Source organism: Molothrus ater, chromosome 10 (assembly GCF_012460135.2).
Source record: "Molothrus ater isolate BHLD 08-10-18 breed brown headed cowbird chromosome 10, BPBGC_Mater_1.1, whole genome shotgun sequence".
Taxonomy (NCBI): domain Eukaryota; kingdom Metazoa; phylum Chordata; class Aves; order Passeriformes; family Icteridae; genus Molothrus; species Molothrus ater.
Window position 1 is genome coordinate 24226899 of NC_050487.2, and position 69147 is coordinate 24296045.

A 69147-nucleotide genomic window follows, 5' to 3' on the forward strand; every position below is an offset into this window, starting at 1 on the left:
GAAAAGTGATTTCCCCACCAAGCTGGAGGGCTGGGATTCTCAGGGAGTTCCACCCAGAAGAAAATGCCTGAGAGTGGCTGTGGATGGTGTCCAGCAGCTCCTCCCTTGTGGCCCAGCAACCTTCCCCAAACACCGAGTGCTTCCAGGAAATGGGAAACAAACACATCCCACAGCACTGGATGAATCACTGCTCTCCACAGACTTCTTCAAGGAAATGAGGAAAAATAAATGAGTTCCAAACAGCATAATTGACTCCCTGGAGGCCTTGGCGGGGGGTCTGTCCTACAGCCACAGCATCCCAATCCCCATGGATGCAGTGCCTGGCCCAGTCCCACTTTGGGGCTGGAAGAAAAGCACCAACAACCAGCTCTGCTGACACAGCAGCCTGTGGTGGATCTGCAAGGAAACCTTTGTGCTGCTGCAATGCTCTCCTGGTTGCTTTGTGCACTCTGCAGACAGATTTGGCAAGCAGGCATTGTTACCCTGGGATCCTCCTGCAGGGTTTATTCAGGGTGTTTAATACCTGCCACAGCCATCCTGCATTTCTCTGAGCTGGCGCGAAATGCTGGCCCTGAAGCGACAATTTATGGTTGGTTCTGTTGGTTCAGGATAAGCCTCAAAGCCAGTAATGGGTATAAAAGTGCCACTCCCAACGTGTCCCACTCCCAACGTGTCCCACTCCCAAAGTGTCCCATTCCCAACGTGTCCCACTCCCAACGTGTCCCATTCCCAAAGTGTCCCATTCCCAACGTGTCCCACTCCCAACGTGTCCCATTCCCAACGTGTCCCACTCCCAACGTGTCCCACTCCCAACGTGTCCCACTCCCAACGTGTCCCATTCCCAAAGTGTCCCATTCCCAACGTGTCCCATTCCCAACGTGTCTCACTCCCAACGTGTCCCATTCCCAACGTGTCCCATTCCCAACGTGTCCGACTCCCAAAGTGTCCCATTCCCAACGTGTCCCATTCCCAACGTGTCTCACTCCCAACGTGTCCCATTCCCAACGTGTCCCATTCCCAACGTGTCTCACTCCCAAAGTGTCCCACTCCCAACGTGTCCCATTCCCAGGTCTTGGGGATGCTCCTGTGGTTGTTCCCATCACCTCTCAGCTAAGGAATAAGCCAGAAAAAAAAATGGATAAAATGTCAGGAATTCCTTTTGAGATCAACAGCTGGGAAGGTGCTTTAGCCCCCAGACACTGCTGGCTCCATACCCAGGCTCTCTTTGGCTTGGAATCATGGAATGGTTTGGGATGGAGGGGCCTTAAAGCTCATCCTGCCCCAAAGCCCCTCCCACTGTCCCAGTGTCCAGCCTGGCCTCGGGCACTGCCAGGGATCCAGGGGCAGCCACAGCTGCTCTGGGAATCCCCTCCCAGCCCCTCCCCACCCTCAAAGGGAACAATTCCTTCCCAAGATCCCATCTCAATCTCTCCTCCTTTAGTCTAAAGCCATTCCTCCTGGTCCTGGCACTCCAGGGCCCTGCCCAAGGTCCCTCTCCAGCTCTTTCAGGCTCCCTTTAGGTCTTGGAATTCCCAATTAAATCTCCCCAGATCTTTCTCTTCTCCAGGCTGGACACCCCCAAACTTCAGCCAATAGTCTGGAAAAGTGTCCTGCAGCCAGCTGCAGAAAAATGCACAACTATCCAAGAGCTTCTCCAATTCTGCATTTTTAGTTAATTAAATAAATTGATCAGGGAAACCCAAATTGCTTTATCAGCAAGACTGACCTGAACCAGACTCTCCTAAACTCCCGTCCCTTGCTTGCTTTGGAAAGGAAACACAGCAAATGGAAAGATGGAAACACAGCAAGAATAAAAGAAGGAAGAATTGATTTGGTTTGATTTTTTGGTATTGACCTTCTACCCCCCGACATTTCTTTTAACACACAATCTACTTCTGTTACCTCCTCCAGCTCATTGAAACCTTCTCTGACTGCAGTGATGGCACCTCCTGAGCCAGGCTTCTCTTGCTTTGTGTCAGAATTGTTTTCTGTTCCATTCACAATGAGCAATTGGATCATTCCTGCCAAAAAATCTGGGTGAGTTCAGCACAGGTGCTGTGACTCTTCCCCTGGGAGTGCCAGGCATTTCCTCTCCAGCCATGTGAAATATTAATATCACTCCCCTCCCTTTCAAGAGTCTTGCTAAGCAATGGCAAATGAAACCTAAATCAAATTTAGGTATAAATGAGGGATCTGCTGCCTCTCAAACCCCACCATCACCACAAATATGGAAAGCTGATCATTAGATTTAAGAAGGCTGGAAAAACAATTGATTAACAATAAATCTCTGACCTTTGGAGCTGTTAGAGTCAGTGTAAGTCCCCCAGCAGCACCTTCTGAATGCAGGAAAGGATCCTGGGCCTTGCTGAGGTGTCCCTGTGCCTCCCAAGGGTGCCACTGCAATCCAGGAGTTTTCCATGGCCACCAATCCCCTGGGGAAGGGGCTCTGGAGCCAGAGGTGAGCACAGCCAGAGGATCCCCCAGGGCAGGGCAAGGGGCTCTGTGCTGATGGGAGCGTTTCCCATGATTGTGCTGTAAAACCCTCAGCACTCACTCCCCTCCCATTGTTCTCCTCTGCAACCAAGGGCAGCCAGGATGAGGGAAAAAAGGAAACCAAAATGTCAATACAGGCTGGAGCTTTCTGCAGGGAAACTCTGCAATGGCTTGCACAGAAAAAAGGGAAAGTTCTCCCTTTTTCCTTTATCTAAGAATTTCCCTTAAACTTTCTCTATTTGTTTGGACAATTAAATACTCAATTAAAAATCCTTTCAGAGGGAAAGGTGGATGATATCAGGGATTCAGCCACAATATCACTTCAATCATGGGTTACATCTCTCTCACTAAATACACATATATATATATTTATTTATAATTTATATAGATGTGGCACTGTGGTGTTTGTGAACATATCACCAATTTAAAGAGATCTATATTTAATAAAAAATTATAGCACCAGGCTCTTAACTGGCAGCAAATTATTTAATCTGGGATAATTTCATTCATTTCATCCATACAAACATTCTGTAACACCAGTACCTGAAAGAATAAAATTCCACAAGTCTGAAGGCATTTTTTTTCTTTGGAAAAAAAAAAAAGCTAACAAACCCATCCTGGACATGGTTTTATATTCTAAGCCAAACCCCAATATTATAACTCAAATCCCTCCCTGGGAGGGCGGGGAGGGGCTGGGATGGACTCTCCAGAGCAGCTGTGGCTGCCCCTGGGTCCCTGGAAGTGTCCCAGGCCAGGCTGGAGCAGCCTGGGACAGTGGGAGATGTCCCTGCCATGGCAGGGGCTGGGAATGGGAGATTCAAGGCCCCTTCCAACCCATCCAGTCTGGAATTCCATGATTCTGTCAACATTTGAAGGTACCAAGGGCCCATTTTCCAAGCCAGAACCACCTTTTAGACATTAAATAGACATTTAGACATGAAACTGTTCCCAATTTCATTTGCTGTCTCTCCTAAAAACTCTCACAGTGTGGGACAACCACCAAACAGGAGTGCCCAAGGCAGCATTTCTGGTGCATTCCTCAGAGGAGCACAGGGAACGGTGAGCACAGCCCTGGTCACTCCATTTCTGGGATGGGGCTGTGGATGGGGTGGGGGAGCTCTGCCAGATGCCACCAACTCCCTGCCTCTCCCAGGGATCAGAGTGGAAGAGCTTTGTCCTTGGAGTGCCTCCCAGGGAAATGAAGCTGCTGGAATGGCTGTGCCCCTCTGCTGCTCTCCACAAGCTGCTCTGGAGCCTGGCATGTCTGCAAGCCCTCTGGGCAGCTGCTGGATGGATCCAAGGCACACTGAGCTCACAGCTCTCACCCTACCCTTGGAGTCTGTGCAGGATCAACACTGGCCAGGCACCCCAACACTCATGAAAAGCACCACACTGCCCACACTGAGCTTTGGAAAAGCTGATCTTTCACCAGGTTTTTACATCCAAATGTTCAGTTGGACTGCCCCATCCTCCTGCTGGTTAAGGCTGTGGAGAAATAAACACAGTGGTGCTGATACATTTCTTGAGGAAACAAGGCCATGTTTGTCCAAACACCGTGACTAATCCAGGGGAAAAAGATCCTTTTCTCAGAAGTTCTGGGAACACACAGTGATGCAGAAAAGAACAAAGGAGGAGTTATTGCTAATCACAACCAAGAAAATGAGATCATTGTGAGGTAATTCACTGATCAATGTGAGATGAGAGAAACCAAACCATGCATCAGTATGCAAATGAGATTTTATGTACATTAATTACTTAAAGAACTGGACATAGCTGCTCTGATGTTTTAATTCCATGTCCATCTAATACTCAGTCTAAAATGCAATCCTGGTTGATTTTTAAGTCCCAGGAGTGGTGCCTGCAATAACCAAATAAGAACTTTGCAATACAGACAAATCACAATGTGGATTTTGATTTGTTCTGTGAAATAATTGTGGGGGTTCCTGAAGACTAACCTGCCTTTCCTGCTGGCAGGGGGCTCACTCTGCTTCAGTCACCTGGTTACTGGAAATCCTGCAGAAGAGTAAAATTAAAAACCTGCAAACTGTCATCACACACTTTATAGGGTGAGCTGAAAATTGGGTAATAGAATCCCAGAATCATTAAGGCTGGAAAAGATCTCCAACATTATCAAGTTCAATGAATAATTCCAATAATTCCATGAGTAATTTGTGTAGTTACTGACATAAATACAGGCTGTAAGTGTTTAACTTTGAGCAAACCTTTAAAAAACCTGAGTACAAAATTTGTATGTGAAGATAAATGCTTCATTTAGGTTAAAAAATCTCCCTGCAACACAAATTCTTCTTCTAACAGAATGAACAATAAATTCTACCTGTTTTCCACTCTAAATAACATCCCCAGCCACTCAAGGAAGGTCTCAATGAGGAATATTTTTGTGTTTTATTTTGTCTAAGAGATGTTGACAATTATGAAATCAATAATGTTGGGATTGCCTTTGGGGTGTGCCCAGAGCAGTGACAGTGCAGGGCTGTCCCCACAGGGGTTTCTGGCCCTTCTGGGTTTTGATGAAAGGAACCTCAGGGCTCAGCATCCCCAGCTCCTGGCACAGGGCACAGAAAGGGGACAGAGAGGGGACTCAGTGAGCAGGACATGGAAAATCCCTTCCTCTCTGAGGGGCCACTGTCACCTTGCAGAGAGGGGCGCTGCTGAGACAAAGCTGGGGAATTTTGGTGAGAATCCCTCTGCTGTCCTCACCTTATTTCAAACATCCCTGAGGCATCAACCCCTGCTGTGCAAATATTTAATGCCTTCTCCAAACATTGTGCAACCAAACACCTCCCAAGTTATTGTGCTCTTGCAACCCTTTCACAGGGATGTGCACTGAATCTTTACAGAATCAGTGTCAAAAAGTCAGCATTACAAGGGGATTTTTATTGCTATCAGGTAAGTAAATGTCAGCCCCAAACAAGTTCAAGTTTTGTGGGGTGAGGGGTTGTGCCTCCACATCCATCATCTGCCAGGAGTTCCACCTGAACAGTGCTGCAGGCTTCATTTCAGATTCCCATCGTTTAGGGATCTGCCCAAACATCCCTGGAGAGGCAGAAGTGCTGCAAGAGCTGTCCAACAACCAAACCTCCCAGCTGAGCTCCCCTGTGACAGCCAGCAAGCACTCCAGAAAGCAAATATTCCCCTCAGCAGCTCAGCTCCAAAGGGCTGCTTTAATTACTGTTTGTTTTTAAACAGGCCTGAGCACGATCCCACACGCTTTTGTTACAGTTTCACAAGGCAACACGGTGATTTCAGGTTATTAACAGGGATTATTTACTGCCCATGTTTATTCCTGGCTCTGGGTGATGGCAGCTCACTGGGCATGGAAGGGATTTGTTTGTCTGGAAAGGTTTCTCTGTTCCATAGCAGCTCCAGGATTCAAAGGCAATCATCCCAAAGAGGTTTGCCAATGTTCTGTGCCTCTCTCCAACATCAGTATCACAGTGATCATCTGCCATGATTGACTCCCTGTTTATAATCCACGTCCTCTCACTTTCCTGCCCAAGGTCATGGCAGATTTATTCCAATTTCCTTGCAAAACAACATTTGGGGAAGTGCAGTAAAAGAGGATCCTGTAAATGCTGACGTGCTTGGAGTTTCTGTGCTTCTCTGTTTCACTGGGTTCACAAGGGGATTTTTCTGTGTGGGGATGTCTGACACTGCAGAAGTATTGCTCTGAGACAGTAAAAACACCAAACTGAATGAAATGGGGCACTAAAGGTGACTTCACACCATCAACCTTCAACCTGGAGGGGCCTCCAAGCAACAGCAGCACAAGTGCTGATGGATAATTCACTGGAAAAGTGGGAACAGCAGCTAAGAGAGCTCACAAACCTCCTGCTGCCATTTCAAACGTGCAGCACCTTGGCACACATTTTAAACCCAACATAAAAATACACAAAATAATGCAAACAGCATCAAAGGCCTTACCAGACCTTGCTGGATGACTTAAATATTGTCCCCTAAAAGTCAAGTGCTGGGGTCACCTAATTATGGCCTTCCAGTACCTGAAAGGAGCTACAGGAAAGATGGACAGAGACAATTTGCAAGGGCCTGGAGTGACAGAACTGCTGCTGACACAAAATACAAATATTTCTTTTTAAAAAAATCCTATCCATGATTTTAAAATAATCAGAAGCCTTCAAACCCAAATTTTCCTGGAAAAAATGAGCCTCACTAAATCAATACCCATATTTTATTCCTATAGGTAAGGTCAGTCCAGCAATGCATTAAAAGGTGAGCAATTCTTGATTTAGCTAGCAAAATATTCGGAGAGTAATTAGAAATAAATTCTTGGGATTATTGAGAATAAATCCCAAATCAGTTAAAATCAAGTAAAAGAACTTGTTCATAACTACAACAAGATGGTGAAGTTAAAACTGGAAAAGTTGCACAACCAAATAAAGTGAGTTTTGTCCAAATTCACTGTATTAAATTACAGTCAGCTGGTAATGATTGTGAGCCCCTGAGGCCTGGTGTATACAGGGGATATAGAAATCGCCTCCAAATATGAAACTAATTAGGAATAATTGGCACTAAACAAGCACTGGATGTATGAAAAAGGAAAATGCAAACCTCAGAATGCCTTTTAGAGCCACTGCCTGAACCAAGCCTCGCTTCCAGTTCCAAAGGGTCCAAGTCACTGTGGCAGAAGTGTGATGCAAACCTTGGGAGCTTCCCAGAAGGTCCTGGTTCCTGCAGGGGATGGAGAAGGGGACAGGGAGAGAGGCTCTGAAGTGGAGCTGGCACCAGCTCCATCCTCCTTGGGGCTGCAGCAAATGATGTGGGATGAGAGGAGAAAATACTGTAAAGGACAAAACCTCCCTGCACCACATTCTAATTCATCAGAATACACAGAATCATGGAATGGTTTGGGTTGGAAGGACCTTAAAGCACATCCAGCCCCACCCCAGCCATGGCAGGGACACCTCCCACTGTCCCAGGTGCTCCCAGCCCCAGTGTCCAGCCTGGCCCTGGGCACTGCCAGGGATCCAGGGCCTGCCCACCCTCCTAGCCAGGAATTCCTTCCCACTCTCCCATCCAGCCCTGCCCTCTGCCAGTGGGAGCCATTCCCTGTGTCTTGTCCCTCCATCCCTTGGAAATAGTCCCACTCCATCCTTCTTGTAGCCCCTTCAGATTAGACCACGGTGAGGTCACCCCAAAGCTTCTCCAGGCTGAGCAATCCCAACTCTCCAGCCCTTCCTCCCAGCAGAGCTGCTCTGTGCCTCTGATCATCCTCGGGACTCACTCCAGCAGGGGATGCATCCCCCCAGGTCAGGTAATTCACCTCAGCTCCTCTGGTTCAGCTCTGACACACGGCAGAGCTTCATTTCACCCTCACCAAAGAGCCTGAAGCAACCTTGGCTCTCGGAGGATGCACTTCCAGCTTTTAAGGGTCCAAAACCCTCAGAACTTAAAGGAAATGCATTCCCTAAATGTTGTGGAAGCACAAAACCTTGTGCTTGTACACATTTACAAACATGCCCCAGCCTTGACCTGGACCTGTTCAGCACATGAACTTTTGTTTTTCCCAAGTCAAATTGTTTTGTAAATTCAGATGAACGGCAGATTAGGGCAGCGTGATCTCTGCGGCAGCGCAGGAAACTGCCCTGGGATTGTCCCTGCTCTGTCACAGGGGCTCCGCGCCCTTGTCACGCTGCCTCTGGGTTACTCACAGTCCCCGGGCTGCCCTCGGCAGGAAGGAAACTGCCCTGTCACTGGGACCGCAGGAAAAGGAGGAGAAGGCGAGGGGAAAGGAAGTGCATCCAGAGTCAGGGATGGGGGCAGCGGCCCAGGGCTCGCCTCTGAGCCTGGCAGGCTTCTCGGGACAAGCCGCATTTAGAGGCTTCTAGCTCTGTTTAAGAAACTCCCCCGCCACGGAAGGCAGCGCAGCTGTGAGTGTGAAACCCCTGCGCAGGGCGGGTTCAGCTCCTTCCCTGGGCAGCGTGAGCAGGAGGAGCCGCTCCCAGCCCGCCCTGCGCCGAAGGTTCCTCACCGGCCATCCCCGCTCGCCTTTCCCCGGAGCGGCGCTTCCTGCGCTCCCACGGCAGCCTCGGCGCTCGCCCCGCACGCTGCAGGAAGGGCACAGCAGGACACGGCTGGCACTGCCCGGCCCCTCCCGGGGCCTGGGAGGGCAGCCGGCCTCGGGACTCCATCTGACAGGGGCATCGGCGCTGCCGCCACTGCGAGGATAAACGAGAAAATGTTGGTTTCTTCCAGAAAAATGTTGGAGACAAACATGGCATATGTCCCAATAAGGAAAAAACCGTCCTTCAGCTAGCCTTGGCACCAGGCAGGGACACCTTCCACTAGACCAGGTTGTTCCAAGCCCCCTCCAGCCTGGCATGAAAAGATACAAACTGTTAATTACAGAACCTATTTCAGGAGGGAAAATCCTAATCAACAAATTCAGGAGAGTTAGCTGGGTGATATAAAAAACTGTAATAAAGAGTGATATTATACCTTTACTGTAATAACTCTTTCCCCTCACTTAGGAAAGCCTCAGAAATACTAAACTTCAGTGAAAAAGCATTCCAGTAATAAAAAGAGACTTTAAGCTCCACAGGAGACAGTTTGAGTTCTTAAGCAGAGTTTGGATTTAGTTTTGATTTACTTCTCTGAGGTCCCAGCCCAGAAACCTGCCCCGATACTCATGCAGAGCACAAAAATAGATTCCCAGCTGCACATACAAACCCCACTCTGCTGGGATGGTAATAGAGCAGGTCATTAAAAAGCAGCTTTTTTAACACAGGAAGTGCTGCAGCCTTTTACATTTTACCGCATTCAGTCTCTCCAAAGGAGATGCTTCCAGGAGGAGCAAGGCAACAAGCCCACTTGTGTCCCAAACATCATTTTAAGGGAATCTGGCTGCTCTCTCTGTTGATTTTCTTCATGTTACCAAGACATGACTATACTGGTTCCAAACACTTCACTAAGTGAGATTTATCCCAGAGATGGATGCTTCTTGTGCATTGTATTTGGAATATTTCAGCTGTGTCCCAGGCAAAGCGTGCCATGGTCTGAGCAAGGCTCTGGACTTTTGGAAGACGTTGAGTTGTGGTAATGCTGAGAAGTAGCTAAGTGTGTTTTTCCAACCATTACCTGTGTGTGCTCTGATCTGTGTCAGGATTGCACATCTGGCTCGAGCTGCAGGCTCCCTTCAGACAAATCCTGTGACCCTCAGTGCCCCTGGCTCCTCTCAGAACCCCTGGTCCTGCTCCAGTTCCAGCAGGGACTGGAATCCTTTCAGGTCCCCCCTGGCTCCCAGCCCTCCTTGAGCACCCTGAGTCCCCCTTCACCTCCTCTCAGAACCCCTGATTCCCCCTGAGTCCCCCTGGCTTCCCTTAGGACCCCTCAAATCCCTCTGACCCCCCAGAACCCCTGGTCCCCCTCAAGCTCCTCTGGCTCCCCTAAACCCCTGGTCCCCCTGGCTGCCCCCCAAGTCCTCAGTCCTCCTCAAATCCTCCTGGTTCCTCACAGAATCCCTGGTCCCCATCAAGTGCCCCAGGCTCCCCTCCGTACTGACACCCCTCAAATTCCCCTGGCTCCTCTAGGAAGCCTCAGACCCCCTCAAACCCCCCCTGGCTCTCCTCAGCACCTGACACCCCTCAAATTCACCCGGCTCCCCTCAGAAACCTCAGACACCCTCAAACCCTCCCTGGCTCCCCTCAATATCCCGGTCCCTCTCCTCAAACCCCCCTGGCTCCCCTCAATATCCCGGTCCCTCTCCTCAAGCCCCCCTGCATCTTCAACCTCCGTATCCCCAGAACGCTCCCCGGCTCCCCTCAGCCCCCCGCTCCCCCCAGCCCGCGGGGCTCCGGGGTGGGAGGGCTGAGGGAAGGGGAGTCGCCACCGGGCCGGGCCCTCCGGCGGGCGCTGGCAGCGGGCGGAGGGCGGGCGGGAGCAGCGGGCCGGGCCCCGCTATTAGTACGGGAGCGGGGCCGAGCCTGCCCCAGTGCCCGCCGCTGCCCGCACCATGCCGGGGCTCCGCGCCCTGCCGGGGCTCCGCGCCTCACCGCCCGCCCTGCTGCTGCTGCTCCTCGCGCTCGCCTTGCCCCGGGGCAGCCTCGCCGTGCAGCAGCTGGAGCCCGGCAGCCGCTCGGCCGCGGCGGCGGCGCGGGTGGCCCTGCAGTACCGCAACTTCCAGGCGGGATCCCTCGGCGGGCTCAGGGCGCTCGGGCAGGTCCGCAAGGCTACGCTGAAGGTAAGCGGGGAGCCGGCGGGGTGTAAAGGGGCGCTGGGAAAGTGCAATTAACAGTAATTATTACATTAGTACTGGTGTATGTAACTGAGATTAGCGCGTTCCCACGGCACGGCACCAGGCGCCTTCCCGCGTCCCTCAGGAGCCGCTGCCCCATCCTCGGGGACAGCCGGGTCCCCGCGGGGACCGCTGTCCATCTCCCCTTCCTCAGGGACTCCTGGCTGTCCTCAGGGACCGCTGTCCATCTGTTCCTTCCTCAGGGACCCCTGGCTGTCCTCAGGGACCGCTGTCCATCTGTTCCTTCCTCAGGGACCCCTGGCTGTCCTCAGGGACCGCTGTCCCCTCTCCCTTTCCCTCAGGGACACCTGGCTCTCCTCAGGGACTGCTGTCCCACAGCCTCGTCCCTCGTGGGACCCCGGCTCTCCTCAGGAGCTGCTGTCCCGCAGTCCCTCCCTCATACCACGAGCTTCATCTAAAGACAATGCAGTTCCCACCAGAAAATACACTGTAATTTTTCAAAAATCACGTGGAATTGAGGTGGCAGAACGGGACAGGAGTCCCAGAGAGGAGCAGCTACGGGGACAGAGCCTTCCTGTCATGGGGAGCTTACCGGGGATGCTCAAGGTGGTACTGGGGTGCAGCCCTTCTCCTCCTCCAGGTCTGGGGGATTTTTACAGCTTATTCAGTTTCTGGAAGTACAGGATCAGGCGAAAACTTCTGGGGAATGTTTGTCCCGGGCTGTAGATCCTGGAAGGAATGCATCACCTTCCTGGAGAGCCGAGGGATGGGATTTAAATCCAGCCCTGTGCTCCTGCTGCTGGGCAGCTCCTGAGAGCAAGGGCTGCTTGTTCTGGGTTCCCAGAAAAATAAATTCTGGATCCTGGATTCTGCTGGGCAGCTCCTGAGAGCAAGGGCTGCTTGTTCTGGGTTCCCAGTGTGAGGTGCCAAAGGCAGCACTGGATTCCACTGGATCCTTTCCAGGATCTGAAGATCTTCCACCACTTGTCCTGTGTAGCTCCTAAAACTGAGTAAGAAGGTGTAGTGTTAAATCTCCCCTTTCAAAAAAGATATTCCAAACCAAGCAGGAATATCTGGGATGCATGAATTAATGCAGCCCTTGTGTTGTAGAGATTATTGGGTGCTGAGCATGGAAGTGCTCCTGGGATATGGAAGTTTTCCTGTGAAATTGCTACAAACACCTATGACAGGAATTCTCTGTTATTTTATACTCTCCAAAAGGATACATGCTCCTTCTGTATTTCCTGGGCACTTTGCATATGTCTACATGTAAATATTTCCTTATATAAACACATGTGCCTGGCTGAAGAATAAGTGAATATTTGTGGGGAGGGAAAGGGGTTTTTCCACCCCCTATCAGCCACCTGTCTCCTCATACAGGAAGGAAAATAACTGGCTCATTATGGAGAAGAAATTGCTCCTTATTTCCTCAGTGCTGGGTGCTGTAGGAGCTCCCTGGAACCACTCTCTGCAGTTTATTTCCTCCCCCATTTTTTTTTGGTTTTTTTTGCATACTCTGTGAAAACAAGAGGAGAAATGCACGAAAAGTGGGCACTTCCTTCTTTCCTGTCCTCCCCTGGAAAAAAATGAAAAGCATTTCCTGCAAGGAATTGGCTGTATTATGTGAAGGCAAGGGGCAAAAATATTGGGATTTGGGTATTTTTTAGGTTTGTCTGGTTTTTAATTATTTTTGAAAGTGGGCTAATTTCCTATTGGTTACTCTATTACTGGATCTCATAAAATCAGGATAATTTTTAGTGGAATTTAATAATGAGCACTGTAATTTAATACTAACTTTATTAGCCCATGAGCTGGTGAAACTGGTAATTGGAAACAGGACTGGGAACTCCCTTAGATGGGAAAGATCTTCCAAGTTCAGGTAAAATGAGACCTCCTTTCCTGGCAACAAAATGCCAAACCTGGAATAATCCTTACCTTGCTGGTGGATGCAGATGGTTTTTGTTGTCCCTTAGTTTTTCTTGACTGAGGATCTTCTAGGAAACAGCAGCTCCTGGAGTTGTTGTTTAAAACAGACTTTTGATAATGAAGCATTAGTTTGTGCCAGATGAAGATGCCAGAATTTAAAGGGAAGCTTTTGGGAGCAGTGCCCTGTCCCAATCTGAAATCCTAATTCAGGAGTAGGGAGGTGAGGAGGAAAGGCAAAGGTGACCTCATGCAACATTTGCTTATACTGGACTAGAAAATCCAGTTTTCAAACCCCCAGGTGGACATTTGACAGCCTCAGCTGGACACAGCAGCAACACCACAGCTCTGCTCCCTGGTACCAGCAATGAATTAGAAATGTTCCACCAGTGTCCAGCAGTCAGAGCCCACGCTGGCTGGGAAAGGCAGAGCCCACGGCAGGGGCAGCTCTGACTCCTTTTCCCAGCTCAGTGATCCAGGCAAAAACTGATCCCAGGGGAAAATCCTGTGGGGAAACAGAGGGGGACAGAAGGAAGTGCAAACTGATTGCAAACTGATTGCAAACTGATTCCTCGGGACCTGCAGTGAAGCTGCTCTGAAATTGCTGTTTTGGCCTTCCCAGGACTAAAGATCTGTCAGGAAAGTTGCAGTAATTTGGAGCCCAGATGTAAAAGAATCCCGTGACCCAGATATTGAGTGGAAAAATGAATTACTCACTTGTTTTCTTCTCTTTTGGACACTTTTATCTTTGGCCGCTTCCCTGGGGGTTGCCAGACACCCCTGAGCTCTGCTCAGCCCACACTCTGGCATTGGGTAACAGCATTTGGGGATGGGAGTGGGGGAAAATGGTGGAAATAAAAGTTTTCCTTCGGGACTGCAAACACTTCTGTACAATTATTTTGTACCCAATGGAGTTTCTCCCCTCTCCCTGGCGAGCTCAGGAAGCCTCAGGTGTTCACACCAGACTCAATATTTGTTCTAGCTGTGTAGCATCATTTGAAAGCTGTCTAGGCAGCAGTAGTAGGGTGGTAGTAGCTACTAGCAGTACTGTGGGGGAGTTGTTGCAAATCAGGAGGGAATCCCTGCTTCAAAACCCCCAGAAACAGAGAATTCTGTGCTCTTTTAGAAAGGTCCTGCTGACTAGTGCAGCGTCTCTCACCCGCAGGACTGATGGTACACAGGAGCAATCCTGGGTCACTGTAAAAATCCCCAGATTTCACCAGGTTAGGGGTGTTACAAACCATAGCAATAACACCTCTTGGGTGGCTTTACAGCAGTCAGAACCTTGGACTTAAATGTGGTTATTGCACGAGGTGAGACCCTTCCAGACCTAATTCCACTGCAATCACTCCTTCTTTGGTGACCCTGCATTTCACAAAGTCCCTTTCACTACTCTGCCCAGGTCCCACTGTGACTTCCAGGACAGTGCTTGAGGCCATACACAAAAAGGGCAGAAGGGGAGAAGGAGGATGCAGAGAAGAAATTATCAGAAAGTCTGAGCTCATCCTCTCTGTTTCCTGCACCTCCTTCATGGTGAGATTTGGCTTCACACTGGACTTGCCTCATCCTAAAGCTCCAGGAGGAGATTTTAATAAAACAGAGAGACTGAAGCAATGGTTTACCTGCATTTCCCAGCTCTCTGCAGGTACCACAGGCAGGTGCTGAGCTGAGGATCTGCTGTGGGTATGAAACTCCACTCACCTGGTACCATTGGACATTTCCTGGGAAAAGTGCTGGGAACAGGGAGGCTCAGGGTCAGATAAATAACACACAAAGGTTTGCTTTGGGTCCTGCCAACAGCTAGAATTGGACTTCAACACCAAGAAGGACTAAAAATCAGTGATGCTGCACTCCAAACCAGGGAATTTCAGAAGGACCTTCCCTCCTCAGAGCTCCTTGCAGCACATAAGGTTTTAATTCCACTGCTGGCCCCATCTTCTCTCTTCCAGAACATCCCAGAGTCTGGCCACAAGTATTACCTGCAGTTCAGCACTGAGGACTACAGGACTGGGGTGAGTTCCTGCTCTTCCTCCTCAGCCTGGGCATCAAATCCACCCCAGCAGCTCCAAAACAGGGCCATGTGTGTCCCAAATGGATCTGCCACCATGGAAAGGCCTTGCTGCTCCTCCCTGCCTGTCTTTGCCCCAGGGCTCACCTGAGTGATCACCAGGCCTCAATCCCAAAGGGAATTCTTGCTCAAGTCATTGAGGCAACCAAAGGCCTGAGTGGAACTGTGCAGTGGCCCAAGCTGGGTGACAGTGTGACAGTGTGGGCCCTGTTCCCCTTCTGTGCTCCCCATTCCCCCTCTCAGGTCCTCATTTTCCTGCTGTCCACACCCCAGAATGGGAATCAGGAGTTGACAGCTCCATGGTCTTTCCAATTCCACCCCCTCCATTCACTCTGCCCCAGCTGTCAGCAGCATTTTACTGCTCTCTTCCTTCACACACACTTTGTGGAATTCAAATGATTTTCAGAACTTACTGTGAAGCCTTAGATTATTTTTGTTTCAAGGCTGGCACAATGAAAGTCCCTGTTATCAATTAATGTTGTTTTTTGAGCTCTCACAAACATATTTCCAGGATGACTTAGAGCGTTGTCATGTCCTGAAAGCAGGACAAGCATTAATTAAAACCTTCTGTTAAATCCCTTTAGCCTTGTGGTTTTAACCTCGTTCCTGGAAAAAAGACAAATAAAATCCTCCTTGACACTTTCCTAATCCCTGAACAGCTTCATACAAAGAGTGAGTTGCTGGTAGATAAAATCTTGATTAAAAGAACACTTTTAAACTCTCCCTTGACAGGAAGAAGCTGGGAACTGCCTGGCTACAGTGCTCTTCCCAAAGAAAAAGTCTCGTCCTGTTGTCAGCATCAAGTGCTCCCCCACCAAAGACCAGAAGGAAATCCAGGAGGAGGACAACACATTTTACCAAAGGATCAGGCACCAAAGCAAGCCAATAACTGCAAACAACATTCCAGGTATATTCCTCCCAATATTCACCTGTATTTCACTTTATCTCAAAGGGCATGAAGGACAGCAGCATTTGAAAAGGAGACACATTGCTGACAGCAGCACCCCCAGCCCCTCCTGCTGTCAGAGCACTCCCACCTGCCCAGGGGTTTTTGGGAGAACAGAGCCCCTCTGGATTTACCACTGGCACTCAGCCCCATCCTGTGAGGGTGGTTTGGGTTTAAAAGCAGCTCCACACCATTTCCAAGTCCAATCAATGCAGATTGTCCTCCAGGAATAACAAGTGCCCAAACCCACACACCTCCCCAGCTGTGGTTGGAAACTCACTGAGGATGACCAACACAATTTTCCATCCTGGAAAAATCCCATCTTTTCTCCCAGCTGGGTAAGGACTCCCATTACTGTGCATTTTTGGGTTTCTCACCTCATCATGGGGATCCCTCTCTTGGCAGTGTCAGCTGTGCCACACTTCATACTCCCCTGGGACTGCAGGTTCAGCATCATCCCCCTCCCTGTGACACATCAGAGGGAGGAGCCCCATGCAGGAATGCTGCTGTGCCAGGCAAAACTGCTCTGAGGTTCATCATTCTTCTGCTGCCCAGCCAGAATTAATATTATTTTCTCTTTCTCCTTGCCTTGCAGACAGCTATGGCAACATTGAGCCTGCCCTGGAGCCAGTGTGGGCTCTGGCTGTGGCTGGCAGCAGCTCCATCATGTGGGAAAAGTCCACGGAGACCTTGGGATACTTCCTGGCCCAAGTGAAGTCTGTGAAGCAGTGGGTGAGTGGGGCAGGGGGGCCTGGGGGCAGCACAGAGCCCCCTCTGAGGGCGTTTCCCCAGATCCCAGGGCCTGCTCCTCACCAGCAGCTCCACCTCTGCACGAGCACTTCCCCAGGTTTTGCTGGGAAAATTGTCCTGACTGGATCTGCAGGGGAGGCTCTGCAGGGGCTGCAGTCCCTGAGCCTCTGCCCCCTGCTCACACCCATTCTGGGCAGCAGCTCCAAGGCTGCAGCACATCCAGAGCACTTCCAGAGCCCTCAGCCAGCTGGGATCCACGGGCAGCACCCGGCTTTGGCTCCTCAGCTATTCAGCATCTCTATGGAGGAAGGTTCATGCAATTCTCAGATGTAATTGAGGGTTAAATTCAATTAATTAGCACCTGGTTTCAGTGCAGACAGGCTGCAGAGCCACACAGCTCTTGGTGTCCTCAAACATTCCATGCAGGAAGGGCTCCTAATTCCATCTTTCCACAATCAAAACCCATCTGACTGCAGCCAGCAACCACAGCCACGGGGCCCTGCTCACCTCCTTCCCCGAGCTCCAGTAAATCACAGCAGACATTGGATTTTAACAATATTAAGCTGTGTTCCTAATAATTCTTCCCTTTTTCTACACCTGCCCAGATCAGGAAAGACGATTTTATTGAGTTTGACTACACGGTGCTCCTGCATGAAATGCCAACCCAGGTAAGGAAGTGCACGTGAACAGCCCCTCCTGCAGCAGGGGCTGAGGTGCACCAGGATGGGGCTGAGGTGCGCCGGGATGGGGCTGAGGAGCTGCCCCGGGATGGGGCTGAGGAGCTGCACCGGGATGGGGCTGAGGAGCTGCACCGGGATGGGGCTGAGGAGCTGCCTCGGGATGGGGCTGAGGAGCTGCACCGGGATGGGGCTGAGGAGCTGCACCGGGATGGGGCTGAGCTGCCCCGGGATGGGGCTGAGCTGGGCCAGGATGGGGCTGAGCTGCCCCGGGATGGGGCTGAGCTGGGCCGGGATGGGGCTGAGCTGCCCCGGGATGGGGCTGAGGAGCTGCACCGGGATGGGGCTGAGCTGCCCCGGGATGGGGCTGAGCTGGGCAAGGATGGGGCTGAGCTGCCCCGGGATGGGGCTGAGCTGGGCCAGGATGGGGCTGAGCTGGGCCAGGATGGGGCTGAGGAGCTGCCCCGGGATGGGGCTGAGGAGCTGCCCCGGGATGATCAGATCTGTGTTTAAATCCCTCTCCAGGAAATCATTTCCTGCCACATGCGCCTGACGTGGCTCCCCGGGCAGCCCCTGAAGGTGAAACATTTCTGTGCTCCCGAGGGCCACGGGGCAGAGCAGGGATCTGGGGCAGAGTCTGGATCAGCTGCTGGGCCTTCAGCTGAAAAGGGAGCCAGTTTTTAAGTGAAATCCTCACTTTTGTGGATATGGATGCAGTCAGCAAATCCGTGTGCTGACAGACCTGGAGCTGGGATGGTCCTTCCGTGCAAGGCAGTGACTGGGAGTGGTTTCACTGATTGTTCTGTGCCAAAATCCACTCCTGTCACTTCTTCAACGGCGAGATTCAAGTTCTGCAGCTCTGCCTGAACCCTCTGCTACTCCATATATACACAGATGAACATACAGCAGTTGATTTGATGTCACTAATTAACTGTTACTTAACAGTTTGTAAACAAAATTAATATATTTGGATACAAATCATGAGCAAAGTGTTAGTCTGTCACTGAGAGATTTGCCTACTAATCTTTTGCCATGTTTTGGGCTAGAATCATGCTGATTTTTAACTCACATCTCCAATAAACCAAATGCCATCACTCAGGGTCGAGGCTGGGTTTTCTTTCTGCTGCTGTTGGAGCCCAAATTTCCACCTTCTCTGTCAGCTCCAATCAAAGCAGACCTGCAGAGCCAGGAGGCTCCTTGGGGATTCATCCCCATGCTGGGGACAGCTCCTGTGACATTCCTGCCATGTCCTGTCCCACCACAAAGTCACAGCTTTGTTTGGGCCACTGAATTCTCCAGCTGGGCTCCCAGCAGCTCCATCAGTGTCCCACCTCTGCTCACTGCAATGTCCCAAACTGTCCCAAAGTCACCCTTTTCCCCCACCAGCCAGGTTTGTGGCGGGATAAATGAAATCCTTCCCAAGAACACCACGTTCCTGAGGAACAGAGGCTCTGGGGTGGCTGTTCTGTCATACTTGGGGTGGTTTTCACAATCCTGGAGCTGTAATTGGGAACAGTTCAAGGATTTCACACAACAGCTTGCCCTGGATGTTTTCAGGTGGGTGATGTCAGCTTCCCAGATTCCAGCATTTTACACAACTAAGTCTGATTTCCTGACTGAAGCTTTTCCCCTCAGCCCCCAATAAACTCAGGGAAGCAGCATTCCACACCCTCCTGGTGTTTTCTTTCCTGCTGGGAGAAAACATTTTTCATCATCAGAAGTGTGAAATCAGGAAGTAAAATTCCAAAATTCCTTAAAGAAGCTGGTGATTAAATTTTTTTTTTTTAATTAAGTCAAGAAAATAGGATGGATTTGGCACTTTGGGGCTCTGCTTTTGTCTCCTTACCTTGTTTTGGCCTCTGCTCTGCAGGGCTGGAATAGAGCACCAGGCACTTCCCAGGCACCAGGCTGGTGGAACTGGCTGCTCACAAATTCACAGCAGTTCAGGAACTCCACAGGAACTCCTGGATAAGTAGCAAAGCTGTGGAATTCTAAGGCAAAATCTCCCCCAGCTGCTTTTAGGCCAAGGTTTCAGCCTAAAACCTCAAATCATACAGCGAAGTTCTGGTTTGTTTCTTTCCTGGGTTTGTGGAGAACCAGCACGTCTGGCAGAACTCATCAGCCAGGAATTCACATCACAACTGGTCTAAACAAAATACAGACCCCATAAATAGAAATATAAATCACATCAATAGAAACAAACCTCAGAAACACAAATATAAACCTCAGAAACACAAATACAAACATCAGAAACACAAATATAAACCTCAGAGACACAAATAAAATCATACCCACCCTGTTTCCTGTCCTGTGTTGACACTGCTTTTATCAGACATCTCCAAATTTTGGGGAAAGTGCTATATTTGCTTGTTTTAGAAAACTTCCAAATGTCTAAGAACCTGCAGGGCTTTTCTGGGAATGAATTCCAGCTGAGCATTCCCAAAACCAAAGCCGTGATGTGCGGGAATTGGGGATTTGTCCCAAGGCAGCACCACACGGACGCCCCGCGTCTCGCCTGGGGCCCATCAGCAGCTCCAGGCCCTGGCAAATCCTTTCCCAAGGTTTCCATAAATCATTTTCCAGCCCTTCCAGAGGAGAAGCAGCCTGGCTGCTCCACTTGTTTCTGTCTGGGAAGCAGCAACACCAGTGCTGTGCCAGGAATGTCGCTGGGTTTGAACTGGAACTTCACTCCCTGTTTACTGGAATCTGCAAAAACACTTCAGCTGAGCAGGGCAGGAAGGAGGGAAGAAAACTCAACGTGGACATTCTGGGAATAATTACAAATACAGAATTATGGGAATATCTTCTCACCTAACACCTTTGAGTCAGCAAAGTCAAGTGATTCCTGAGCTGAACATCAGCTGCAACTCGGCCTCTGGATTGCGAGATTCTGGGAAAAGGGATCTTTGGTTTGGATTTCTAACCAAGAGCCAAAAGCCAAGCCCATACACGAATCCACACCCCAAACCCATTAAATCCACAGCTCCAAGCCCATTAAATCCACACCCCAAACCCATTAAATCCACAGCTCCAAGCCACACAGTCCTTCCATCTTGTTCCCAGCTCTGGGAAGAGGCAGCTCCTCCCAACATCCTTGGCAACTCAGCTCCATCCTTGTGCACCAGTGAAAGTGGATTTGGTGACAAGCACTGACTGATGGCTTTGCCCAGTGGCTTGAGACTTTGGAGGATCTTGTGCCATTTCCAAAGGATTGGGAGGGGAAAATTCCATCTGCTCCCTGGAGGGAAGTGGAGCACCATGTTCTAAGTGATGTCCCACACCCTGTACCTGTCCAGCAGCTCTTACCTCAGTTTAACATTCCCAAATAAAGATGTATCAAGTAAAAAATAAAATTATTTTAATAGATCTTGATTAAGACAAATCGTCAGCCGTGTTTTAACATCTATTTGTTACAAGAGCATTTACACAGAGCAATCCCGTGGTGATCCCCTGGTGCTGCTGACACCACCCCAGAGGAAAGGTTCCATGATGAAATTCCAAGTCCAAATCCCACTGGAGCCCACCTTACCCAGCCAGCCTGGGCTGCTCCATGGCTTGGGAAAGCGAGCGTTGGAGAAGGCTGGGACAGGCTGTTCAGTGGACTCCAGAGGAATCCCATCAGCTCTTGGCTTTGCCCTTTTTGGCAGGAAGTCTCCCCGTTGCTTCCAGGTATTTGTTGATGATTTCCTCCTGGGTGCTGGCTGAACAGGGGTGGTATTTGGAGTATTCCATGGTGTATTCCCCTTTTCCCTGCAGAGTTGGGAAGAGAGGATGGGCCATGTGCAACCCTGCTGGGCACACGGCTCCTGTCTGTGAAGGGATCCCCAGGATCCTCCACAATCCCACCCAAACAAACTCCTCAGGCACAGCAGAATTGTTTGGCCAGGAATTCCACAGCTCTGATCTGATCTCATTCCCCACTGCAGCTGCCAGGGACAGGATGATCCAATGAGCCCAAATTCACAGAATCAAACACGTTTGAGCAAAAAGGACCAGGAGGACTCACCTCTGTGCAAGACCTCAGCTCCGTGGCATATCCAAACATATCGTTCAGTGGCACCTAAAATCCAAACATATTTGCTCAAAATGAGGTTTTTCCCATCACTTTTGGGCTATCAGCTAATTAATCCCAATTATGACAAAAAGAGTCAGTGCTGTGTGTAAACAGCTCTGATTTAATGGTCTGCTGTTGTAAAGTATCTGTTATTTTAACTAATTTATATTTCCAGTGTGTTTTCAGCAGAAAAATCTGAGAGTTTGAGTGCACCAGGAACTGGAATATCCTAAATTCAGTGATGAGTCAACCAGCAAGGTTTGAGGTATCTCCAGACATTCCTCCAAGGATAATTTGGGAAGCAGAAGGGCCACAGGGTGCGGCTCACCCAGCAGGAAAACACCCAGTGATCCTCTCCAATCATTTTGAGGAGGGAGATAAAAGGAACATTGAAATCGAGTCAACCTACAACTGTATCCATATAAACTGAGGAAAACAATGGACTCAAACACAGGGAAGGGGAGGTGAGGAGCAGTGAGCACAGACCTCAGCATAGAGGGTGAAGTAGCCCTCGGAGCCGTCCTGGCCCGTGATGACGCCGTGGCGCCGGTTGATCCCAGCTATCACTGCCCCCTGGAATTCCACGGGAGCCACCACCTCCACGGCCATGATGGGCTCCAGGATGCGCACGGCAGCGTTCTCCATGGCTGGGGAAGGATGGAAACAGGAATCCAACATCAAAGGGGAGCCTGCTCCAAGGCAAGCTGCTCCCATGCACAGCAGCACGTGGTTTATGGTTAATGTCAGGGAAAAACCGTGAGAACGCGTGGAATTCCAGCTCCTGGCCTTTCATTCCTGGAGCCACAATCACAGAATCGTTAAGGCTGGAAAAGACCCCCAGGATCATCAAGACCAACTGTGGCTGATAGCACTGTGCTCGCTAAACCCTACTGGGAAATGCCACATCCACACATTGTCTGAGGGATTGTCTCCAGGGATTGTCACCCCAGCACCCCCAAGGCAGCCCCTTCCAGTGTCCAAGCTCTCCTTCAGTGAAGGAATGTTTCCTAAAAAAGGCCCAGTTTGACCAAATGTTCTTTTCCTACCCCATTAGGATGAACCTAGTGGTGTTGCTGTACTGAATTCTAGAAAAACAGGATTTCCTTTGTACAGCCATAGGAATTACTGTGCCTCCCTCAGGAATTGTATAAACTCTTGAGCATGTTCTGCTCCATAAAACTGGGAAAGCTTTGGGGGGATGGATGGATGGATGGATGGATGGATGGATGGATGGATGGGTGGATGGATGGGTGGATGGATGGGTGGATGGATGGAATAGGTGGGTGGGTGGATGGATGGGTGGATGGAATGGGTGGATGGAATGGGTGGATGGAATGGGTGGATGGATGGAAGGAATAGGTGGGTGGGTGGATGGATGGGTGAATGGAATGGGTGGATGGATGGATGGATGGGTGGATGGAATGGGTGGATGGATGGATGGATGGATGGATGGATGGATGGATGGATGGATGGATGGATGGATGGATGGATGGATGGATGGAATGGGTGGAACAGGTGGGTTGGGTGGATGGCACAGGTGGGTGGATGGAATGGGTGGATGGATGGATGGATGATGGATGGATGGACGGACGGACGGACGGAATAGGTGGGTGGGTAGGTAGGTGGATGGATGGATGGATGGATGGATGGATGGATGGATGGATGGATGGATGGATGGATGGATGGATGGATGGATGGATGGATGGATGGATGGAATAGGTGGGTGGGTAGGTAGGTGGATGGATGGATACCAGCCAGCAGAACCCATCCAAGGAGGAGGCTGTACCTTGTTTGAGGGCTCCCTCTCCTGCCCTGATGAAGGAGATCTCGTTGGAGTCCACCATGTGGTGGGCACCGTCCTCCAGCACGAAGCGCACCCCGGAGATGCGGTGTCCCGAGAGCAGACCCTTCTCACAGGCATCTCTGAAGCCCTGGGAATGAACAACAGCTCCTGTCACCAGCAGGCACTGCAGCCTCTGCACTGCCAGCCTCTGCCACCTCAGCTTGATTGTACAAACAAAAATCACACAACCAGGAAAAACGGCCTCAGGGTTTGCCTTTTTAACAGGACTCCACAGGCCAAACCCCAAAGGAATGCTCAGTGTGGAAAGAACTCTTGCCTGGAGAACAAGATTCCTTTAAGGCTATGGTTTCTTCAGGATTTGGCAAAAATCTTAAAGTGTTGCAGTATGGAAAAATGAAGGAATAATTGTAGGTTATCACAGGAATTCCAAGATGTTGGTAGGTTAATTAAAGCTGTGTATAATAAATTATACAGTGAGGCAGTCACAGAGGAGATAAAGAAAGAGAATTTGGGAACTGAGGCAGGAAATTGAGCTAATTACAGTTTCCTGTATAACTGGCCTCAGAGGAGTCACAGAAGAAGTTACATATTTTGGGGTTGGGAGGAGAATTGTGGGGCCACAACCAGAAGCAGAAGAGGCCAGGAAAAAGCAGCTTGAGCAGGAGGCTCTGACAAGGGAAACAGAGGCAGCACACACCACCAAAGACAACAGCAGCTCCTGAATTAGCTGAAAACCCCAGGAATGCAAGATGTGGAGTAAAACCACACAGCTGTGATCCTGCTGCCACTGGAGCAACAGGAAAAGCCTCCTTTCCTGGGGCAAGGCAGGCACAGCAAATGTGGGTGGTAGTGCAGGAACACAACAGCAATCAGGATTTTCTGTGTCACAGAGAGAGGTCTGCACCTTTTCCACAGCGGGCACAAACTGCTTGGGAATATTTGTGCCAATGGTTCTGTCCTCAAACTCCAGTTTGGTGAAGTCCTCTGGCTCCAGGGGCTCCAGCACTCCGATCACTTTGCCGTACTGGCCAGCTCCTCCCGACTGCTTCTTGTGGGTGAACTCAAACCTAAATCCAACAACGCCCCAAACACCACATCACTCCTGACACAATCCACAGCTTTCTATGGAAAACATTCCCATTCTGCATTTCAGACAGTCACAGACTGCTTTGGGCTGGAAAGGAATTCATATTCAAAATTCTACGGGTGGGGGCGCTTTCCGCTATCCAAGGCTGCTCCAAGTCCTGTCCAACCTGGACACTTTCAAGGAGCAGCCACAAATTCCCTGGAAAACCTGTGCCACGGCCTCCCCACCCTTCCGGGAAGGACTCATTCCCGATATCCCAATCTAACGCTGCCGTGCGGGGATGCTCCGTGCAGGACACGTTATCCCGTGCCGTGCGGGGATGCTCCGTGCAGGACACGTTATCCCGTGCCGTGCGGGGATGCTCCGTGCAGGACACGTTATGAGCCCCGTGCCGTGCGGGGATGCTCCGTGCAGGACACGTTATGAGCCCCGTGCCGTGCGGGGATGCTCCGTGCAGGACACGTTATGAGCCCCGTGCCGTGCGGGGATGCTCTGTGCAGGACACGTTATCCCGTGCCGTGCGGGGATGCTCCGTGCAGGACACGTTATGAGCCCCGTGCCGTGCGGGGATGCTCTGCCCCCGCCCCGCCCGCTGCGGCCCCGCCCGGCGCTTCCTGCGGGAGGAGGAAGCGGCGCCCGGGCCATGGAGCTGCCTCCCGGCCACTTCCCGGCCGCCCGCGCCGCGGCCGTGGCCGTGGAATACCTGCGGTACCTGCGGGGCGGCCCCGGCAGCGGGCTGCGGCTGCGGGAGCTGCAACGCGCCCGGCGCCAGGTGAGCGACGGGAACCGGGAACGGGCACCGGGAACGGGCACCGGGAGCCGGCACCGGGAGCCGGCACCGGGAGCCGGCACCGGGAACCGGCACCGGGAACCGGCACCGGGAACCGGCACCGGGAACGGGCACCGGGAGCCGGCACCGGGAGCCGGCACCGGGAGGTGTGGAGGTGCCGCTCTGGGGACATCCCAAAGCTGCCGGGCGCGCCCCGGTGTCACCCCTGAGGTGGCCCTGCCATGTGCCGTGTCCTTCCCAGCCGCAGCTGCTCTGGGGCTGTGGCGCTGGCACCGCGGGGCTGGCACGGCCTGGCTCCGTCGGGGGGTCCTGGCAGAGCTCGGGGTCCCCGCGGGCGGGTCAGCGCTGGGGACACACCCCGTGTGTCACCTGCGGTGACAGCAGCGCCCAGGGAGCCCTGCCCAGGGCACGGCACCGGCACCGGGCCAGGAGGAACCTCCCGGGGAGGAGGAGGAGGAGGAGGAGGGTGCGGGGTGCTCCTGTGCGTGCCAGGACACGGCTCAGCCCTGCAGGGACACCTGGCACAGCAAAGCTGGCACGGCGTGGGCACAGCAAAGCCCCTCCCAAAACAAGGGCACAGCAAACCCCACCTGCTCCATTCTTCAAGCCAGAAAAATAGAGGGCATGATCCAGTTCATAATAACCTGCAAAACTGAATTAATAGAAGGAAGCACTGAAGGCTTTTAGGTGAGTGTTTAACCAAGCAGCAAATTCTTGGGTAGAATTACACAGGAGCCCAGAATTGGCAATCAGGGTGTTCAAGGATAGAGATGAGGGTGGAGAGGCCCTGGCACAGAGTGCCCATCCCTGGCAGCGCCCAGGCCAGGCTGGATGGGACTTGGAGCAACCTGGGACAGTGGAAGGTGTCCCTGCCCATGGAAGGGGTGGTGCTGGATGGGATTTAAGGTCCCTTCCAACCCAAACCATCCAGGGATGCTCTGATTTTGTCCAGGATGCAGCCATTCAGTATTTGCCAAAATAAATGTTATTAATATTTTCCCTTTTTTAGGACATTGATGATGTGGGGCACAAGTACTACCTGGAACTGGAGCTGGAGGATGTCCTGGATAAAGTGAGTCACACTGGTTTAATTACACACTCTGTGCACACAGCACTTAAGACTTTGAACCATGCTCCTGATTTTTCTGAACTGCCAATCAGGCCCCAAAAAGGCTGAATTTTAACCAAAAGGAACCCACTGACCACATGGTACCTTCCACTGCACCACCAGGCCATGGTGCAGGGAGGACAAGGACATTTCAGGGTCACCCAGCTCCAACTGAACAGCACAAGGGACATTCTGCACCCCAACCATCACTGCAGAAAGCAAATCCCACCCTCAAACATTCACAGAAATGCCAGGAATTTAACCTTGTCTTAAATATCCACAAACCTCTGGGGACCAGACTCAGAGAAAACAGTAACTACATCCAAATGACATTTTCAGAAGTGCAAATGACCTGGTTGTACACATCCTCTATCAGCTAATAATGCACATCATTAACTCTGCCACAGGACAGGACTGTCAGCTGCACTGCTGAGGTTCTCTATCACCTGGGCAGCAAAACCTCTGCTCCAGATGTGCAGCTCACAGTGCAAGGGGAGCTCAGGAGCACAGAGGAAGCAGACAAGGAGTTCTACAATCGGATCAGGAGCCTGGAAAAGGAGCTTGTGGCTGAGAACATCCCAGGTACAAGCCAGGGCTGGGAGAGGGCTCAGGCCTTCACCTTTCTCTTTTTGGGGGGTCTGCAGTCACAGCCACCGTATTTCTTCCTGATTCTGAGAGTTCTGGAAAACCAGCTGGCACTGGCACTGCCACCTGTCCCTGCTCCCTCTGAGGGTGTCCTGGCACAGCACACCCAGCACCCCAAGTGCACAACGAGGGGCTGCCCTCACCTCAGACCAAGCCCTGCCTTCGAGACCTGGGGTTTCTGTTCAGAGGAAGAAGTGGAGGAGAACACCCTGGAGGTGTCCCAGGCCAGGCTGGATCAGTGGGAGCACCTGGGGCAGTGCAAAGTGTCCCTGCCATGGCAGGGGTGGCACTGGATGGGATTTTGGGGCCCTTCCAACCCAAAGCACTGCAGGGTTGTGTGAAGTGGGAGCAGAACCCCGTGGTGATGGAGCAGCTCTTCCAAAGCCGTGGAAGGCTGTGTGGCAGGGTTTGAGCAGCAAGCCCTGTGTGAGGTGACAATGCTCTGTTAAGGGCTCTCTTTAACACCCTGTGTTTGTTGTGGTTGCAGACAGCCACGGGAACGTTCCCCCAGAGCTGGAGCCCATCCACCTGCTGGCCTGGGTGGCCTCTGGCTACGTCATCTGGCAGAATTCCACTGAAAACACCAAGTTCCACCTTGCCCAAGTTAAACACGTGAAGCAAGTGGTGAGTTCCCACAGGAACAGAAGCCCACACTGCTCTGGGCTGGAGGGACATTAAAGCTCACCCATTCCCCCTCTGCATGGGCAGGGACACCTTCCACAGCCCAGGGTGCTCCAAGCCATCCAGCCTGGCCTTGGCTTTCCCTGGAAAGTATTCATGAGCTAAGCAGCTGTGGCAAGGACAATAAATTAACAGAATTCCATAGATCCTCACAGTTTCGCTGTGTTCTGTTAGAGAAAATCGATTCTGAGTTAAAAATAACCCTAAAGTGATCATCAGCTTTAAATTCAAGGCAATTTTCCACAGGAGCCAGGAAAAAGCAGCAGGATTTAGTGTTTAGAACACCAAAAGCTCCAGAAGTTTTACCCCTCTGAACAGAGAGTGAATTCCCAGGAAGTTCTGGGTCTGAAGGAAAGACAGGAATTCCTTGTGGGAGTAGGATTTGTGAATGTTTTGCTCCCTCTGATGGCATTTTAGAGAATTCACAGCTGCTGTAGGGCTGTGCACCAGCAAGAGTTTAAAGATTCTCTCTAACAAACTTAAGGATAAAGGAGACAAATAACTATTAACTAACCCAGCTGCCATCTCTCTAGTTTTGTCTCTTTGTCCCTGAAAACACAGGAAAAGCATCTATTCCAAAGGCCAGGGATTATTTTGTCACTCAGAATCCCTGGCTGTCACTTACAGAAAGGCCTCTGGAGTGTCCTTATTTTCTTGACGATTTTATTTGGGATTGGTTGGGTTAAACTGGCACCTGCTAGAATGAGGTGTTCCCATCCCAAAGAATTCCTGACAGATCTGGTCTCTGTAAGGCAGGAATTAGCAGTTTAGAGCTTTACATTCACTGTCTCCAGTGCAGTTTTAAGAGCGCACAGAAATTCAAACCAGGAGCTTTTAATTTTGTTACAGTGCTTGAGCTCCACCTGCTTCATTTGTGATCAGGAGCTGCCAGTTTTATCTGAAATCCATGAGGGAATTTTTGTGATAATCACAGAGAGCTGAACCACTTTTTGTGAGGTGGGAGAACCCCCAAATTCAACCCTTTTCATCCTGTCTTTCCAGAAAAGAAATGATGAAGATCTTCAGTTTGACTTTGTGCTTCTACTCCACGAAATGGTGTCCCAGGTAAATCAAATTATTCCTAAAAAGCCTTTTTTGGGTGTTTTAGGACTGCAGCTGTGTGAGCTCCACAGATCAGCTCAGATACAGATCTGATGCTGCAGGGTGAGCTCAGGGTCCCCCATCCCTGCCTGCCTCAGCATTCCAGGAACAACAGCAGCAACTTCCAGCTGTTTTGGGCCTTTGGTGGGAATGGCTGAGGTTCAAATCTGGTCCCTCACAGCTCTCCCTTGGGAGATCCCAGTGCCAGAGTGGGCAGGAATAAAGGGAAGGGGCAGCTGGAGCATCCTGGATGCTGAATTCCAGCTGGGCTGTGGATCCTCCACGGCCCAGGACAGAGACCTCAGCAATCCCAGTAACCCCCAGCACAAACTGGCTCCCAGAACAGCATTTACATCTGTGCTGCTCTCCAGCAACACTCTGCCATCAGAGCAGGTGTTTTCATAGGAAAACCACAGAAAACTGGGAAGAGAAGCTCTTGACTGTAATAATCCAGGGACCTCCCTCCCAGCTGCAGCTCCACTGCTCCTGACCCCCTGCACTCCCATTCCTTTGGGTTTAATTCCCAAGTTTTCCACGAGGAAGCTCCTGGCAGGCTGGGAGGGGCAGCAGGGGCTGCTGACAGTGCTGTGTGTGCCCCACAGGAGGTGCTGCCCTGGGAGGTGACCCTGCTGTGGCACCCCCAGCGCGGGGCCCGAGTGCCCCAGAGCCGCGCCGCGGGAGCGGGGAGCTCCTAGGAGCAACTGGGAGCAACTGGGAGCAACTGGGAGCAACTGGGAGCAACTGGGAGCTCCTGAGAACACCCTTGGGAACCCCTGGGAACACCCCTGGGAACACCTCAGCACCCCTGGGAACTCCTGAGAGCTCCCACACCTGGAAGTTGCAGGTGATGGGAGTGGAGACCAACCACGGTACAAGATATGAAATCCAACTTTCCCCCGTGCCTAAAGTTTTTGATCCCAGATGTTTTTGATCCCAGAATTCCAAAGGGACTTCCCCTCCCTTCCAGGGGATGAAGGCAGCAATTCCCAGCAGGAATACTCACGGCACAGGGGCAGAGATGTTCTCCCTGAAGGACACTTTGGGCTTCCCCATGGTGCAAGGACAACCATATTCCCTCTCCATTCTCTGCAGGAGGAAACCCACAGTGATGAGGGTTATTCCATTGGGAATTATTTAGTAACTTCATCAGGATTAATCACTTTTTTGGTTGGGGGTTGGATTGATTTTTGGGGCTTTTTTTTCTTTTTAATTAACAAATTATTCCACATCAACTTCTTTAAGACATGCATCTTCAGATGCAGGAAAAGGAAACAAAATTAATTATATGATTAAAATTCAAGTTTTTCAAGGCAAAAATCACCTTTTCTTCATTTTTTCAATATTTAAGATACATCTTTTTGTGTTAAGATTAAAATATAGCATCAGCTGGAATGAAACAAATCCCTCTAACTACTCCTTTCTCCCTGCACCAGCTTTTATTACAAAATGATACACTTAAAACCACAGAAACAGAGATTTTTCTGTAGAATTATAATTAGGTATTATTAATTAATATAAGCAAAGGCTACTAGAGCAAAGTGTAGTGTTTAATACATTTTTTATGGATTGTACCAAATCCTAAAAATATTCCAGGCAAAATTTCCTTTTAGAAGCCTTCAGAATGGAACCACTGGAGAGAAAGAAGCTTCAAATGTTGACTTAAAAGTTGAACTTTTCCCTAAGCAGCTGGAAGGAAAAGGGAGGAGGAAAAGGAGATGGGAAAAGCAGGCAGAAGCAGAGTCCATGGGATGTGCTTCCCAAATTACCTGGGCATAGATTTCCAGGTGCAGCTCCCCCATCCCAGAGACAATGGTCTCCTTGCTCTCCTCATCAAAGTGGATCCTGAAGGTGGGATCTTCCCTGGTGAAGCGGCCCAGGCCTTTGGAAAACTTGTCCAGGTCATTCTGAAACACAAGCCAAGATTTGCTCAACATCCATGAGTCACTCCAAGAAAAAAGCCTCAAGTTTTCCCATCCACTGCTGAGCATTTCTGCTCTTTGGGTTATTTTATGGAAGATTTCTAACTCTTGATTAAAGTGTTAATTATTTATTTCAAGCTCATGTTTCTGGCTGAGTGACAGCATCCAACTCTGGGTTATCCAATGGATAAAGTCTTGGATATTTGGGATAAAACACTTTCCAACAGTGCTTAGACTGTTCCATGAAATCACAAAGCAGCAAAGGGAGGGAACTCAGGGAGAAGAGCTTGGCCCAAAGGCTCCTACCTTGTTGGAAGGCTTCATAGCCACGGAAATGACAGGATCAGGGATGTGGATGGATTCCTGGGTGGCCAAGGAAAAGGGGATTAGAAATTCCAGCAAAATGCTGGTGACTGGCAGTGCCTGAGGCAGCCAGGGCAAGGGGGGCTCACCATGGAGATGTCAGTGCTGGTTTTATCTGTGAACGTGTCCCCGCTGGCGCAGTCGATCCCAAACAGGGCACAGATGTCCCCAGCATAAACTTCATTCACATCCTGAGGGAAGGAAAACTCCTCTGCAGACAACACTGGGATAAGAGAAGCTGTGGCTGCCCCTGGACCCTGCAGGTGTCCAAGGCCAGGCTGGACAGGGCTGGGATCACCCTGGCATCGTGGAAGGTGTCCCTTCCCTTGGGGCTGGATGATCCTTAAGTCCCTTCCATCCCAAACCATTCCAGGATTGATTCTGTCTTTCCCTCACACCCAAACTCCACCTGGATTATAGAAGATCCATAAACTGTTGTGCTTTAAGGTTTGATACTGAGCTCCTTAAAAACTTGGTTAAAAACCCTGCAAATCTCCCTCTTTATTCAAAGGACAAAAGGGAGGGCTCAGCTTGGATTAATTCGGGATCAAACAAAAGCAAAGCTGTTAAGAAGCAAAGACCATCCTGTGCTTCAGGATCATCATCCAGGGTGATCCAGGGCTGAGGCAGTGCTCACCCACCCAGGGCTGCCCAGGGGCTGGCAGCCCATCCCTGCGCTCCACTCACCTCCATGTTGTCCGAGTGCATCCGGACCAGTCTCTGCACCCTGACCCTCTTCCCTGTGCGGGTGTTGTAGATGTAATCCGACTTCTTCAGCATCCCCTGGTACACCCTGACGTAGGTTAACTGCCCAAACTTGCCAGCCTGCAAGCACAGCCCCCCAAAATCTGATCATTCTGGGAACCACTGATGCCTCAGGTTTGAGCTTTTCTATGTTTCACATTCTGGGCTGCTTTAGTGTGCGGGTCTGGGCTTCACATGAGGGGATGGTGAGCTCTGTGCAGAGCAGGGAGACAAAACAATTCCTGCTCCAGCTGGGCACCAAGGACAAATGATCCAAATCTCAGCCCCAAGAGCACAAACCCCGTGGGCTGGAGAGAGAAAAACAAGCAGGGTGGGACTGCAGGGGCTAAAGCTGGGATGGGACAATGAACTGCAAGGTGCAAATGGAGCAGAACTGATCCAAGGCAGAGACCCCGGGAGCGCTCGTGCATTTTGGGGCCATTTTGGTTCATCTTGGGTGCAGCCCTGGCTGGGCTCTGGTGCTGCCCAAGGTGGATCCATGGAGGAGATCCTTGGAATGAATCCCTGCTTTGTTCTTTAATCCCATCTAGTCTCTGTTCTAGATCAGCCTTCAGCAGCACCAATTCCAAGCACCAGCTGCACTGACTAAATGTGGTGTGAGTTCCCACACTACCAATGGAAATGAAAGATTCTCTGCAATGGAATTTGGCAATTTTCTGAAGCAATTTTTCATTCCCAAACCTTCCCAAGAGATACACATTACCATGGAATGTGGCCAGCCATTTTCCATATTCCACAGAAATCCTGAAGTGCTGCTCTCTAAGTAGTAAACAACTTATTTGCCTTAATTTCTGCACTTTTCCCACTCTGACTCTCTCATGTCCCATTGTTTCCAAGGCCAGGATTTTCCCCTGAAAATATTTCAGTTAAGCCAACAACCCCTCAGATGTTCAAGTTTTAACTAAGAAAACCAGGAAATACTTGAGGTCCAGAACCCACCCTGAAGTTCCAAACTGGCAGAGTTTATGGATTTTATGGTTGAAGCCTTTTCTTTAAAAAGAAGTTAAATTTCAATTGAAGTCAAATATAAACTGCTTTTCAGTCTAAAGTGATTTAAAAGCCTGCTGTAGGTGAGTTTTGGTAGCACCAGCTGGATTCCCTCCATGTGGGAAGGAGCAGTGTGAGACTCACCTCCAGCTTGAAGGCAAGGCCGATGAAAGGCTGGGAATTGTCACGAGCAGAGTTCAACAGGAACTTGGTTTGGTCCTCAGAATCCCTGAGAAACAGGGATGAGAGGGAGGAGAGGTTAGGAACGAACACCAGAGTCTCCTCTAAACATTTACAGGCTCTGCTGTTGGGGTTCACATGTCTGGGTGGGCTCTGCTCCCAGGGACAGGGACAGGAGGAGAGGGAACGGCTCAGGCTGGGGCATGGGAGGCTCAGATTGGAATCAGCAGGAATTTCCTCATGGAAAGGGTGGGGAGGCCTTGGCAGGGGCTGCCCAGGGAGGTTTGGAGTCCCTGTCCCTGGAGCTGTCCCAGGAATTCCTGGAGGTGACACTCAGTGCTCTGGGTTGGGTGACAAAGGGAAGACTGGGCACAGCTTGGACTCAGTGATCCTGGAGCTCTTTTCCAGCCTCAGGGATGCTGGGATTCATGTCCATAAGAATAAAACACAATTTACACACTTGGCATGTGCTCCCTCCTCTAGGTAGGCCATGCTTTAAGGGCTGCCATCAATTCTAAAGAATTATCTGAATTATTATTAATTCTAAAGAATTATCTTCCATTGTCCAAATGCAACATTGAATGTGGCAAAATCCCAGCACAGAGAGTAACCCTTGAATGAGAGAGGAGCTTTGGGACTTTGTGCCAAATGCTGGTGGCAGTGTTTGATACCAATGGTAAAGGATTGTGGATGATCCTGTTAGGAATGTTTCCTGCTTTGAAATTACTCCATGGAATGCCAGACTGGTTTGGGTGGGAAGGGTCCTTGAAGGCCATCCAGTGCCATGAGCAGGGACACTCCACAGCCCTGCCCCTGGACACTCAGCTGCTGCTCACCCCTGGTTGAGGAGGGCGTAGTTCTCCACCTCAGAAGGGTTGGGAAGGTATTCCAGGACAGCATCCAGCAGTGGCTGCACCCCTTTGTTCTTCAGAGCACTTCCCACGAGGACAGGGGTGAAGGATTTCTGCAGTGTTGCCCTTCGGATTGCCAGCTGAAAAATATCCCTGTGAACTCCTCCTGCAGCACAGCCCAAGCCCCTGGCTTCCCTGGGCTTCTCCACCCCTGGAGCAAAGAGCTGCTCCCACAGTCCCCTGGACACCCCCCAACACAAGGGCTTCCCATAGAACCTGCTCTCCAGAATTCTTCAACAGATTGGGAACGGGCCCTGCCAGTTCAGCCCAGGTGACACAACTCCAGCAAACAGAATTCCTGATACATCTTTTGAGGAATGAGGGGACAGGGACACAGGTGAGGGAACAGGCAGCACAGGGAAGGTACCTTTAGCTGTGCAGCTGTGGGAATCTTCTCCTCCAGGAACAGCTCCCCCAGGAGCTCGTCAGCATTGGCCACGCACTCGATGAGCTCCCGGCGCCGCTCCGCAGCCTCCGCCCGCAGCTCCGCCGGGATCTCCTCCACCCTCAGGGTCTGCCTGCACACACAGGGACCCCAGGAGCTCCACAGGGAGCCCCAGGAAACACACAGGGACCCCAGGAGCTCCACAGGGAGCACAGGGACCCCCAGGAGCTCCACAGGGACCCCCAGGAATGCCACAGGGAGCACAGGGACCCCAGGAATGCCACAGGGATCAATCAGCCTGCCCACCCCTGGCGTGACCACCCTGACTGAGAACGATCCACCCTGGGAAAAAATCCCCTGTGGGCATCAGCGTGGTATCTCTGGTGTGGGAGAGTCCTTCCCACTCCCAGCAGCTCAGCCACAGCTGATCCTCATCCCAGGGAGCCACACACGCTGCAGGATCCCCTCATGGAGCAGCCTCCTGCTTCTCCAGGTGGGAAGTGTGGCCACCAGCCCTTCACAGCAACCAAGTCCTGCTGCAGCCACCCCCAGCCAGAGCTCCCTGCAGGCCCTGGGCACTGGGAGAGCTGCAGGGGGACCCTCAGCTCAAGCCCTTCCCTCACTTCCAGAGAGCTGGGTTTCATCTCTGAAGAGAAACTGCAGGAATTCCTCCTGCCTAGAGCAGCTCCAGCTAGAAAAGAAGCAATTTCCAGGACTTACCCAAGTGCCCCATCAAAATAGATTGCTTTTTCTTCAATGAGATCTATGATTCCTTTAAAGTTTCCTTCCAGCCCAATTGGAATCTGAACAAAAGCTGCATTGTGTTTCAACTTGGATCTGAAAAAATAGGAATCATTGAATACAAAAAGTCATTTCTATGTGTGTGCTCCAGATGGTCTTTGAGCAACATCCCCCTCCCACAAAATCTGTGTTTTGTCCTTTGGACAGTGCCAAAATCTACCAATATGGATAAAAACCACCCAGTTGTGGTTTAGGGCTTTGTGTCCCCCTTTTGTATCCCAGCAGGCCCAGGGAGCAATTCCCATGGGAAAGGCAGCAGGGGAAATGAGTTTGAGATTGATGGCTTGATTAAGGGAGTTGCCTCTCCCTTAATGAATATTAATGAGATTAACTCATGGATCAAATTAGGCAGGGAAAGGTTGGGAGTAAGCAGGGTTTCCAGGGATCCAAAGCACCCTGTGTCACCTCCCTGCTGGAATTTCAGCAGGATCCAGGGAAAACTAAGAGGCTGCTCTCAAAGTAGGTCCTGATACAGTTCCACCAACAAAACAAACATCAAACCCCAGCCCTTGGTCACTGCAGGTCCTGGCTGACACCAATATTGGGGGTTTTGGGACAATGGAGATTTGTCCAGATCAGGATTTAACCTCATGTCAGGAATTCTCCAAACTGCAGCACCCAAGAGAATCCTCCTGGAATTTCAGGAATCATTGTAAGTGCCAAAACCTGAGCTGCTGCACTGCTCTGGCTGGGTTGGAGCCCATCCTGTCCAGTTTGTTGATGAAAGTGAGGAAGGGGACGTTGTAACGCTTCATCTGCCTGTTGACAGTGATGGTCTGGCACTGCACACCTCCCACAGCACAAAGAACCAGGATGGCTCCATCCAGCACCCTCAGAGACCTCTCCACTTCAATGGTGAAGTCCACATGGCCTGGATAACAAACACAAATAAAAATGATAAATGCATTGGAAAGGAGCAACAGCCAAGGGAATCACACTGGGTGACATCAGCTGAAGTGATGGAGCACAGAGTCATGGAATGGTTTGGGTGGGAAGGGACCTTAAACCCCATTCCAGCCCTGCCATGTGCAGGGACACCTTCCACTATCCCAGGCTCCTCCAAGCCCCATCCAGCCTGGCCTTGGGCACTGCCAGGGACCCAGGGGCAGCCACAGCTGCTCTGGGCACCCTGTTCTAGGGCCTGCCCACCCTGCACAGGTAACAATTCCTTCCCTATACCCCATCTATCCCTCTGTCAGTTTGAACCCACCACTCCATGTTCTGTCACAACCAGAGACACAAAGTGCACCACGTGCCCTGTACCCATGAGGAACAGCAATCCCCAGATGCTGCCAGCTGCCCTTACCTGGCGTGTCGATGATGTTGATGTTGGTGTCCTTCCACATGGTGTACGTGGCTGCAGACTGGATGGTGATGCCTCGCTGTCGCTCCAGCTCCATGGAGTCCATGACAGCTCCAACTCCATCCTTACCTTTCACCTTAGGAGAAATAAAAAAATTAGTTCAAGGAGTTTGCTAAGAATTCATATCCCATCCCTGGAAATGTCCAAGGCCAGGCTGGACAGGGTTTGGAGCAAGCTGATCTGTGGAAGGTGTCCCTGCCCATGGCAGGAGGTGGGATGGGTGAGCTCTCTTCCCACCCAAACCATTCCATGATATTGTGCATCCACGTGCAGGAGTGATGCTGCACGGACTGAGCGTCCTCCCTCATGCAGAAAAACACAGTATGGAGGTCAGTGGCAGGAAGATCCCGGTGGGAGCTCGGCCCAACCTCGTGCATCTGCGCGATCCTGCCTGTGTAGAACAGGATCCGCTCCGTCAGCGTGGTCTTGCCGGAGTCGATGTGAGCCGAGATCCCGATGTTCCTGATCCTCTCGTTGGGAAGGACCCCCGAGGAGCAGTGTCTGCACGAGGTCAGCAGGAGCTGCAAGGCAAGACAAGGGCACTGCTCAGCCAGGAGTGGATCCAACACAGCTCACAGGACACCAGGAATGGGATGAGGGGAAATGGCCTCAAGCTGGGCCAGGGGAGGCTCAGGCTGGACACCAAGAGGAATTTCCCCATGGAAAGGGTGGTCAGGCTTTGGCAGGGGCTGCCCAGGGAGGTCTGGAGTGCCCATCCCTGGAAGCGTCCAAGGAATTCCTGGAGGTGTCACTCAGAGCTCTGAGCTGGGGACAAGGTGGGCATCGGGCACAGCTGGGACTCGATGGTCTTGGAGGGTTGTTCCAAGGTAATTTACCCTGGGATTCACTATGCCCATGGCTGAACTGCCAAACCCTTCCCCACGGCTTCCTGTCAATCTATGGCGAACCGGTCACCTCGAGCCGAGTGGCCTTTCCAGGGTCACCTCGGAGCTGTCACCACAACCCGCGCGGTCCCTCCCCGCCCGCCCCGCTGCCCATTCCCGGTTCCCCTGTCCCCATCCATGCGACCGGGGGCTGCTCGTTCCCTGCAGCTGCTGCGGCCCGTCCGGGCTGTCCCTCCGCCCTCCATCCCTTCTGCTCGCGGCTCCCTCCCCTCCTGGGGCGCCGTCGCCTCATGCGGGAGCGGGGCGGTCCCGCCGCCGGTACCTGGATGTGCCGCGGGCGGCCGGGGGCCAGCCCGGCCCGTAACACCCTGAGCATGGCCCCGGCTGCGGCTGCGGCTGCGGCCCCGCTCCCGGCTCCAATCCCGGCTCCGGCCCCGGCTCCAATCCCGGCTTCAGCCCCGGGTCGCTCCCGCCTCTTCCGGGGCTCCGCGCAGGCGCCGCGGTCCCGCCCGGCGCCTCACGGGCTCCTCAGAGGGCGTCCCCGGGCGGGAGCCCCAGGGCGGCATGGAGAGGGGAGGCTCTCGCTGTCCCCCCCGGCCCCTCACGGGCTCCTCCGGCTGCGGCGGGAGCCCCAGGGGCGGCGTGGAGAGGGGAGGCTCTCGCTGTCCCCCCGGCCCCTCACGGGCTCCTCAGGGAGCGGCGGGAGCCCCAGGGGCGGCATGGAGAGGGGAGGCTTTCGCTGTCCCCCCCGGCCCCTCACGGGCTCCTCCGGCTGCGGCGGGAGCCCCAGGGGCGGCGTGGAGAGGGGAGGCTCTCAGTGTTCCCCCGGCCCCTCACGGAGCGGCGCCGGGCGGGAGCCCCGAGGGCGGATGGAGAGGGGAGGCTCTCGCTGTCCCCCCCGGCCCCTCACGGGCCCCTCAGGGAGCGGCGGGAGCCCCAGGGGCGGCATGGAGAGGGGAGACTCTCACCGCCCGGCCCCTCACGGGCCCCTCAGGGAGCGGCTCTGAGGGCGGACGGAGAGGGGAGGCTCGCACCGAGCCCATGCCGGAGCGCCCTTGGCCTGGTCCCTCCCCGGGAGCGATCCTGGGCCAGCCGTGGGGGTTCCCGGAGTGCGGAATTCTCCGAGTGCGGCCTGAAAGGGGCGAATTTCAGCCAAACCATGGAGCGGGACAGAGCCCGCATCGGGGTCACAGCCCAGGAGTCTGGGAATTGGGGAATTAGAAACAACTGGAGAGCGGCGCTCCCTGGGCCGGGGGCTGAAGTGCCGGGAAAAGGGAACACAAGGCTGGGATGGGGCACTGGCGCCCATTTCGAACACGCTGTTAAAATCGACTCTTGATTCAAAATTACTATCTGGAGCAGCTCTGAAACAGAGAAAGAGGCCCTCTCCGTACTGTTTGGTTCCATCAAGCTTTTATTTTCTGTGGAAAACGCACGGTCACCTCAGGAAACGGAGGGATTTCCAGAGAACGCCGGAGTGGTTCTGCCGAATCCCATCCCATTCCACCCCTCCATGGGCAGGGACACCTCCCAGAGCCCAGCGGTCCTTCCCTGAACTGTTTCAAAGCAGCCCAAACTAAATAAGGCACAAGTCCCTCTGCAGGTGTAGAATAAACCAACAAACCCCATAAATAATAAATAACTTTATTAAAGAATTGCAGTTTCAGATGCTTTTACAGAGCACAACTTGTGCCTTACATTGGTGAACAGTCTTGGTGTAGCAAAGGGATCTGGAGGAATATTCACCTCTTCCCACTGTCCCTTCAAACCCAGGATGTGCTTGTTTCATTTCACACAAAAATCAGAGGTATCAGGTGAATTTTCAATTTAACAGCAGCAGCCCTCCAAGATTGTTGCTGTTAATTACTGAGAAGATTATCTCATAAACTAATTGCAGAATCCACGTTGTCTCCAGTGGATGGAAAATGAGTCCCTGGGTTGAGCTCTGACTTAAAGGGGTGTCCAACCCCCCTGACCCCCACAGCTCATTAAAGGGTCCAATTATTGCCATTAATATTGATCACATCAACTTATTGCCACTGATACTTCTCTAATTCAGGAAGAGACCACAAGAAAATAACAGTCCTTCCCTTTTCAGAGCTCAACAGCAGTGCTGCTGATTGGGTTTGCACATTAATAAACATTAATTAATTAAAATTAAATAAGCTGGGGAAACTGCAGAAGATTAAATATGATTTAGAGGCTTTTTGGCCAAACAAATATTACTCTTAACTTATTAAACCCTATTTTCTCATACAAACAGTAATTTAAAGGCTACATTATAATGGAGCCTTGAATTTATGTAAAGCTTTAGTGTTATTAATTTATATTATTTTATTTACAGAAATTCTTTCTGCTACACCACAGGGATAATTCTGCATGGTAGAACAGTACAGGGACTGAACACCTGGAATCCCAGGATTTTCCTACTCTCAGGCACTGCTGGCTCTTCTAAACTCCTATCAAATGTAGATTTAGGGTCATTCTACTCTGAGTAAAACACAAAGAACACAGAAAGGAGAGGGGTTCCTGTATCCAGGGCTCTTTACAACACAAGAAATGGTGAAATCATTCCAGTTAAACTCATTTCTCCCGTGTATTTTTCCCATGAGTAATTCCTAGTTGCAGCTGATCTCAGGACACTGATATTACTACAGGATAATTACAGTAATTAAATACTACAGACAATCCTCAAAATGGAAAATGATGGGCTAACTCCACAGGAAACAAAGGATCAGGAATACAAAGTTGACAGTTCAGACACAGGAAATGAGGTGCAAGCACAGCTTATTAACATAAAAACTCTGATAAATGTAAAGTATTGGCATATTTCAGTATTTCCTCTCATTTGATGCTACACCACGGTGAGTGTAGGGGTTCTGTAACAATTTATAATATGATTTTAAAGTAGTGCTTTACACTGTATTCAAGTTCTATTAATTAACCTAGAAAATCAGCAATTATTTCAGCAACCTAAAATAAAGGAAATTTGCTTTCTGTGCAACTCAGAGTGGGAAGGAGGAGCTGCAGTACCAGGCTTAGTAAAGCCTGAGATTGGTGCAGCTGGAGCAGAACAGCTCTGCAAATCCAAGCTGGTTTGACCAGGCTTGGAGATGTTCCATAAAGTGCTTTTAGGCAGAAAGTTGTTGGGCTGGAATTCACTGAGGAGCTGAGGACACCGAGAAGCAGGAGGAGCAAAGGCACAACACAGAGCAGAGATTGGTCACAAATCCAGGTGTATTTTTATGGACACGAGCACTGAGCACCATTCATCTGCTCCAGGGAACCTCTGTCCCAGGGAATGGGGACAGTTAATTCCTGGAGCCCTTCAGGGGGACAGGAGTTCCTTTCACACTGAGAGCCTCCAAGGAATCCCTGGGCACCCTGGATCCTGGAGCTCCAAGTGGCTTCTCTCTGGAAAAAGAACAGCAATGGTCACAATCTCCATGGAAACAGGAGGAATAAAACCTGCAGTTCCCCTTGGAGCATTGCTCCAGAACTGGATTTTCTTTCTGCTGCTGGAATTTCCTTATCCTGCAGGGAACTGGTTTTACCTTCTTGATCCACCTTCCCTGGGGCTGTAATGGGCACTCCTGGACCTGAAGCTTCCACAGCTGCTCTGCTTCGGCAAGGCCTGAACTTCATGATCTCCCTCTGCCACTCCTCATCAAAGGTGCCAGCCTCAGCTGGAAAACAGACACATTTATTTGAAATGTTCATTAAGAGGGAAAAAAAAATTAATGACTATTAGGGGGTTTGGGTAGCGATTTTAAGCTTTGTCATCCACAATTCTCCACATGGCCTACAACTGTTTTGGGGGATATGTAAAAGAGAATTTGGATTTAAAGGTCCTTTTAAGATATCTCAAGCTGGAACTTCCAAATCAGAGTGTGAAACACTGTAAAGCTCATTAGCTGCCTAAAAAGACCTACATTCATCCAGGTTGATGAATTCTTGGTTCATCTCCTCATCCCCAGTCTTGGAGTTCTTGGATCTTCTGATGACATGAGCCCGATCCTGGATGTGGTGACCAACAGATATTTTCTCCACACCACTTTCAGAATCCTTCAGTGCTTTTCTTGTTTCTTTAACCTGTTATAAAAAAAAAAAAAAAGGGAACTGAGTGTCCTTCCAACTAAAAATGAGGTAAAAAGAGTTCACAGAATCCCAGGATGGTTTGGGTTGGAAGGGACCTTAAAGCCCACCCAGTGCCACCCCTGCCATGGCAGGGACACCTCCCACTGTCCCCAGTGTCCAACCTGGCCTTGGGCACTGCCAGGGATCCAGGGGCAGCCCCAGCTTCCCTGGAAGAATTCCCTTCCAATAGCCCATCCACCCCTGCTCTCTGCAGTGAAGTCATTCCCACTTGTCCTGGCACTCCAGGCCCATGCAAAGGGTTAAATCCTCCCCCAATAATTTTATATCTTTCCTTTACAAAAGTCAAGTTTTCCAGCCTTCTCCAATTCTCTCATTTCCTGTGCTAGCTGTGAACACACCAACAAAACACAAATCAAGCCTATTTTCCTTCGGCCACCAGAGAGGAAGATGAAACAACACCTCAGGTTTTTTAACTGGGTATTAATTATTGAGGAAAAACCCCTGAGTTTAAAAATGCTACAGAGCCAAGGTTCCAACATTCTCCTTGGCAACAGAAGAGCAACACCTGATGCCAAAATTCCCAGCATGAGGAACAACCAGTTACTGGGCTGTGGTGCTGACTGGCTTGGAAGGCAGGCTGGCCCTTATCAGTGTCCTGGGCTATTATTAGCAGCCTTGTGATAAGGGCTGTGCTGGAGCTGGGACACATTCCCAGCCAATCCTGCCCACGGCCTTTAGGGATCCTGTCTAGGCTTTCATGGCCCGGGCCAGGTTCACATTCCCACTCCCAGTTCCCAGCAGGATTAGACACAACAGCTGCAAGGGAGCTGCAGCTCAGGGTTATGTAAGTGTCTGGCCAAAGGAGTGCTCTCAAGGCAGGGGTTGCATAAATCAGTGCCTCTCCTGCAGTTTAAGTGGACAGGAAAAGGATTCATTACAGCAAAGAGAAGGGCACTGGAAAATTGCTGCTCTGTGCTCTGTTTTCCCAGCCTTGGATGGGACTGTAATTTATTTTGGGGTGTACTTAGAACACAAAATTACAGGGAGGAAATCAGACCTTTAACAGAGCAGGGTTGGAGAGCCCTGTGTTTTCCTCAATCCCTGAATTTTCTTTGTGCAGTCAAGGGTGTGTGGGGGGGTCAGGCTCTGCTCCCAGGGAACAGGGACAGGAGGAGGGCAAACAGCCTCAGGCTGGGCCAGGGCAGGCTCAGTGGGACATCAGCAGGAATTTCCCCATGGAAAGGGCGAATAACCATTGGAAGGGGCTCCCAGGGAGGTTTGGGGTGCCCATGCCTGGAGGTGGCACACAGTGACAAGGTGGGGACTGGGCACAGATGGACTCAAGGCAAGCTCAGTGATGGCAGGAGTCTGTAAATCCCAGGAGTCTGCAGACACTGCTGTGGTGTGCTGCACCTGCACCCTGGGCAGGGCCCAGCTCCTGCAGCACTCACCCCTCCCGGAGCCGTGCGCGTCTGGCTCGTGGCTTGGAAAACTTTGGGAGGTTCATCCCCCACTCTGGAATAGGTCACCATGGAGGAGGAGCTGAAACTGTGTCCCTCGGGCTGGATGGACAGGTCATCCTACAAAGCAAGGCAGGCTCATTACTGCAAGTTAAAACTTGTGGCTGAGAGTTATTCCTTATTATTTTATTATGGAAAATATCCCTTCACAAAATTAACTCTCCTGGCACCACATAAAACTTCAGTTTTATCTTCAAAGAATAAAGAAAAATTATAAACACAATATAATAATATAATCTAGGCAAAAACCTCTTTAATTCTTACTATCTCCTTGAGAGTAATCCCATTTTTCTTGGCATTATTTTCTGAGGAATATTTGCAATAACTGGCACTCTCCAGTGCAATACATTCCAGAATGATTTTCAAAAGAACTCACGAATTTCCTGTGCATTTCCAGCATGTTGTTCCTCATGTTTGACATCATCCTGTCCATTGCAGAAAATGGATCCATAAAATCTGCATCCCACTAAAAAAAGGAAAAAAAAAAAAAAAAGACTCCAGTTCAAACAGTCTCAACTGTCCCAGTCCTGGAGCTGGTTTTCACATGCATTTTAACTCAAAAAGCTTTCAGAATGCACTTCACACACAGACAAGCCAAAATGCACCTTTTCAAAAGGACATTGAGGGAGTTGGACTCAGATGGAAATATTGGGAAGATGAAAGTGGAAGATTTGTCACTCAGATGTCAAACTGGACAAAAAATGAGTTTATTTAACAGAAACGTTCACTGGATATTCAAGTATCCAATCATAAACCTCACCAACTTCTGCTCTGAAAGTCCTGTATGACTCTTCAGGGTTTAAATTTCAATAAATTCATTTCCAGAGTTATGTATTTCAATGTTGCAAAATTAAAGCTGCATTTAAGCTCGAAAAGAAGTAAAATTAAAGGACAGAAAATCTTCAACTTATTTTTTGAGTACAAGAAATTGGAATCCTCTGGCAAGAGCTCTGGACAGATGATGGATATTGAGCAGGATATTGCAGAGCCCAAGGCACAGCTGGAAACCAGCCCAAGCCCATCCCCAGGGGCTGCATTCTCCAGCAGCACTCGAGGTTTGCAGCTTCCCCAGGGATTATCCCATCCATATCCACAGGTCAGTGCCCCAGGAAGGATTTTTTCCCTGGATTTTCTCATTCCCAAACTGAGAACAGCACCAAAAGCGGGATGCAAGCACAGAGCTCAGCCTCTGCCATGCTTTGCTTACACACAGCTTACACAGGAGCTACTCCAGGGATACTAACCCCTCTCCTAAAACCTGCAAAGGGCATGAGGGAGAAGCTGGTGGCCTGGAAAAAAAGGAGTGACATCTGGAATTATTATCAGGAACAGCAGAAATTACTTTTATATGAAGCAGATTACATGAAACATTTCTCATCTAATCAAAATCACTCAGGAGGGCCTTGGTAATTAATTAATTAATCAATTAATCCCTGGGTATGTAGAAATAATATATTTATACTGATGATATTAGAAAATGATAACTGGCACCACATCTAATAAATATTGATAAGAGTGTATGAAAAGTACTTAGAGCTTGGCACACATCTGCACCCCACAAGAACCTTTGTGCTGATTTCACACTTCAGGCCCCACCCTGCAATGCTCCATTCCAGTCCGGCAGCACTGAAAGCTGATTAAAATCAACAAACAACAAATGATCCCACTGATATTGAGGATTCCTGCATGGCAGGGCAGTGAGATCCTGGGAAGCACAGGGTGTTTCCAGGAAAGCCAGACTGGAGAGTCAGATAAGGGGTGCCAGAAGGACCCAGCCCTGGCAGGAACTTTAATGGAAAAAAGGCAATTCTCCAGGTCTGGAATAGCTTTAGGAATTCTTCAGGTTTCTGTCAGATTAGGCAGAGCTGTAAATAGTATTTTTTTTTCTCTCGATATCAAGTCCTCACCAGTAAGAGTTATTAGGCATACAAAGCTTGTAAACTCTGTTTTATAACACTAAAAAGCCACTAAAAGCTGTTAAACATTTGCTTGATATACAGGATAATCAGATATCAAAAAACTCAATTAACAGCATCTCTTAATATGTTTTAGCTCGTTCCTCCTTCCCTAAAAACTGAACTACAAACCTGCTGGAGAAAGGAAAAGCAGTTTTAAATTTGAATCCTACAGTGGCACTCCTTGTGTTGTCCCAATAATTTGGTTCTTTTCAAAGCAGTTTTAGGCATGCTGCAATTTAATTAAACACAGGATTACGACATTACTAATTAGTGTCAGTAATTTGAATGAAGTGTATTTTGACATGGCAGCAAAGCTCCACCTTTTCCTATATAAAATGTAATTTTAAAGGTCTCAGTCCTTGGTGGAGCAGCAGTTTGAGATGACAAGGCAAAGCAGCAAGTGCTGAGTCTGGTGTGAGATCTGACAGCTTCAGTGAACAGGAGAACATCAGAGGGTCCTGGGGAGGGTCTGGCAGCTGTGGAACTCTTTCAGCACAGAGCTCCTGTAGCTGCCACTTTGCTGCAGCCACAGATAAAGGGTTTGGGCCTCACCTTTGTCCCTCACTGCAGAACAGGGACGCAAGCCCTGAGCTCTGACAGGTTCTGTCTCTAAAGGAAAAGCTCTGATGTGGCTTTAGGCACCACTGATCCAAGCCTCAGGATCAGCGGAGGAAGGATGCTGCCCTAATTAGATGCAGTTTCTATATTTGCCAGGAACTGGATGAGCAGGGGAAGGAATGTGCCAGCTCCCCTCTGGAGCTGCAGGTGACAGGCTCAGTTCCAGCTCTGGCCTGGCCACCAGCCCCTGTCACCTGCCTTTCTTCAACAGTCTCTGCAAATCCAGGGGGAAGCATGAAAGCAACAGGGAGGCAGCTGCTGAGTATCTGCAGGGAGAGGAACCAGCTCCCAACGTTCATCCTCTATAAATAAGCTCTAGATAAGGCTTAGATATGATGGTCCTGCATGCCCAGAGCTGAAAAAACACTTCAGTTAAACACAGACCACCAGTTTCACTTGGTGACACACAGAAATACTGAATTCCACACAAATTTCCCTGAGATTTAATTCTTACAAGTTTGTATCTGAAAGAATATTAACAGTCAGCCCAAATTCAGAGCATGAAGTGTTTATTGCCAGCTGCAAAGCTGAAACAGGGTTTAAAATTCATGGATGGATATTCCTGAGATGGTGAAACCCAGGCTTGTGGAAATCAAACTGAAACAGCTGCACACAAGGGACTGAAATGCACAAATATATCATGGAATTCTGGAATGGGCTGGGCTGGAAGGGACCTGGACAGAACCTGGCCTTGAACACTTCCAGGGATAGGGCAGCCACAACCAGGCACCTTTTTAAGTTAAGAGGAAAAGGAAACACATGTAGAGAATATGTGGGACATTTTCAGTGCCCTTCTCTAACAGAAATATTTAATGTATTATATTTACATTTAATGTATTATATTTATGAAAGCAAGCACTGCATAAGTGATCAGTTTGTTCATTAAATATCTGTTCAGTGATCAGTACACCCAGACAGATGTTCAGCAGAGATAAGGGACGTGCCATGAGGGAACCAACAGAAAGAGAAACCCTTCCATTTCCCTGAGTGATGCAAGAGATGAAGGGGGCTCCAGGAGCAGAGGCGGGGCTGTTTGCCCATCCCAGAGCACAGCAGCACAGCCAGGGCTGTTCCCCAAGAATGCCCGTTCCAGAGCACAGCCAGGGCTGTTCCCCAGGAATGCCCGTTCCAGAGCACAGCCAGGGCTGTTTGCCCGTCCCAGAGCACAGCCAGGGCTGTTCCCAAGGAAATGCCCGTTCCAGAGCACACTCAGGGCTGTTCCCAAGGAATGCCCATCCCAGAGCACAGCCAAGGCTGTTTGCCCGTCCCAGAGCACAGCCAGGGCTGTTCCCAGGAAATGCCCGTTCCAGAGCACAGCCAGGGCTGTTCCCCGGCAATGCCCATCCCAGGGGCACAGCCAGGGCTGTTTGCCCGTCCCAGAGCACAGCCAGGGCTGTTCCCCAGGAATGCCCGTTCCAGGGCACAGCCAGGGCTGTTCCCCAGGAAATGCCCGTTCCAGAGCACAGCCAGGGCTGTTTGCCCGTTCCAGGGCACAGCCAGGGCTGTTCCCAAGGAAATGCCCGTTCCAGGGGCACAGCCAGGGCTGTTCCCAAGGAAATGCCTGTCCCAGAGCACAGCCAGGGCTGTTTGCCCGTCCCAGAGCACAGCCAGGGCTGTTCCCGGCAATGCCCGTCCCAGAGCAGCCCCCGAGCCCCGGTCATCACTTACCCCGCGGGGGCCCCTGGCGGCCACCTGCGAGTCCTGCCGGGCTCTGCCGCCCGCTCTCCTCTCCGCCGGTCTCTCCCCTCCCTGCGGGAGGCTCAGGAGCGGCTCCTGCCCAAAGGGCTCCGAGAAGTTCCTCATCACCCGCCTCATGTGCTCATGGTGGGCAGCAATGGGATCCCTGCACGCCAGAGAGGCACTGGTTATTGCAGCTCATGGACAACGGCTCCAGGACAGTTCAAACTCTGTTCTTTAATGTTCCATAGGGGGTTTTTATCCAAATGTTTTACTTTAATAGGACCCAACCGGGCAATCTCCCATTCCTGATAAACTCTGGTTTCCTCTTCCATTCCCATCTCTCAGGTTGGGCGTTTGAGATCTATTTTCTCTCCTTTTATTCCTCTTTCCTCATCTTCTCTAGAAATATCCATCCTTAGCTGCAGAAAGGCTGTTCTCCTTTCACTCCAGCCTGTGTTTAATACCTGCCAGAACCATAAACTGGCTCATATTTTATTCATCACTATTTTCAACACCTAACAAGAAAATAATTTATTTTAAGTTTTCCCCCTTCATACTCCAAAGCTTAGCACAGTCCTATGCACTGAACTCCTCATGTCCCACTGGATCCCCCCTCATCCCTCAGATTTATCCTGCTGGCAGTTCCCATCCTACTTTTCCTTCTCCCTGTCCCACATGCTCAAAAATACCCATTATCCCCTAAATTCAGGCCAGTTCCATCCCCTACAGTCACCCACTGCTGCACCTGTGCCTTCCCTCTCCACAAATCCCGTTCCCACTGGATCTCTTTCCTGTGCTAAGGAAGGAGACTCTCACTGCTTTTTTCTTTTCCTCTTATTTTCCCCCTCCTCCACTGGTGCAGAACTCCACTGGTATTTCCAAAGCTTGGCTGGCAGGGAAAACCTTCCTCAACTGCCCTAACTCTGCAAGCTGGACAAGCCCTGATATTCCTAATGAAGGCCCAAAGAGGAGCAAAGCAGGGATTTTTCTGAAGTGCAGGGTATGAGCAGTGCTGCTGCCTGAGGCCAGGCTGCAAATGAACACTTCCCACACAAATGACCCTGCTTCATTTCCTCCTTCCTCTCATCTTCCTCCTTGCTACCCCACTGCAAACACTTTATTGCCACGAACAGTCACTTCCCAGCTCCTCATCCTCCTTCCCCTCAACTCCTGGCACTCCCCACGCCCTCCAGGACAGCAGAGCCTTTCCTGGGCCATCTCACAGGAAAGGCTCCAGGCTGCTCCTGACTCTTCCCAGCCCAGTTATCGCCTGCCCAGCTTTGCTGCTCCCACCCCTTATCTCCAGCCCCACAAAAAGCAGCTCCCACATCACGTGGCTGCTTTGATCTTGTGCCAAAGTCACACTTAACATTTATTTTTTTTCCCTTTCAAGTGAAAAAGACGAACATGAGGTTGGAATTATTTTGAAATAGGATTTTTTTTTTCAACACAAAAATATCCCTTTAAGCTATACCCAGACTTAAACTCAGCCCAGAAAATGTTTTAGTGATGCCATGGAGCAGCCCCTGCTCTGCTCCCCAGCCTTGGCTCCTCCAGCCCTGGCTGATAAGGAGTTCACCCAGCCCAGGATGAAGAACAGATGGAAAAAGTGCTGGCATGAGCCAAGGGCAGGAATCCCACCAGCACCACCTCGGGATGTGCACCATGGCAGCAGATCCCAAACCCCAGAGAGGTTTGGTTATCACACACAGAGAGCTCCTTGGTACCAGGGACAGAAATCAGACACAAACTGAGGAATGGCAGCCTTGGGAACAGAAGAAAAGGCCCTCAATTCCAAACTTTAGGGAGTAATTAATAAAAAGAATTAATGTATCAAGCCCCAAAAGAAACACCCCAATTTTGGTGTGATCTGGAGTAAGGTAAAACCAATGGAAAGGGAACAGAAAATCCATATGGAATTAAACCTTGGTGGTTCCAAAGTTTCCAAGGAATTAAACCTTGGTGGTTCCAATGACTGAAACCCAAGCCAGAATTCCAAGAGGAGGAGCTCACCCTGACAGACACAGATGTACTGAACAAGGCACAGCCCCTGCAGGGGACCTGCAGGATTTGAAGATCCCTGTTCCAAGCACAGATTTCATGGGAGAGCAGGTGGTGTAGGACACTCTAATTTAGCAATTATTGACTTAAATATGACTTTTTTGGGGGGGGGAAGAAGATACTTTTGATGAGAAGGCTGAGATTTTTGTTATAGCATAGAAGTGATGAGGAGAAAGTGAGGGGTTCACAGGGCTTTGCACACCACATCTGTGCCCTTCACGTGTTGAACACTAAATTATTTTTAAAATTAAATTCTGGATGGAGACAAACAATTCACACATTTATTCTTCCAGCACTCTGCAGTAACAGAATTTTGTCTAATATGTATTAAGCTGACCCTCACCTGACATTAAACACACAAGTATAACGTTACTGCTTACCTCAGTGCATGAAAAATCAGTCCTAGAACAATAAACCCCACTTAGTACTTCTGTAAACTGTATTTGGTATTAGATGTGCTTCTTTTTATTAGCTATTAGATGGAAATATTTGATTTTTCCCCCCACTCAGGAAGTTATGTAAGGCTGCAGCTGCAGATTCCCCCTGGAGAGAACACCTGGCACAACAAACTGAAGGGAATCAAACCCAGAGTGTGCAGCTGGCAGGGCAAACCCAGCCCCTGCACCTGGGCAGGGTGTCAGGGATGGAGCCCAGCCTGGCCCTGCACCTTTGGGTGAGTGACTGACTGCTGCCTCCCTGGGACAGCTGCTCCACAGGGGCTCCAACCCAGGCACTATTTCCAGTCCAGCACCAAACTCTCTCCTTATGAGGCAGCTGGAGCTCATTAGGACTCCATTTTGGAGCTAATCTTATCTGAGGTAATCAGCTCATTTCCTCCACTGTATGCAAAGCAGACTGACAGGACAGTGCTGAGAAAATGAGTCTCAATTTCCAGCTCGTGTTTCACACACACTCCCTGCCTCCACCTCCTGCAATCCTTGTGGCTACAATAACAAGGAATAAATTAGTAAATAAGCAATTGTTATTTCAAACAAGACATAATTTCTATTATTACTTTAATTTCATGCAGAGGATCTGCATACAAAGTTTCCCGCACAGAGCTCACAAACTGTTCTAACAGCAGGAATATTCCTAGAAACCAAGAGTGCTTTGGGAATTCTCCTGGAATGTGCTGTAGCTCAGCAGGAGATTCTCCTTTAAGCAGCCCCAGCCAGAGCTCCCAGTAACCAGGAGATGCAGACAACAAACCACATCACAGGCCTGCTGCTCCCTTCCTCACCCGCCCCTTATCTCAGCTGCTAATTAAATTCCTGAGAGTTTTTTTTCTAAGATTTAAAATAATTATTGATGCTCCTCAGCATGCTCTGATCCCATTTTCATCCACTACAAATCACAGTTTCTGACCAAAGACATGAAATGGGGCCAGAGCAGGTAATTCAGCAGCTCTGGCTGAGGGGAGAAGCACCTGCATCTCTCACTACTGATATTTGTGGCAAAAGGAGATTTCCACAGGGAATAAACTGGGCCCTGACTTGAGTTCACAGACAGGAGCCACCACTGTGCTCACGGTATGGAAACAGAATCACAGAATGGTTTGGCTTGGAACGGACCTAGAAGATGGTCCTGTCAAACCCCCTGCATGGGCAGGGACACCTTCCACCACCCCAGGCTGCTCCAGGCCCATCCAACCTTGAACAATTCCAGGGACGTGGCACCACAGCTTCTCTGAACTACCTGTGCCTCCCAGGGGATAAAAACCCAATCTGCTGGGGTAAAGCAGCGCCATCCCCTCGGGAAACGAGCACAGGGAGACAATTTGCCATCAGTGCTCTCACACACGCGTCGGCAAAGTTGTAATTGAAGGACACCTGGTGCTCTAAGCAGTGCTGGCACTGAGAAGAGTCCAGACGCAGGCTGTGGCTGAGCGATTCATTAAAAACACGCACATCAAGCCGGATGAGCTGCACTGCTCACAACCTGTACTCAGGGACCCGAAGAGCAAACAAACTCCAGGATCTCCGGCAAGGAGGTGAAGATCTCCTCTGTGCGAAATGTGGATTAAACCCTTCCCTGCTCAGAGGGGAGGCAAACTCAGCTCCCCGCTGTGGAACCTCGCTGAGGACGTTTAACCCCCGCACGGCTTTAGGGGGCACGAGCGGTACCGGCCGGGACACACGGGCGGCCCAACGGCCCCGACAGCGGCTCCGGCACCGACCCCGTAACCCGCCCTGGTCGTCATACCTGCCCCGGTCCCTTCAACCCGCCCCGATCCCGGTCCTTCCACCTGCCCCGGTCCCTTTAACCCGCACGGATCCCGATCCTTCCACCTGCTCCGACCCCTTTAATCAGCACCGACCCCCGAAGCTGCCTCAGCCCACGGTCGATCCCACACATCCACCCCGCCCGCCCGTTTCCAGCCCCGGACCGGCCCGTCGGAGCCCACCACCGCCTCAGCCCACTCTCGGCCGGTCCCCCTCCGCGTCACCGCCGTGCCCCGCAGCCGCCCGCCCCTCACCTGAAGAAGGGATCGTCCTCGAAGCACCTCCCGAGCCCCCCGAACATGGCGGCGGCCGCTGCGCTCTGCGCGCCCCCAGCCCCGCACGGCCCCTCCTCACCGCGCCGCGCACCGCTCCGCCCCGCCCCACCCACGCACGTGACCCCACCCGGCCGTTCCCATTGGCCGGTGCGCCGCGAGGGGCGGGGCTCCCCCGCGCGCCGCCGTTGCCATGGCGACCGCGGGGCCGCCGCTCCAGAGGGGTCCCGGGAATCGGGAAAGTTCCGGAAATTCCCGAAATTCGGGAAATGCGGGAATCACGGGAATCACAGCCCCTCCCGCAGCCCCGCTCTGCCACGGGCTGCGCCCCGGTCCTGGGGAGTGCGAGGCGGGGACAGGCCCGGCCCCAGCGGGGCTGCAGCGCGTCCCGCTCCTCGGGGATTTGAGAAAAAATTCATTTTTTTCCAGTAGATGGCAGTAAAATAAAGCTACGGCCTCCTCCCGGCCTCTGGAAACTGCGGAACGTGGGACAGCAGCGAGAGGCTGCGGTGAGGGACCAGGAGCGCCTATTGCAGGGATCCAGCGTGAGGAGGGCGGGATGCCCTGCTAATCAGAATATTGACAAGTCATTAGTAAATGACCACTGTAAATGATTTAATCACTATGCTACAAACACTGCTTGGGGCATTTTTACTGTGAACAAACTTTACCTTCAGAGCAGTTTTAAATAATTCTAGAATCTTTGAGTAACTGCAGTGCAGAGGTTGAAGTTACTAAAATACTTGTAATATTCCGTGTGTGGCTTGAAATGAAGTTTGTTTCAAGAGTTCTGTGTGTGAGCAATGAAACCCATCCCAACTGGCAGGAGATTTGGTGGTAAGAAGCCCAGCAGAGGCAGAGCTGCCTCCCTGAGCTGGTTCATTTGCTGCTCTCTCATCCCCAGAGCTCACCTGGGTTCAATTCCTGTAAGAGAGCACCTGGAACAGAGGCTGGAAATGATAAAGGAATAAAGCAGGGATTTATTAAAAGGCCTTTACAGGACACAGCTTGGGCAGTGACAGAGCCCAGCTGAGGCTACACACAAGATGGACCCCGAGTCACAAGCTCTCACACTTTTATAAGTTTTGGTCCATTCCATGCTGGGTTCATTGTCCAATTCCAGCCCCAGGTTGTGCAGTCCCACCCTCCCAGTTTCTCCCCTCCATTCCCTGCTGTTTGCAGTGTTTGGGCTGAAGCTGCAGCGCTGTCCTTGGCTCTGGGGCTGGACAGGGATTGTTCTGTGTGCCTGGGCTGTGAGCAGAGCTGCTGGCACTGTGTGTGGAACTCAGGGTTATCCACTGCTAGAATGCAGTGCAGAATCTGGGAAATACAAAAGCTGAAGGCATCAGGGTGACCCTGGCCCTGCCCAGCATTCCCTGCCCAGAAGCATTCCCGCCTGGAGTGAATCCCAGACCCTGGGATCTGAGGGAATTCCAGCAGCTGAGAGCAGAATCACCTGGTTGCTGCGATCTGCAGCAGTGCTGCAGCCTCAGTTCATTCCCCTCTGATGTCCCTGCATGGATGGATCCTGATGGAACAAGGATCTCCTCTCCTGACTGCCATGGAAACACTCCAGGCCCTTCTAATCCCAATGGTCATCCCAGGCATGTTTCCTGCAGGGAATCTGAGGAGGGGCAGGACACAGGGAATGAATTCCCACTGCCAGGGGCAGGTTTGGGTGGGATTTTGGGAAGGAGTTGTTCCCTGGAGGGTGGGGAGGGCTGGGATGGGATTCCCAGAGCAGCTGGGGCTGCCCCTGGATCCCTGGCAGTGCCCAGGGCCAGGCTGGACACTGGGGCTGGAGCACCTGGGACAGTGGGAGGTGTCTCTGCCCATCCAGGTGGATCTGGAAGATCCCTCCCAACCCAAACCATTCCATGATTCCCACTGGAAGATGTGGAACTTTCCCACAGCTGTTCCCAGCCCTCCACATCACCCACACTCCCCTGGTTCATCTTGTGCCCACTGTGACTCCCAGGGATGGAATCTCCCAGCCAGAGCAGCTCCAGCCCTGGATCCTGTGCAGGAACCCAGGGATGAGGCTGCAGGGGTTGCTAATTCCCCATTTTCCTGGAGACTGTAATGATTTGAAAGATGAGGCTGCAGGGGTTGTTAATTCCTCATATCCCTGGATTCTGTGCAGGATCTGAGGGATGAGGCTGCAGGGGTTGTTCCTTTCCCATTTTCCAGGATCCTGTGCAGGATTTGAAGGATGAGGCTGCAGGGGTTGCTAATTCCCCATTTCTCCTGGATCCTGTGCAGGATCTGAAGGATGAGGCTGCAGAGGTTGTTAATTCCCCATTTCCCTGGATTCTGTAAGGATCTGAGGGATGAGGCTGCAGGGGTTGTTCCTTTCCCATTTTCCAGGATCCTGTCAGGAACCCAGGGATGAGGCTGCAGGGGTTGTTAATTCCTCATTTCCCTGGATTCTGTGCAGGATCTGAAGGATGAGGCTGCAGGGGTTGTTAATTCCTCATTTCCCTGGATTCTGTGCAGGATCTGAGGGATGAGGCTGCAGGGGTTGTTCCTTTCCCATTTTCCAGGATCCTGTGCAGGATTTGAAGGATGAGGCTGCAGGGGTTGCTAATTCCCCATTTCTCCTGGATCCTGTGCAGGATCTGAAGGATGAGGCTGCAGAGGTTGTTAATTCCTCATTTCCCTGGATTCTGTAAGGATCTGAGGGATGGGGCTGCAGGGGTTGTTCCTTTCCCATTTTCCAGGATTCTGTGCAGGAACCCAGGGATGAGGCTGCAGGGGTTGCTAATTCCCCATTTCCCTGGATCCCGTGCAGGATCTGGGGGATGAGGCTGCAGAGGTTGTTCCCTTTGCAGCTGTAGGAAGGAGCTCATTATGGGATGCTGGGTGCCAGGGATGCAGGGCTGTGTTTGCACAGAGATCTCTTTAATTGCTCAGCCCTTCTCCAGGTCTGGGGCTGCTGCAGCTGCAGCTCCTTTGTGCAGATTAAAAGAGTTCTGTGAGGAACTCCTCGTGCTGCAGCTCTGCCAGGCTGGAGGGCATCTCCAATGAGATTAATGATGTCTGCCTTAATAGAAGAAAACTTTGCATAAATGAGATTATGGTTTCTGCTGAAACCTGCCAACTCTTATTCATTTGCAGTAAATATTATCTTTAATTAAAAGTTTTAAGGTATCTTGTTCCTGAGCTAATGAGATCTACAGTGATTTCCCTTAGGAATTAATTTACCTTCTTAATTCTTATTCATTTTGGTGATAGGACTATTTAAATCTGCTCCAGACTTCAGAGCTTTCTGGAGCACTTTCAGCCAGAACAGAGGGTCATTTTGCCACATTGATGTGTGTTGGTATTTGTAATTCCCTTGTTCTCTCTCCATTCCAAAGATCCCTGTTTAGGTTCCTGCCCCAAACATTTCCTTCCAACCCCTGAGTTCCCCTGCACTCCTCATGCTGAGAGGTTTCCCTCCCACCAGTTTGGGTTTGTGTTTTCTGTTCCCCCCAGAGTAAAAATCAATTCTGGTGATGCCCAAAAAAAGACCCTGATTGTGATCAACTTTTTATATAAAATACACAAAAACCTGTGGGAAACACTTGGTGAACTGCTGAAAAACACAGGAATATTTCTGCCTTTCTGGGAAATCATCCCCTCTAATTCCTCTATTAATCCAAAGGATTATTTTGAAGCAGCTTTAACACTTGGAGGTGAAAATTGCATTCCTGCACTTGTGTTTGAATGGGAAAAGTGCCAAACTGGGCTGGGAGAACTGGAGCCAGAGCCCTCCCTGAGGGCCAGACTGAAATTCATTCATCATTAGAACTAAATGACAAGGTTCCCTTCTTTAAAACAGAAATACAGATGGAAATTAAACAGCAAATTTCAAAGGAAATACCTGGTTTGTACACACGAAGAAGAAACCAAGAGGAAAGAAAGAATTATTTGTCCTCAGCTCATTATCAGCAGATTTTTCTGTTGAAATCCAATCTGAATCCTGTGAGTCTCCTCCAAAGATGCTGGGTCAGACAAGGTTTAAAAGTTGGGGAATTAATTACCCTAACGAGGGAAATGGAGCAGTCAGAGCCAAGTGTTGACCAAGGGTGGTTTTGTTCTGATGAAATATAAAATACCTGTTCAGGACTAAGCTGTCAGCCTTACCTGGATAAGTTGAACCCTATTTTATATAAGATGCAAACCAGGGAAAGACAATTCCTCCTTTCTACAGAAAAAAAATTCACTTTCTTTTACTATTATTCCAACTTTTTCCATTTCCCACCCAACAACTTGTGACAGAAAACCTCCCCATGTCCTCTCTTTGTGCATAATTAGGAAATATCCCTAAAAACTGCCCTTGTGTGTCTGCAGCTGATAAAAGGAGTCATTTGGAGGCTGCAGGAGGAACTCCTGCCTGCAGGAACTCCTAACCCTGAACTTGCAGCACCAAAAAAGGGGAAGAAACACATTTTGGGGCCTGGGTTGGGCTATAAATAGAGCTGTCAGCAGCTCGTGCAGGCTGCTGATGCCTCCCTTTTATAGCTCAGGGCAGCCCAGCTCCCTCACCCACACAGAGGAGAGCCTGGCAATTAGGGATGAGCTAATGAACAATGCTGGAGGGCAGCAGGTCCCTCTGGGAGCAGGAGGGACCCTCGGGGTGTGCCGGGGCCATCCCGAGCCTGCCATGCCCAGAAGGTCTCAGCAAAGTGGGAAATGGGATTTTGGGTGTGTTTCTCTGAGGAGGCTGAGAATTGGCACAAAAACCAAAGCAAGTCACCAATCTGAGTACGAAATACCTGCAGGGATTGCCAGGCTGGGGTGGCTGGGATGGCTCCTTGGTGTCCCCCTCAGGACTCCCCCAGGCTGGGTGTTGGGTAAGGAACATCCAGAGCGTCCCCAGGAGCTGGATGTGACACAGGCAGCCAGGGCCTGGCACTTCACTGCCATCCCAGCTCATCCCCAAGAGAGCCAGGAGAAGCTTTTTGGTTCTGTGAGAAGTTCTGGGATGTTGCTTTTCAAACATCTCTACAGCAATGATCCAGTGGGGAGAGTCGCTGAGGTTTGGGCTTTAATGAATCCCTGACCTTCATTTCCCACCCTATGAGCCAGCATTTCTTCAATCAGCCCTGATTTTGTGACTTTATCCTCTTGGTTTTGTTTAGCAGAGTAAAAGCTGAGGCACAGAAACATCCTTCCCAAACTCCAGGAGCTGGCTGCAGTGGGAGCTCCATCCCTGACTCCAGGATTTGATCCCACTAGGATTTGTCCAGACGGGCTCTGCTGCCATCCATCAGTCACTGGGGATGGACAAAGCCTTTGGAAGCACAGGGAATTCTCTTTCATTTTGCATTCCCAAGTCACCAAAAGGTGTTTGAACACCTTGTGTGGGATGCCAGGGTTATTCCTTAAATCCTGGCAACTCCTCTGTGCACTGCAAGGGAGGGACAAATTCCTGCTCCAGCCCCAGCCCCAGCAGTGGGGGAAGAGGGAAAACCACCTGGATTTTGGGGCTTCCCTCAGCAGCACATCAGGGACAGCAGCACCTGTGGGGAGCCCCAATTCCTCTGCAAAGCTGGAGAGGCAGCAGGAGCAGAGCTCGGGATTTGGGCTGGCATTTTGGAGGTTTGTCACAGGAAAATCTGGCTCAGGTTAATGGTGGAGGTCATCAGAACCGAGCCCAGGCTTGGCCACAGCCTCAAGCTGGAAAATCAGACAAAAATGCAGAACAGATTAAAAATCTCACCTGGGCAGCAGGAGCTGCTTGATTTATTTGGGGCTTCCAGGAGCCCCTTTCCAGAGGGATCCCAATCCAAGTTTTCCTGGGACTGGCACCGGGTGAAGGCACCTTCAGTCCCCGTTTAAAGCCCGTGCCCAGTTCAGGCCATGCTGTGTTTGTTCCAAAGGGCTCTCCTGCCTCAGGCTGGTTGTGGCTGCAGCTAAAAATGCCTCCTGCTGCTTCAGCAGATCCCATTAATCCCATGTTCCAATTAGTCCTGGACAAGCTGAGGGTACAAGTTATCACAACATCGAGTTCCCAGCTCAGGTTCTGGCTGATTGCACAGGCAGGGCAGGGATAAATTGTCAGCTCTCAGCAGCCAGGAGAGGTTTCACTGCTCACTGGAGAAAAACTCAGCTTTTATTACACAATTACTTCTTAATTACATTTCTTGCAGCCCCAAACGTCCAAACATTTAGCTCTGCTTACCCAGCTAGTGAGAAACAGCACAATTAGTAAAAATAGGGATTTCCCAACTATTTTGGGAGAAATGGGAGCACCTGGGGCCCTGCTCCATTCTCTGCCCAGCAATGTCAGGAGCAAGGTTGAAGGAAACCTGAGAGGGCTCAGGCCAGCAGGGCTCCATCCCCAGCAGCTCCTGTTTCCATTTCCCACGGATTGGCAGAAATGAGAAATGTCCTCACCCCTGCAGCTGCTGCTCCCTTCCAGGTGGGCTCAGAGCTGCTCTGCAGTTTCCAGAGGTTTCAATGGATTTTTAGTGGGAGAGGCCTTTGGACTGTGCTGTTCCAGAGCTGATTTCAGTCCAGAGGTGACATCAGCTTCTGCCAAGGCAGCTGCTGATAAATTGTTGGTAAATGACACATAAAAGAAAGGACTGCAGGGAGATGTGTAAGAACATGGACATTAATATTTGATTCAAATATCCCTTCAGCTCCCAGTTGCCCAGTTCAGGAATTTGTACAAGGCCTGAAATAAGACAACAAGAATTTCTAACAAAATACTGTTAAAATTCACTGGTACAGAATCAGAGAACCATGGAATGCTTTGGGTGGGAAGGAACTTAAAGATCATTTAATTCTCATCCCATCCATGGCAGGGACACCTCCCACTGCCCCAGGTGCTCCAAGCTCACTCCCTGGCCTTGGGCACTGCCAGGGATGAGGGGCAGCCCCAGCTGCTCTGGGAATCCCATCCCAGCCAGGAATTCCCAATTCCCAATGTCCCACCCAGCCCTGCCCTCTGGCACTGGCAGCCATTCCCTGGCTCCTGTCCCTCCATCCTTGTCCCCAGTCCCTCTGCAGCTCTCCTGGAGCCCCTTCAGGCCCTGCCAGGGGCTCTGAGCTCTCCCTGGAGCTGCTCCTCTCCAGGTGAGCCCCCCCAGCTCTGCCAGCCTGGCTCCAGAGGGGCTCCAGCCCTGCAGCAGCTCCTGGAACCCTCTGGGCTCTCTCCAGCAGCTCCAGATTTGTTGTGGGATGGGAGCAGAGCCCCTGGAATGTGGGAGCTGGGCTGGGAGCACCTCCCTGCCCTCTCCTTCCTCCCAGGAAGAGGAGCCAGCAGCGTCCCCTGTGTGGCAATTCCAGAGGGACTCGGGGCCACTGAGCCATTCCCAGCCCAGCCACTGCTGCTCTGTGTCCAAGCTGGGAAACACCAACCAGGCAGTGCTGCCCTGAGTCCAAACTACAAGGGGGGAGTATTTGCAACCCCGGTTCATTGTGGTTTTAGGGTCTGTATCACTTTCAAGCTGAGGAGTCCCCCCAGCCCTGGGTTCAGCCCCAGGTTCCAGCTGATCCCTCCTCACAAAGGTTTCTGGAGTTCAAGGATCCCCACTAAAAATAACTCCCTCCTTGTAAGCTGCCAAATGGAAAACTGTCATCATGCAGAGGGCTGGGTTTGGGTTACAGCTGGGCAGAGGCCCTGGGCTCACCCAGTGCTGCCCTGCTGGAGTGACTGGAGCAGGAGGAGCAACATCTGATCTCCTGGCCAGGAGGGCTTTCTTGGACAGCATCATCTGAGCAGCAAAATCCTCCTGAAATAACGTACCAACAACAAAGAGATTATTTGAAACCAGCTAAAAAGCACCCCCAGCTCCTCAGCAGGCAGTGATCCCACAGTGCAGCTGCTGAGGGATGAGGAGCAGGGACCTTTCCTGGTGGGAATGGAGGCTGGAGCTCTGCAGGCTCTGGGGACCCCAGCAAACACCACCCACCTCAAGTGCTGAGGGCTCTGCCAGGGCCGTGGGAGCCCCCATGGAGCAGGGACCCCTCTGGCAGGGTCCCTGCAGGGCTGGCACTGCTGGCACCACCCTGAGCACTCCCAGCCAGGGAGGGACTGCCAGGGTAAGAAACCAGAAAAATCCCCCTTCAATGACCCCCCTGAGGCAACACCCAAGTTGTTATTCCATGGAAAGAGCACAATCCTGAGGAATTCATGGACAGTCTGATCACTGAGCTGCTTCTGGAATGATAAAAAACAACTTTATCCTGATTTGCTCCATGTTTCCAGTGGTGTCTGGAATAATTCAGCTAAATTTTCTAAATGTTATTTAAATTACCTAAATTTAAATTTAGGTAATGTTTTTAATGCTATCTAAATATTTAGGTAATGTATTTAAATGTTATCTAAACATTTAAAAATTTATTAATTTATTTTATTTTATTTTAATTATTTTAATTTATTGATTTTAACTTATTTAAATTATCTAAATGTTATTTCCATTTTCTTTCCAGCTCTTGCTCCCAACTCTCCTCCAGCAAATTTAGATGTTGATTAATAAACAATAAATAAATAAACTAACTCTACTATTTACATCCTATTGTAAATCTATTTACAGCCTATTGTAACATTTTTTAATATTCTACAGGGCTGCCAATAGAGGAATCATTTTACATCAAATGAAAGCACCAAAATTATCCAACACAATGCATGAAAAGAGGAATTTACACCTTGACCTTCCATGGACATCAAACAGTTTTTATTTTCTATGAAAGAAACATAAAAGGTGATGAGAAAACGCAGCAATGACAAATATTACCATTTAAAAATGCTGAAATGAAACAAGGGAAACAAATTTTTTCCCACTTTTTCCTGCAGACAAGGTCTTGGAATATTTTGATGCAGGATAAAAGTCAAACTAACACTTCATAAAGGAAGTAAAAATGTCAGAATGCAAATCCAATACATTTTCATTTTACATCCAGGATCTAAAATAAAAAATAAAACAACCAAAGTCCATCTGCAGAGTCAGCCTCCATTTTTTATCACCACAGATCTGAGAACCAGGAGGAAAAATGCCAAAAGCAGCTTCCCAAGGGAATGCTGGTGCAGGGCAGTTCCAGGAGCACTCCAGAGCTGGGGCTCAGTTTTCTCCTCTCCTGATGTGACCATTTCCTCCCAGCTTTGCTGAAGAAACACTTTTGTGTTTTATTGATTTGATTGGGTTGACTCCCTGCACTTAGATGGATGATGGGCAGATTTTTGTGGAAGTTTGTCCAGGCTAAATTCAGATGTTCAGACTAAACTTTGATTATTGGAAAGTCCCAGCCGGCCCAAGGGAGCTCCATGGGCTGGGAACAGCCCCTGCCCAGAAGCAGGTGTGTGATAATTCCATCATTTGGTAATTACAGAAACGATCAGTTGATAAAATTCCCCATCTGGAGTTGCAGTAGTGGCAGATGCTCAAGGAAACGTGGAGCATTTCCCCCAGAGTGAGGAACTGGGAGCAGAGGGATGAACACATCCAGGGAGAGGATTCCCTCAGGAGGAGGGGATGACAGGGATGGAGCCTGGATCCTCTCCAGCTGCAGGACAGGGATGGCTCCACACATCCCTCACTGGCCCAGCCCTCAGCTCCCAGTTCCTGCCTGGCTCCATGAAACTTTCAGGGTTGGGAGGGATAAAATGATATTTCATTGGGAGGGATAAAATGGTATTTCATTGGGAGGGATAAAATGATATTTCATGGGCTGCCAGGTGTTCTTCACCTGAGGAATTCCCTCCAAAAAAAGGAAATTCTCCCAGCTGTGCTGCCCTGCCCATCTCCAGCACTGAGTTTGGAGAGAACCAGGGCAGGACATTGCTGGTTATTCAGGGGAACCAGGACAAAAGATTCCCAGGTATCCAGGTGGAGCAGGGCAGAACATTCCTGGTTATGCAGGGGAACCAGGGCAGGACATTCCTGGTTATTCAGGGGAACCAGGACAGAAGATTCCCAGTTATCCAGGTGGAGCAGGGCAAGAACATTCTTGACTCTCCAGGTGGAGCAGGACAGAAGATTCCTGGTTTTCCAGGTGAAACCCTCCCTGCCTGCCCAGCTCACTGAAATCTCCTCTAGGAGACAAGAAGAGGAGCTGAGTGTGGAGCTCCCGGAGTGAGGGAAGGGCCTGGGATGCTCCTGGGGGCTGTCAGGCCACGGGGCTCCCCATCAGCCTCTCCTGGCGCAGAGCCACCAGCCTCTGGAACCACTTCTCCTCAGCCTCTGCCTTCTCCATGAACAGCTGCCACGGGGAGGAAAGGGCACAGTCAGAAACTCTGGGTCTGTGACCATCTCCTGGAGCACCCAGCACTGCCTCAGGCCCACAGGAAAAGCTCAGGGGGGTCAGAGACAAAGGTGAGCCCAAAACATCAATAACAGCAGGGACTGTTCAGGGAATCCTAAAATAGTTGGGCTTGGGAGGGGTCCTAAAGATCCTAATTACAGGAGAGGCAAAGCTCCAGGGCAATGCATCACTGACATGTCCTGGTCTCTGTTCTGTGGCCATTCTACAGAACCCACTCTGATTGCTTCACTGCAAATCATTTTTAACTTGCTAATTCTTAAATAACCTTTTATTTCCCTCTAAAGCTCTTCCAGAGGGATTTGCTCAAGTTCAGCCACAATGATTTAAAATCATCTGAAGTCTGTCCCATGTTTAAAACTTTGCAAGTTGGCAAAGTGGGCAAGTTCTGAGTTTTCCACCAGGTTTCCAGCTACAGAAACCAATTTGTCTTGAATTTTTATTTATCCTAAATTCCCCAATGTTACATTAATTATATTTTATTACAAAATTCATTTACAGCTCCAAAACTGCTACTGAAGCTCCTGTGGGATTGCTCTGCTGGGAGGTGGGAGGAGGAGTGGGATCTCTTTATCCCAGAGCAGGGATTTTGTGAGGAGCTGTGGGGTCCCACAACCCTGCTCTCATCCCAGGGGCTGCTCTAAAGCCAAGGGTGGGATAAATTCTGGCTAAAAAGATGGGATAAACACTCACATTTGGGTGTGCTAAGGAATTGTCGTCCTGGTACTTGATGGCAGTGGGGATGCTGGCAGCTGGAGGCTCCTTCTCAGCAGCAGCTGCCTCAGTGGCTCCTGCTCCCACATTCACAGGCTCCTGCTGGAGCTCAGGAGGTTCTGCTGACTGGAAAAGAAGCAAGCACACAAAATTGGAGTGTTTTATTCCAATATTCCCAACTATGGCAGTATTTTAAGCCAGCACTTGGCTGTCTTCCCTGACAGGATCCTCATGGATCCTCAGCATCCTCAGTGGGACACACTGGACAAGGACAAAGGACATGAAGTGACAAACACAAGGCGTAGGGAGAGAGCTGGAAAAACTGCACCACTGGGGTTTTGGATCACTTCCTGAAGAAGCTGCACCAGATTCTTGGGGATTTCTAGAAAAACAAATTGCACATTCCTGGGGAAGCAACCAGGGCTAATTCCACTCACTCACTGCCAGGTGGGAAAATGAACACAGCCCTCACCAGCTCCCTGCAACACCTGCTGGCCAAAATTCAGGGAAATCCTGGGATCTGGATGTCTCCTGCTGGGTTTCTGGAAAGCTGATTGAAAACCAAGCTGCTTCTTTTCAGGAATAAACACAGACTTAAAGTCTGGCTTTAGTTTAGCAGCATTAAATCATCTCCATTTTAATTACAAAGTAAATGTGATTACTTTGGGATTTGAATTCTTCTGCTTCTCGTAACAAAAGTATTCAAACCAGGTGATTTCCTTAAATTCTGCCACATTTAAATTCCCTGAGCCCACCCTGAGACCATCAGGGAGTCCTTGGTGGGATTTCAGGCTCTCAACGTTGATGCTCTTTCATCGATGGAAAATCTTAACAGTGCAGCTTCCTCCTGGCTCTGAGAGGATAATGCAGCAAGTAAGGGACTCAAAATGTCCCTTTTGGAAGGAAAATGTCCCTTTTGGAAGGAAAATGCCCCTTTTGGAAGGAAAATGTACCTTTTTGACTTCTTTGCTGGACCTGAAGGTCTGTGGGACGAAGGCGTCGCTCTCGATGGCTTCGATCTCCTTCACTCGCTTCACTTGGTCCAGGAGGGTGGCTTGGTCTGCACAGGAAGGTGGGATTTGTGGGATTTGTGGGATTTGTGGGATTGGTGAAATCCTGGGAGCCAGGCCCTGTCCCTGGAGGAGATTTTGGGACACACCAGGAAAAACTGCTGGTGCAGTGCAGCCCAAAATCTCCTGTTGCAAGGGAAAAGCTCTGAGTAAAAATAACAGCAGTGAGGATGGGAACATTCCAAATGCTGACCTGAGGGTTTGTGGGATTGCTGGGGAAGAAAAGGCTCCAGGGAGAGCTCAGAGCCCCTGGCAGGGCCTGAAGGGGCTCCAGGAGAGCTGCAGAGGGACTGGGGACAAGGATGGAGGGACAGGAGCCAGGGAATGGCTGCCAGTGCCAGAGGGCAGGGATGGGTGGGACATTGGGAATTGGGAATTCCTGGCTGGGATGGGATTCCCAGAGCAGCTGGGGCTGCCCCTGCATCCCTGGCAGTGCCCAAGGCCAGGCTGGACATTGGGGCTGGAGCACCTGGGACAGTGGGAGGTGTCCCTGCCCCTTCCCTGGATGGGATTTAAGGTCCTTCCAACACAAACCATCCCATAATTCTAAGCTGACAGGAGCTGCACTACAGCAAAGACCATAAATACAACTTCAAGCCTGATGTTTTGGTGGATTTGGAAGGAAAAAAAAGAATTTGCTACATTTAAACCTGTGTTTGCAAGTCCTGCTGCCTTGGTGCTGAAACCTTCTCCTTTAAAAGTAAAAAAGATTCCCAAGGAATTTTGGGATAAATCAAAGGAGAGGGAATCAGAATTCACTGAGGTTTTGGATACACCTGGTCTGAGGGTAAATAAAGGATTCTGATTAAAGCCAGGCATAGACAGGCAGAAAAAGGAGATTTCAAATCCACAGCTCAGCTCCAGCATCACCAAATCCCAGGCAGCTCCAGGATCCCACCCAGATCCTGCACAAAATGATGGGAATGACAAATTAGGGAAGGGGCAAAAATCACTAAAAGCTGCCAATGACATCAGTGACATTAACAGGGGAAAATGGACTGGAGGAAGCAGAGCCCATTAGTGCAGGGGAGTTTTGACAAACACATTATGGGGAGATAAAACGACTTCCAGCTGTTGTTTGTCAGCTGTCAGGAGCAAGGATATGTATTTCATAGGAAAATCAAAAATAATGGAGTCAGAAAGCTCCCAGGCTTCAGACAAAAAAAAATCAATACTAACTCAGTGCACCGTGAGTCTTTTCACCCTGTTAGGGTGGAATTAAAGGGACTAAATCTTGGATTAGGGCTGGTTTTTAATAAAAAGGTGATTCCAGCAGCAGGCACAATTTCCAGCCCTGTCACCTTGGCAGGGGGAGCCTTCCCATTTTACCTGGGAACATCATCATCCTTCAGGGATAATTCAGTATTTTACAATTCTCCATTTCCACCTATTGCTCTCCTCCCATGTATAAATACACACACCCAGCTTTAAAGCTGTAAATTCCTATGGAATTGGGCTGGAATGTCACTTGAGAACTAAAATGGGCTGGAATTCTCTCGATGCCACCCCAAAACACTACACACACAATAACTAGAAACAGCAGAGAATCAGATAAAAGGAAAACTAACAGGGAATTCCGTGATTCTACAAATCAGGTGAAAGGAAAACTTCCCTGTGAGCTCTGCCTAAAATATTCTCATTTTTTCCTTAAAGACAAAATTTATTCCACTAAGAGTTTTAAAATCACTGAAATAGAAGCATTAAATGACCAATAATATCTTGTGAAAGATCCATTAAACAAAAACATGTTTTAAATATTTTTTGGATAATCTCTGAGTGTAAATTTTTATGGATTCATTGCTTATCCATAATCCTGACCATGAACATGAACTTAAAGAGATTTTTTCAAGCAGGTCTAACTCCGGAATCAAAGCAATGACAAAAAACCTCAAATATTCCTCAGAATCTGTTTCTTCCTATTTTACTAATTAGATTTAAGGGGTTAATTTAATTTAAAAATATAACACATTTTACATAAAAAGCTTTGAAATACAGAAAAAAACTGCTATTTTTTCTTGCTCTTTTGAGTTGAGGATTAAAAGAAGGAAACACTCCCAGATCCCAGACTAAATAAACAACTACAGCAGAAAATATTTCCCCTTTGATCCCATTTTATTTGGGGTTATTGGAAGTGATATTTTTATCCAGCTGCCTTACAGAGCTCTGGGTTTTCACACATCCCATAGTTTTTAATTGATCCCAGTTTTACTCAAGCTGCACAAGCTGACAAATTAAAGAAAAATGAAGATTTTGCCTGGGTAATTTGCAGTGGATGACACAAAAACCTCCCTGGCTGTGGGAGATGCTGGATTTTGCTCAAAGCACTGGGAAAAGGAGGAAAATCCCAGTACAGGTGGGACTCACTGTGGCTCTGTCACCTCTGGACTTCACCAACCTTGGGGCTCTGTTCTCAGGGAATTCTCCTGCCTCAAATCCTTTGGGAGCTCCCTGGAGACCCTCCCTGGAGATCCTCCTTGGAAAACCTCCCTGGAGACCCTCCCTGGAGAACTTTCCTGGAGATGCCCACTGGAGCCGCTCTCCGAGGGGAGCCCTCCCAAATCCCGAGGGGCCGAGCCCCGTCCCATGGCCACAAGCCCTGGCCGCAGCGTTCCCGGCCGGCCAAGCCCCTCCCGCTTCTGCCCAGGCCGGAGCGGGGCTATCCCGGGATATCTGCTGGGATATTTCCCGGGATATTCCCCGGGATCTCCCGCCGCCGGTGCCGTTTCCCGGCCGGGCTCCGCTGCCGTTAGAGGGAGGCACCGCCTCACTCAACAGCGCCGGAGCCGCGGCCGGCGAGCCCGAGGATGCCCCGGGCGGAGCAACCGTGCGGGATCTGATCCATCCATCCCTGCAGGATATGATCCATCCATCCATCCCTGCGGGATATGATCCATCCATCCATTCCTGAGGGATCTGATCCATCCATCCATCCCTGCGGGATCTGATCCATCCATCCCTGCGGGATATGATCCATCCATCCATCCCTGCGGGATCTGATCCATCCATCCCTGCGGGATCTGACCCATCCATCCCTGCGGGATATGATCCATCCATCCATTCCTGAGGGATCTGATCCATCCATCCATCCCTGCGGGATCTGATCCATCCATCCCTGCGGGATATGATCCATCCATCCATCCCTGCGGGATCTGATCCATCCATCCATCCCTGCGGGATATGATCCATCCATCCATTCCTGAGGGATCTGATCCATCCATCCATCCCTGCGGGATCTGACCCATCCATCCCTGCAGGATCTGATCCATCCATCCATCCCTGCGGGATCTGATCCATCCATCCCTGCGGGATCTGATCCGTCCATCCATTCCTGAGGGATCTGATCCATCCATCCCTGCGGGATCTGACCCATCCATCCATCCCTGCGGGATCTGACCCATCCATCCCTGCGGGATATGATCCATCCCTGCAGGATCTGACCCATCCATCCATCCCTGCAGGATATGATCCATCCATCCATCCCTGCGGGATCTGACCCATCCATCCATCCCTGCGGGATCTGATCCATCCATCCAAGCGGGATCTGATCCATCCATCCCTGCAGGATATGATCCATCCATCCATTCCTGAGGGATCTGATCCATCCATCCAAGCGGGATCTGACCCATCCATCCATCCCTGTGGGATCTGACCCATCCATCCCTGCGGGATCCGATCCATCCATCCATCCCTGCGGGATCTGACCCATCCATCCCTGCGGGATCCGATCCATCCATCCCTGCGGGATCCCATCCATCCATCCATCCATCCCTGCGGGATCCATCCATCCCTGTGGGATCTGATCCATCCATCCATCCATCCATCCATCCATCCATCCATCCATCCATCATCCATCCATCCATCCATCCATCCATCCATCCATCCATCCATCCATCCATCCATCCATCCATCCATCCATCCATCCCTGTGGGATCAGATCCATCCATCCCTGCGGGATCAGATCCATCCATCCCTGCGGGATCCATCCATCCCTGCGGGATCAGATCCATCCATCCCTGCAGGACCCATGCCAGATTTTGGGATCAGCTTCCATCCCCCTCATCCCTCCCACAACTCATCCCAGATAATTCCCATTCCCATTCCCCGATCCCTGAGCTCTGCTCCCACACTCTTTCCCAGCTGGGAAGGATTTCCCAGCCATAGTCACAGGAACAATAAATACATCCCAAAAATAGAAACTGGGCAGAGAAAGCTCAGCCTGCTCATTCCTCTGCTCCCAACTTCACTGCAAGCACTTGAAAAATACAATTAAATTTCTTAAAGTAGCAAGCTGGGTGTACTCCAGCATCTGTTTACTATGGGGAGCACACAGGATTTACAAATAAGGTTGGAAAAGTGCAAAATAATGAGAAAAACTTTGTCCAGGCTTGTTTTAACATCCTGTGAAAATGAGGTGATCATTAAAATGTATTAAAAATAGTATTTTGTGAGCACTGTGGTACTTACTACAGATAATACTACAGAGAGTACTACAAAGAGTACCAGACCGCTCTAAGTTTGCTGGTTTGATACATTATAGTGATAATAACCTCATTTTTATAGGATTTTAAACCAAGTCTGGACACTAACATCTTTTCTTTTAAAGACCTGGAAGCATTAGGTATAAAATGCAGCAGAAAACAGGAGGGGAAAGTTCAGCAGGTGAGCTCTGAATTTAAAAACCTTAAATTTAAGAAAACATCTATGAATTTAAGAACTTTGAACTTAGTAAGGTGAAATTCCTGCTGGAGCCCTGCACGTCCTGTGTGCCTTCCCCACTGCCCTCCTCTCACCCATGCACCCCCATTTTTGGGCTTCCTGGGGTATTTTTGAGACCATCCTGGGCAAGAACCCTGCTCTCAGCAGAGGGGTGGGCACAGGCCTGGCCCAGGGAATTGTGCAGGAGCTGTGGCCAGGGAATTGTGCAGGATCTGTGAACAGGGAATTGTGCAGGATCTGTGGCCAGGGAATTGTGCAGGAGCTGTGAACAGGGAATTGTGCAGGATCTGAGGCACAGGGAATTGTGCAGGATCTGTGGCCAGGGAATTGTGCAGGATCTGAGGCACAGGGAATTGTGCAGGATCTGTGAACAGGGAATTGTGCAGGATCTGTGTCACAGGGAATTGTGCAGGATCTGTGGCACAGGGAATTGTGCAGGAGCTGTGGCCAGGGAATTGTGCAGGATCTGTGGCCAGGGAACTCTGCAGGATCTGTGGCCAGGGAATTGTGCAGGAGCTGTGAACAGGGAATTGTGCAGGATCTGTGGCCAGGGAATTGTGCAGGATCTGTGGCCAGGGAACTCTGCAGGAGCTGTGGCCCAGGGAATTGTGCAGGATCTGTGGCCCAGGGAATTGTGCAGGATCTGAGGCACAGGGAATTGTGCAGGATCTGTGGCACAGGGAATTGTGCAGGATCTGAGGCACAGGGAATTGTGCAGGAGCTGTGAACAGGGAATTGTGCAGGAGCTGTGAACAGGGAATTGTGCAGGATCTGTGGCCAGGGAATTGTGCAGGATCTGTGGCACAGGGAATTGTGCAGGATCTGTGGCCAGGGAACTCTGCAGGAGCTGTGAACAGGGAATTGTGCAGGATCTGTGGCCAGGGAATTGTGCAGGATCTGTGGCACAGGGAATTGTGCAGGATCTGTGGACAGGGAATTGTGCAGGAGCTGTGAACAGGGAATTGTGCAGGATCTGTGGCCCAGGGAATTGTGCAGGATCTGTGGCCCAGGGAATTGTGCAGGATCTGTGGGCAGGGAATTCTGCAGGATCTGTGGCACAGGGAATTGTGCAGGATCTGTGGCACAGG

General features: G+C 50.4%; 5 protein-coding genes and 1 long non-coding RNA gene across 6 annotated transcripts in view; 2 read left to right on the forward strand and 4 right to left on the reverse strand.

Annotated features, from left to right (window-relative positions):
- Nucleotides 1-10465: 10465 nt before the first annotated feature.
- LOC118689896 (ovocalyxin-32-like) lies at nt 10466-18181 on the forward strand. Its single transcript, XM_036388359.2, has 6 exons — nt 10466-10708; nt 14596-14658; nt 15447-15621; nt 16256-16392; nt 17016-17078; nt 17613-18181. The coding sequence occupies exons 1-6, from the start codon at nt 10481-10483 to the stop codon at nt 17769-17771; spliced, it is 825 nt and encodes a 274-aa protein (XP_036244252.1). The 5' UTR covers nt 10466-10480; the 3' UTR covers nt 17772-18181.
- A 1077-nt stretch (nt 18182-19258) lies between these two features.
- LOC118690220 (uncharacterized) lies at nt 19259-20181 on the reverse strand. Its single transcript, XR_004980748.1, has 2 exons — nt 19899-20181; nt 19259-19793 (listed from the first exon to the last, which is right to left on the reverse strand). It is a non-coding gene; the product is annotated as an uncharacterized LOC118690220 (long non-coding RNA).
- A 247-nt stretch (nt 20182-20428) lies between these two features.
- On the reverse strand, nt 20429-37308 carry GFM1 (G elongation factor mitochondrial 1). Its single transcript, XM_036388984.2, has 18 exons — nt 37199-37308; nt 36400-36552; nt 35975-36107; nt 35335-35539; nt 34588-34704; nt 33850-34000; nt 33408-33562; nt 32536-32620; nt 31327-31464; nt 30729-30830; nt 30583-30639; nt 30124-30261; nt 29361-29443; nt 23850-24012; nt 22928-23072; nt 21628-21788; nt 21094-21147; nt 20429-20837 (listed from the first exon to the last, which is right to left on the reverse strand). The coding sequence occupies exons 1-18, from the start codon at nt 37250-37252 to the stop codon at nt 20706-20708; spliced, it is 2226 nt and encodes a 741-aa protein (XP_036244877.1). The 5' UTR covers nt 37253-37308; the 3' UTR covers nt 20429-20705.
- Nucleotides 24572-29363, forward strand: LXN (latexin). The gene is made up of 6 exons (XM_036388985.2): nt 24572-24804; nt 25832-25894; nt 26338-26512; nt 27063-27199; nt 28259-28321; nt 28960-29363. Exons 1-6 carry the CDS (start codon nt 24580-24582, stop codon nt 29050-29052), a joined length of 756 nt encoding a protein of 251 aa, XP_036244878.1. The 5' UTR covers nt 24572-24579; the 3' UTR covers nt 29053-29363.
- A 1196-nt stretch (nt 37309-38504) lies between the features above and the next one.
- MLF1 (myeloid leukemia factor 1) lies at nt 38505-51383 on the reverse strand. The gene is given in 9 exon segments (XM_036388949.1): nt 38505-40290; nt 40431-40479; nt 40482-40562; nt 40809-40968; nt 42426-42554; nt 42871-42960; nt 43739-43783; nt 46739-46913; nt 51288-51383. Coding segments are annotated over 9 exon segments (879 nt in total). The 5' UTR covers nt 51335-51383; the 3' UTR covers nt 38505-40187.
- An 11843-nt stretch (nt 51384-63226) lies between these two features.
- Nucleotides 63227-69147, reverse strand: part of RSRC1 (arginine and serine rich coiled-coil 1) — a 97220-nt gene continuing 91299 nt past the window's right edge. Inside the window, exon 8 of the mRNA XM_036388878.2 lies at nt 63227-63333. The gene's annotated coding sequence lies outside the window, so the exon portion shown is untranslated. The remainder of the gene's footprint in view (nt 63334-69147) is intronic.

Coding starts and splice junctions, on each gene's coding strand:
- LOC118689896 (XM_036388359.2), top strand. CDS start 10,481: ATGCCGGGGCTCCGCGCCCTGCCGGGGCTCCGCGCCTCACCGCCCGCC. Junction 15,622..16,255: donor AACTGCAAACAACATTCCAG/GTATATTCCTCC, acceptor CTTGCCTTGCAG/ACAGCTATGGCAACATTGAG. Junction 17,079..17,612: donor TGCATGAAATGCCAACCCAG/GTAAGGAAGTGC, acceptor ATCCCTCTCCAG/GAAATCATTTCCTGCCACAT.
- LXN (XM_036388985.2), top strand. CDS start 24,580: ATGAGCCCCGTGCCGTGCGGGGATGCTCTGCCCCCGCCCCGCCCGCTG. Junction 25,895..26,337: donor TGGAGGATGTCCTGGATAAA/GTGAGTCACACT, acceptor ACTCTGCCACAG/GACAGGACTGTCAGCTGCAC. Junction 26,513..27,062: donor TGTGGCTGAGAACATCCCAG/GTACAAGCCAGG, acceptor TTGTGGTTGCAG/ACAGCCACGGGAACGTTCCC.
- GFM1 (XM_036388984.2), bottom strand. CDS start 37,252: ATGCTCAGGGTGTTACGGGCCGGGCTGGCCCCCGGCCGCCCGCGGCAC. Junction 36,553..37,198: donor GCCGCCCGCGGCACATCCAG/GTACCGGCGGCG, acceptor CTTGCCTTGCAG/CTCCTGCTGACCTCGTGCAG. Junction 35,540..35,974: donor CAACATCATCGACACGCCAG/GTAAGGGCAGCT, acceptor TTTGTTATCCAG/GCCATGTGGACTTCACCATT.